General features: G+C 31.6%; 3 protein-coding genes across 3 annotated transcripts; all 3 read right to left on the reverse strand.

Annotated features, from left to right (window-relative positions):
* Positions 1-4,064: 4,064 nt before the first annotated feature.
* On the reverse strand, positions 4,065-5,990 carry LOC120206323 (SHUGOSHIN 2-like). Its single transcript, XM_039206010.1, has 8 exons — positions 5,562-5,990; positions 5,437-5,474; positions 5,243-5,351; positions 5,126-5,149; positions 4,948-5,016; positions 4,629-4,758; positions 4,464-4,527; positions 4,065-4,383 (listed from the first exon to the last, which is right to left on the reverse strand). The coding sequence occupies exons 1-8, from the start codon at positions 5,724-5,726 to the stop codon at positions 4,188-4,190; spliced, it is 795 nt and encodes a 264-aa protein (XP_039061941.1). The 5' UTR covers positions 5,727-5,990; the 3' UTR covers positions 4,065-4,187.
* Positions 5,991-7,831: 1,841 nt separating this feature from the next.
* Positions 7,832-40,893, reverse strand: LOC120206326. The gene is made up of 15 exons (XM_039206012.1): positions 40,882-40,893; positions 40,826-40,839; positions 28,679-28,687; positions 13,030-13,179; positions 12,416-12,590; positions 12,246-12,308; positions 12,047-12,152; positions 11,768-11,872; positions 11,607-11,683; positions 11,378-11,492; positions 10,565-10,637; positions 9,971-10,162; positions 9,695-9,815; positions 8,105-8,329; positions 7,832-8,027 (listed from the first exon to the last, which is right to left on the reverse strand). Exons 4-15 carry the CDS (start codon positions 13,104-13,106, stop codon positions 7,980-7,982), a joined length of 1,377 nt encoding a protein of 458 aa, XP_039061943.1. The 5' UTR covers positions 13,107-13,179; positions 28,679-28,687; positions 40,826-40,839; positions 40,882-40,893; the 3' UTR covers positions 7,832-7,979.
* Positions 14,831-15,993, reverse strand: LOC120206327 (xyloglucan endotransglucosylase/hydrolase protein 31-like). Its single transcript, XM_039206013.1, has 4 exons — positions 15,765-15,993; positions 15,586-15,686; positions 15,278-15,495; positions 14,831-15,197 (listed from the first exon to the last, which is right to left on the reverse strand). The coding sequence occupies exons 1-4, from the start codon at positions 15,991-15,993 to the stop codon at positions 14,837-14,839; spliced, it is 909 nt and encodes a 302-aa protein (XP_039061944.1). The 3' UTR covers positions 14,831-14,836.
* Positions 40,894-57,508: the final 16,615 nt, after the last annotated feature.

The raw sequence follows: 57,508 nt of genomic DNA on the forward strand, positions 1-57,508 counted from the left end.
CTCGATCGAGTTATAAAAAGATTTTTAACAAGACTCCTTTTACTCTAAAAAGAAAAAGAAACATACCTTCACCAAACATTTACCATCCAACTTACTTTTTACTTATATGCTATCAACATACTAGAGTCTGTGTACATGCTCTCACAAATTATAAAGTTTTTATATAGATAATTCAAAAAAAAATTGTCAACTTAATAAAGCATCGTTATTTAAAGAAATTTTATATATTGAATTGAAATGAGTAGTTGGTTTAAAATTAAACACTTTCATTTTTGGACCTAGACAACTGAATTTTGACTTAAATCAATGTTTGAATGTGCATTTTTTTTGTGTGTGGGAGAGAGTACACAAATTGGAACCCTAAAAAGTGGACATTCCTCTTTCATTGTGTGTCCATATCTCTCAATCATGTTCATGTACATATTGGAGTCAATGGTTGATATATTGTGTCGTTATTGGTGTAAAAATTGGAGCTGGTAACCAAACTTTCCCACCTATATTTTCCAAAGAAACCTAATGGACCCAATTTTGCACAGTAAAAAGCCCTCCTTGTAGGAAAGTGGAAAGGCTTCCATTTGACTAATCCAAGACCCTTTGTCATTAAAAACAACCTTAACCAAATACTTAATTTTAACCCCTCTTAATATGGGACAAGTGTAGGTTACACATTGATATATAAATAATCAACCCAAATTAAAACAACCCTTAAAAGTGATTAATTAAAGGGTTATTTAATTGTTGAAACTCATCAAGTTTTCTCATTAGTAAAAGAGAATGTTGTTATCCTGAGAAGATTTGAGTTCAAGCAGCTACTACATCTACATGGTAGCACTAAAAGTATAGTGCTATTATGTTCTACAGTACCTATACTCCTGTTTAGCACTAAAAGTGCTATTGTTACTGGTAGTGGATTTGTATATAGCACACACTCGTTATCTGACTCACATACTATATATTCTCATGAAAATATAGTGGGCGACAATTTGATTGAATAGAAAAATATAAACTTGAAATGGCATAGTATAGTTGACTTATGGTTTTTTTTATAGAATTGTTCTTATTACGAGCATCTATTTTGATAATATTATTTTAATAATGTTTTTATTTTGATAATTTTTATAGACGAGATTTGTTTCTATGTGATGATTGATTATGCAAAAGAAACTCTAAATATATCTTCCAAAGAATCAATTGCTTGCCTAAGGAATTTTTATCATTAGATAACTATAGTTAATCATGCTATTCATAATAATTATAATTTTTATTTTAGTAAACCTAATAATGTAAAAAATATTAATATAGCTAAAACCCTTGATTTATCATTATAGGATTAACTTTACCATCATAATGCCATGCTTTAAGGAATTTGGAGACACCCATTTCCTTGTTTTTTTTTTTGTAAAATGATACAAAGGAACGTTCATTTTTCTTAAAAACAAATTTATCTTACAATTATTTGTTTATAAATAGGGCACAAAAATGTCCTCATGAATGGGCGACTTGAAATCAACTTTTTTTAGTAGACGGATCGGTACATTAATAAAAGATTAAGGGGTGCGTTAACAAATATGAATTTAATAATGGGGTGTATAAGATATGGTGGGAATCATACTTTAAACATTAAATAAAAAAAATCAAATTAAGAGTGTTAGGACCCACACGGTTGTATTATTGTATCAAGTTTTAGCTTAAATGTAAGACAGAAGTTCGCAAAGGGCCATTCTTATTGACTTCACACAAATTTGGTAGCTCCCCATTATTTCGTCTGTTTAATTTTTTTCCCTACGCGAATCAAGTGATCTCAATAGTTCAAAGATGATTGTTAATTGTAGAGGTTTCAGGTTTGAGCACGACGTCTATAAGAGTGTTCTAAAGTTCATTGTCAAATGACCGAGAGTCTTTTGAATAAATACTACCTTATAATCACCTCATACAAATAAAAAATTATATATATATTTTCTTTCTTTTAATATGCTTTTCTTTGGGAAGTCATCTGTCTATTTGAAAGATTTTATGCACAACTCTTAAACACTGTGTTCAAATTCCATATGAAAATTTAAAGTATTTGATAGTTAATTTGATTACATATTGTAACTAAAGATTTCAGGCATAAAACATGATAAAAGCATATGAAGTTAAGAGTTGGAATGAGTTCAAGTGCTTGTATAATATATTTTTTAAAAATAAATATAATTAATTTGGAATTTTATAGTTAAAAGTATAATCTATTAAAGATTTAAAAGATAAAGTTATATAGAATTATTTCATGTAAAAAATAGAAGAAAAAAAAAACTATCTTATAATGATTACATGTTGAATGGTAAAGACGTTATACCTAAAATTTGTATATCCAAGGTTAAAAATTGTTAAGTTAGTCCCTAATTAAATGATTATGCTATGACATGATTGTTAAGAGTTGATTACAAGCACATCGTTCATTATTGAACTAAATATCTTCTAAATAAAATTAAATGATTTTTACTGAATAATTTTATTAATTTTTGATTAATTACATTTAGATCCCTGAATTTTTGAATATTTATATTTTAGTCCCTAAAATTTTGAAAAGTTATAAATTGATATGTAACCAAGGTATCACTATAAAAATTAATTAATTATTGTTAATAATACTGTGTGAGCTATATGATGATTGTATGTCAGTGTATGATTTGTAAATTTCGGTTTTTCTTTTTTGGATAACACTTCCGATCCGACCTTCTTTAGAATGGGTTGAAAGGTGTTACATATGTATTACAATAAATACGGGTTTAATTTTTAATTATTTTATATTTATTATTATAATAATATTAATTATTTTTTAAAAAATATTATTTTAATAATTTATCAACTGATTTAACATCCTATTGATGAGTGATATTAAACCAATCAAACATTTAATAATATTATAAATTATAGAGGAAGATTATATATTTATGGTAATTTTATCTAAATAATACAATTTCCTTCTTCTTCTTTCATTAAAATAACATCCACAAGATTTTATTTCTCAGAATGACACCTCTTTTGACCACGTAGGATACTGGGTACCTTCCAAAACATGCTTTTTGGAAGGCGCTCCCACGTAGGTGTGTCTGTGCCTCGTGACAAGTCATCCAATAGCTTTTTCCATGTTGACATCACTTAGGGACGAAAATGAAAAAATGAAAAAATGAAAAAAATGAAAAAATGAAAAATAATTGATGAAAAACTATATGAATTTGATCCAAAATGAAATGAATGAAAAATAATGGGTGAAACGGACATTGAATTCAAGTTCAAGAGATTAAAAAAGAGTGAATTAAATATTTTGAGGTGCAATGGTTGTTGATGACGACAGTCGATAGGATCGACGGTGACAATGGTGAGTAGTGGTCGACGACAGGAGACTTTGATCGAATTCAATTGTTAAATTGATATTTTATCTAAAGTTTTAGGGTTAAAATGATATTTTATTTTAAATTGGGTCAAAATAGTATTTTATCTAAAGTTAAGGGTTAGATAAAAAATTAACATCTGTTGACTAACATGAATCATCAATAATTCAGTGACTAAAATATAACAATCAATAACATAAACAATTAAAACTTAATAGATTAATAACATAAGTAATCAAAACATAACTTTTTCAAAATTAATAATCAAAGCGAATTTCATTTCAAGTGATTTTTCTTGTACACCATTTTCTAATTGGGCTAATAAGTATAACCCACCAACCACGGATGAGTGGCTCCCTCCCACTCGTACACAAATTTTGCCTGTTTCAAGATTAACCGCAAAATGTTCACTTATGCAATAAAAGTGACTAATTTACTGTTAAACCCTATAATGTAAGGACTTGTCAAGCAATTTAACCAACAACATACTACAAAGCAGAATCAATGACAAATTCTTGGGTTCACCATCATCATCTGATATCTTACATAATGCTAGTGCAAGATTTTCTCTTTTGATTACCATTCAGTAGTTAAATAGGACAAAATCCAGTTGTTGCTGGCAACGTCAGGAATCTAACAATATTTGGTGGGATGAGATCAAATTAGCTTTAATTTAAACACTCCATTTCTTTCTGATTGGATGTTTGGCCAATATTAAAGTTACAACACAATCATTCCAAAACACACTCAAATACAAGCTCCATAAACAACAATAATACAAAGGTTACAGGCTGAGGAATGGGGTGCACTTCATCAATCTGTTCTTCTCATTTTAACATTAAGTGGACATTCTTTGTAGGATTGCACCTTTTCAGCTGCTTTGCGCAATGGTCTTCCAATTGAACATCTTTCAGATGAAACTATTGGCGCAAAGCCAATATCATCAAGCTCAAATAGGATTCCTTGCTCTTGGGATTTTAATCTAGCAGTTTGCCTTCTCAAACATCGCCTGCAAAAATCAAGAGTTGCAGTGCTTTTAGAACCCTAACATGACAAGATTTGTTGATGATATAGCCATGGTTAGCTGACCTTTTGTTTTCAATCTTCTCTTTATCTCCTCCACTTCTTTGGCTTGTAGTTGAAGGGCCCATAGCTGCACAATTTGATCACAAATCCCATATGTCAGTTCAACAGATTTAGAGGAACAAATCATGAATATGAAAGCCAGTCAGTCTAGAACATGTGAAAGTTTACATTGACTTCTTGCATTCCGTCTTCTGTTTCGAGCACGATGCTTGTCGTCGTCATTAGCTGTAGCCATGCATTCTTCAGCTCCTTGCTGTCCCACATGTGAGTTCTTTTGGCAGCTGCTATCCACTTTTCCCTGCTCTCATAATACAACAAAACCAGAAGGTGAACTCTTTACGGTGAAGAAAATGGTTCAGCTGCAAGAACTTACAAACAATGTGAAATGTTCCTAATCTATGGTAGTTCTATTAAACGTGCAAGGTCAAATTAGATTTTTTAGTCCTTGTTCCATGTATAAGGACTAAAATAAGATTATAATGTTAACCTTATTTTCCTGGTTTTTTGCTTTAAGAAAAGCATCCTTGCATACAAGCTCATGCTGCATAGCCTTCACCTGAAATGATTAACCCCAAATTAAAATAGGTTTAATTCTCCAGGAACCAAAGCCAAAACACAAAATTTCCTTTTCCAGAGGTTTCAGATGTTCCAACAAACGAACTTACCCTATCTTTCCCTAAATTAAGCTCCTGAAAAACCATCCGAAGGAAATCAGTACCAATGATAGCAACCAAATACTTCAGTAATTAGAAAGGAACAAAAATCAAAGCCGGGAAACAGACCGCTAACATCTGAGTGTTTGATTGGGCAAGGTTCCAATTTTGTAACTGTAATTTTTGTAAACAGATTCTCAGATTCTGCAACTCAGTCCCACTCAATTCAATAATTTTACTGTTCAATCACAATTAAGGGAAAATAATTTCATCCATTCATTCAATGCCACAAAACTGAAAAGAAAAGAAAAGAAAAAGGATACTTTCTCTCCTCAATAAGTTCCATCAGCGTCATCTTTTCCTGGTTTATATGTGAACAACAATGAATAAAAAAATTACGTATAAATGAAAATCCTTAAAAATAAACAAGACCCGAATTAGAAAATACCGCAAGTAACTGATTAATATAGTCTTCAGCAACAGGAGAAACGTGTTGAGGATTTTCGTGTTGGGTTGGAGGCTTGGGTTGTGATTGTAAATTGGTGATATCAGACAATCTCTTCCTCATCAGGTTTCCTAAAGATGATCTTTTCGCCATTTTGTCACCTCCCATTCTGCGAAAACTGCCTCAGAGCTTCTAAAATTAGACAGGGATGAAGAAGAACTTAATCAAAAATGAGGAGGGGGGGATTTTGATGGAAGTGGGAAAACTATATGTAGAAAAGAAGTGACTTTGTTCTTCACAATAAAGAGTGAAAGAAGCAAATTGATTGTTTTTTTTTGGTCTATGAAAAGAGAGGGATTGGATTCCCAGAGAATAAAGCCGTGGAAGAAATTAAGAGGGAGAATAAAGAGGAAGCAAAAGGCAAACTGAGGGAGCTCTAACGGAAATTAAGAAGCAAAATAAAGGAGGTTCAGTGGCTCCCGAGCCTAAATTTAAATTTCCGAACCTTGTTCCGAATCGTACACGTCTTCCTTTTTTGCTTCCCCCCCCCCCCCGTTTCTTTTACCCTTTTTTAATCAAGAATAATATTTTCTTAATTTTTGTTAACCTCATTAGCTTTTTCTTTTTTAATTGAAGGTTAGAAACATAAACATAATATCTGTCGCATCAGATTTGTTAAACTTACATGTAATAAACTACATGATTAGATCCACCAAACATGAATCATTAGGAATAACCTCATCAAATAGAAATAAATTATTCAAAAAAAAAAAAAAAAACACCATACGAAGTATCCTGATTCTGAATCTTGGTGATTCTATCAACATATACACCCTTGCCTGCAAAAGATCAAATCCATAAAAAAAATTATAATTAAAAAAATAGCACTTATTCATGTATTTATAATGATATTCTCATTTTGATCCAAATAAATTGAAATTTCTAAAAAAATAAAATCATAAACAAAATTAAAAAAATAACTTTAGAAAACCAAAATTTATTAAAAACATCCATTTTTATAATTTTTATATTCTCACAACTTTTTGGGAATTATTTTATATATTTACTGTTTTTAAGTTTTTTTATTGTTTTAAAATAACTTAAGCATAATTACAAATTTTAACTATATATATATATATATATATCCAAAAACATAAATTCTTTTTTTTTATTATTTCTGAATTTATTACATTTTTATAATTCTATTTAAATTATTATCGTTTCTGTGAATTTTTTTAAATATTTATCAAATGTGACAATTTCTGATTGGATCACATGACATTTTCAAAAAGAGAGAATATAGGTATTAAGGTGATGTTTGTTTTTGCAGAGGTAAAAGATCTACAGTCTGCAGACCACATCTTCAGACATCTACAGCAGAAGAGGTGGACCAAAAGTCTACAGTCTACAAGAAGACTATTTGTTTTTTAACGTCTGCAGACTGCTAAAATGAACTCAAATATAAATAAACTGATTTTTTAAACTTAAAAGAATTTTGCAATTCTGAGATTTAAATAATTTTAGTTTTACAATACTTAAATTTAAATAATCCATACAATTACAATAATAAATTATTTAAAATAAATCAATCCATATTTTAAAATAAATCAATCCATACTAATAAATTATTTAAAATAAATCAATCCATACAACTACAATAATAAATCAATCCATATTTTAAAATAAATCAATCTATACTAATAAATTATTTAAAATAAATCAATCCATATTTTAAAATAAATCAATCCATACTAATAAATTATTTAAAATAAATCAATCCATATTTTAAAATAAATCAATACATACTAATAAATTATTTAAAATAAATCAATCTATACAACTATAATAAATCAATTCATACTAATAAATTATTTAAAATAAATTATTTTAAAATAAATCAATCTATATTTTATAATAATTATTTTAAAATAAATTATTTAAAATAAATAACCTTATTAAATTATTTAAAATTATTTTAATAAATAACCATATTTTATAATTGTTCTTGAAGAGGTTTGAAGACTTTTGAAGACATAAAACCATGTCTGTACCAAGAAGAGCTCGCGCAAACGTTAGAAGAGCGTTGTCTGCGCGACGCAGACATAAGAGGTTTGAAGAGGTTGTATAGTGAAAACAAAGTAAACCTAAGTGTCAAAATTTGACCCAAAGTGCCAAAGAGAGATTTTCACCTGTACATGAGAAAAATAGGTATTATGCCAAAAAAAAAATCCATCAAAATGAAGTTCACAAATGGTAGAGGGTGCTCATAGCAGCAAATGCAAATGGATTTGAAGCTCCTTTATTCAACCGTTGATTATATTACAGTGAGGGAGCCAGAGAATATACCTAACTTCTAATACTGGGTTTCTTATCAAACATCTCTACGTTATTTATTGAGGATGGATTAGAATTCTTACTCGATTAACTGCTGCCAATGTCTTGAAGAAGATATGCAGCTTTGTTTCGAACCTGCGAGGTAGAATGGAAATTAATAAACCGAGACATGCTGAGTCAGGTTTCTACAGAAGAAATTTCTGGTTCCATACTTTTGATGCATGAGGCCTCAAATCTGTGCTGCTTATTTGGCAAGAACAGTTCCGGAGAAAAAGACCCCACATTTCACGAATCACTGGCTTCTCGCTAAACCTCTCATCGTATCGAAGCCAATTTTCAGTCAGAATGACATAGATGTACAACTTGAAGAAATCACAGGCCTTTTCTTTCACGTTTATTGAGATAAGCAAAGTCAGGATTCCTTCTTCGTTGGCAACCTGAGAAGAATGACAGTCAATCAGTAAGTGACATAAACCCATTTCAAATATAAGATGCCAAAATTCAAACTCCCAATCATAGTTAAGTTCTAAATGAAAATAATAAAATTCAAACTCTTTGTGATTTTTTTTATCTATTAATTGAATGAAAACATCTTAATGCTGAATGTTAGTATATCTAATTTATCATTGATTTCTTAGTTTTATATCTATTTAAATACCAGTAAAAGCCTAGCTCAAAATTTGAATAATTTAAATTATAGTGAAATTGTAATTTAATATAGATACAAAGTATATAAGTTTAGCTTTAATAAAATGTTTTTCAAATATTCGAAAAGTAAATAATAAAACTAAAATATTATTCAAATATCTATAAAGCAATAGAATAAACAATGAAAAGTATTTTTGCCAGTTGAAAATATTCTCCAAACTCTATTTATGTATAAAATATATATTACAAATTATAGAGATACACTATATTATGATTAATAGGGGTGTTCAAATTAATCCCTTACTGGTAATCATAACCATTAACTGATGTAACGTTACATTTTATTGGTTAATTAACCGAACTGTTAAGGTTTAACGGTTTCTGTTAACCCAATCGCTAAAAATATCAGTTAACGGTTACGGTTAATGAATTTTGATATATGGTTAACCATCAGTTAACTGTTAATAAATTATAATTAATTAATTGTATTTTTTTAGAGAAAAAAATTAGAAATAAAATCAAAATGATTCCTCCTATTTTTCAGTTATCATATTTATCTTATATAGGATAACATTAAATCAAGCACATATGGAAGAAATACATGATTTTAAATTAAAACTTAAAAATATACATGAAAGATTTTTAAACTGTAGAAAAAAGAATATACCTCGTAATATATATATTTCTATAAAATAAAATACATTTACAAATAAATAAGATTTTTACAAATATATATATGTTTCTATCGTCGTAAGTTTTATGAAATTTTAAAAATTTTGTGTTATGTTTGAGAAATATTGTAATAGGTTAACCATAGGTTACCCTATAACCGAACCGTTAAAAACGGTTAACTGTTAGCGGTTAACAGTTTCTTAATGGTTAGGTTATGGTTAACAAAATTTAATAAGCATTGTAATGGTTAACTAACCGTTTAGTCTTGATAATACGGTTAACCGACCATGAACACCCCTAATGATTACTATATTTGGATGCTGCTGGTATTACATCAAATGAAAATTAGCATCAGCAAAAATGAATTAATTCTTGGAAAACAATATCTTATCATGATTAATGATTGTAACCTCAAGTTGAAAGAAATTTGAAAAAAAAACTTTCAAACAGAGACCTATATAAAAGCAAGAACAGAAGCATACCTTTGTATCAAAACAATTAACTAGAATTTCGAAGGCCACAACGCTTTTGAGATGCTTGGTACGAGGATCAACTCCTGAAAGGCATTGCACTGCTCGCAAGCAGTTCAAGTTCATAGGGACTCTGCATTCATGTGAGGCAGGCATAAGAAAGAGAGTAGGAAAAAGGAAGCAGCAAAATGAAAGTTAATGCAACCAATTATGTGAGCTCAAGCATGGAGCGGGCAACATTGGAGTTGGTGGGGTTGGGCTAACAAACAATCACTAAAGAATAATAACCTTGAGGCAATAGATTTTGCTATTCTAGAGTAACTGTTAATCCATTCTTCGTCTGTGAACGAACTTATAACCGACTGGATACAGTCCCTCAAAAGAACAGAGAGACCTTGAAGTTGCCGATCTAAGAAAAGACAGATGATAACTTCTGCTAGCTCTTGACAGTCTGAAGTCAGAAGGACCGACTGCTTACACCTGAAATGAGAAAAAATGCCATACTTATCCTCAAAATCAACAATATTTGAGAACAAAGGGAAAAAAACTTTGTATTGAGAGTACCATGTAATTACAATCACACTGAAAATCTAGCATGGAACATCCAACATGTATGAAATCCAATACACATCTGGTTTCTACAGGTGGTATTTTTCAAACAGCTACAAAACACTAAGGGGCTATCCTTCAAACTGTATATCACAAAATTTTCTTAACCTCAAACAGTCAGGAAATATGTCCATTCACCATTTTTGGATCACATGTTGAGCATTAATTATCACTACTAGTTGCATTCCGCTTACAGATCAACCACAAGTTCCTAAGCAACTTTAAATAAAAAGTACCCACTCTCTTTAATAGTAAATCTCCATTTCCTCGTACCTTAATCGACAATAAACAGCTGTAAATTTGATCCAGGTTATGATATTTTGAGGTGGCCCTTTACAACCAGAACCTAAGAACCAAATTTTATGTTAGAAAGATATGAAAATTAAATATTCCTTAATAACTGGTAAAAGGAAAGAGAAAAACCAATGAGGCATGGACACCAAGCGTGTTAACCAATGATATAAAACATTAAATTTAACAGATTGAATAAAGGAAGACAGAGAATTCACAATGCATAGCGTATGCAAAGTCGGAGGAAAAGAGTTCAAAAATTGAATTATTGAATGTAAAAACAGGATTGGAACAAAAAAAAAAAGTAGAATGTAAAAACAGGAAAGTAAAGGAAAAAGGCAGAAAAATATTTCCAAAAAAAGGAAGGCAAATAAACATATCATAGTAGATGTTAGCAGTAAGGGTGCGTTTTGTTTGGGGAAAATATTATTACCCAGTTAATCTTTCATTCCAGGAATCTTATTCCCAAAATTAATATTTCATTCCGTTAACCAAAAAACATCCCAAAGTGCTACACCATGTATAATCAATTTTTTAAAACCGGATTGTGTCCTTAAGAAACAAATTGAAGAATCAGATATTAGAAAGCAATGTGTACTCCATAGCATTTTCATAACAAATAAACTATAAAAGCAAAGTTTCTGCCAACAACATCAATAAACTTGGCATCTAATTATCATGCATACAAAGTTGACATGTAGAGTGTGTGATCATAGCCTATAGCAGATAAAAGATGAACCAATTAAGTGCTAAACAAAATGGGCTAGAAGCTGGAGAAGAGATGAAAGAACTTACTGTTTTCAGCAGACATGCTGGATGAAGAATTGAAAAGAAACCCATATATTTCAAGAGCACTCTTTAGTTCAGAAAAGTTGGGTAACCAGTCAATTTCAATGGGTCGTGCACCAATCTGGATAAGATTATGGCAGACATACAGCAATTAATTCAAAGATCCAAATAAAAAGGAAATACTAATTTGTAAATCAAGATCTTTTTTCAGTTCTTCAAGTTAAATATAGATCACCTGAATTTTTGATGAAAGAATGGCACACCAAAATTCGCAAGCAGATGGCCTCAACTCTTCTTTTGACGAATATAGCACTGACAAAACCAAGAGATATGTAGATAAACATTCACTGATCATTAAAGGAAGAAGCTGGGTCCAAGTGTAAAGGAGATACTCACTCAAAGAAAAGGTCCACATAGCTATTGTTTTTTCTACACGACCACATTTTAGGATCAATCTTAAGAGCCATCCATTTTTTAATAACCCTTCAAGGAAAGGGCACTCTGAAAGAACACAAGTGAAAGAGGTCAATGATATATACAGGGATATTGCTTTTCATAGAAGACAATGCATAATATGGAAACTATAATTGATGCAGTCAGCAACCCAAACTAAATGGAGAAACATATTTACCAAGAAAAATGGTATGAGAAAGCAAGTACAAGAAAGTGAATGACCTTGCTCAGAAGTAAGCCCCACCAGAGAGTTGAGCCCATTATTCATGAATGACTGCAAAATTGACCAACTTCCAAGCTCAGGAAATGATAGAGGTGGTGTAGCCTTCTGTAATTTAGACAAATAAACCAAAAGTATAAACTTTTCAGCCACCAGAAATATCTGGTCAAGTAGGATAAACTAAATTACTCATGAGAATACCTGCTGTCCAAAGACACATAAGCCCCACTCGAACATCTCTTCCCCGCTGCTAATTGCTTTCACCTATAAAAGAAGAATGCATTTATTTTCAGTCAACTTAAAAACGAACAAAGACGGAATACATTACATTATCAGAGCAAAAGAGAAATAAGAAAATGTTATTTTTATGCCTGTTTTTGGCAATCATCAAGAAGACTTGCGAGAATAGCTTCTTTGCAATTCTTATCCTCATCAGAATCATAGCTTTTCTGAGCTTTTGCCTGTTTCTTGGCTTCATTCTCAATAAGTTTGCTTTGTTCCTTGTAGTGTTCAGTCAAAAGCTCACCCAGACCCATAAGCTTTTTCCTAAATACCAATTTTGCAAAATACATTACTACAAAGAATCAAATGGAACTGCATGGTTACAATAAATTAACAAGGTAACCGATTCAATTAGTTGAAATGCTCTAAGCAATTCTCCAAAAAAAAAAACTAATTTGAAATAAATACGAAAGCAGAAGCATAATCAAGTAAATGGTTCCAAAAATCTGTTTGGATTCATAAACGAAATTTAACAAGACACTATGCTTAAGGAAGTGACCATGTTCGAACTGATAGGTCCAAAGTCAACTTCCTGAGTGTAAATCCAAACTGAAAAATAGAGAAGAAGAAAAGAACAAAATCCTAGCAACCCAAACTATTAAACTGTATGAAAACATATAGCAAAAACATGAGAAAAAGTATGAGAATAAAAGAGAAAGATATCGGAAGAAAAGAAGTTAAAAATTTATAGCAAGATAAAAACCTTTTGTTGGAGACAACAGGGTTAATAAGAAGTGAATCTTCTAATTCGAAATCAAGTGGCTCAACGACGTCCATCATCTCCAATTCTCTGTATCTCCAAAAAAAAAAAGCAAACCCTAAGAAGGTAAATTTCGTTTCTCTTTAAACTTTTCCGATTTGTGTCGATTACCGCCAAAACCAGAACAGAGATGGCTGTTACCAATTTCAAAGAGGTAATGGTTTCATCAAAAGAGTTAACCAGCTAGTGGACCAATGTTTTCGGGATTCATTCGAGTCAAAACAGCAAAGGGTCCATAAAATAGAGCCCATCATCTTCTTTCTTTTTAGGTCCATTCAGAATTATGATTTGAGGGCTTGAAGGTCCTGTTTTCTATAATGTGTTTAGTAGTGAACAAAATTTGAATCGACTCAAAAAATTAATTTTTTATTAATTTTATTTATAAAAATCAATTCAAATTGAATCGAAAAATTTTCAAATTGAAGTCAAGTTATAAAATAGAACTCGAATAACTCAAAAATTTTAGTAATTGGTAGATTATTTTTAAATTTGAGTCGAGTCCCTAAACTCTATGTAATATATATATACACGTATGTATGTATGTATTGTATATGGTTATAAAAAGTAATTTAAATTAGAATCAAATACTATCATAACATCACAAATATTTATAATTAAATTAAAACAAAAACTCGAACAACTCGACTTGATTAGACTAAAAAATTTAATAAAATTTGAGTTATAAAATATGACTTATCAACTCGAATAGCTCAAGATTTATTAAACTAGACTCAATCGGACATTCACCCTTAAATTTAAACTTTTAATTTCAAAAAAAAGTTTCAATTGGGGACGAAGTAGGAATTTTCTTAGGGTATAAATAAATTATAAATTTTTAAATGCTAACTACAAATTTCCGATTGGGGTTAAATAAGATAAATCAATTGTGCATGATAGGTGAGTTTTGTGTTTCGTCAATCTGAATCAATTTGGAATTTTAAATTTTAGATATTTCATTCATTTCATTTTGTTTAAATTATTTTAAATTTAAATCATTTTAGTTTTAGAATATTTGATTTTATTAATAATATCTTCAAGCTAAATCGTCTAGTGTTCCGATCATATTAAGTCTTTTCATTTAAGTTTGAAATTTGAATTTGAGATAATTTTAAATTAATAATTAAATTATTAAAAAAATGATCAAATTGAATTAGATTAAATTAGAATTATTATATGAATCTTTTAATTTGTAATCGATTTAAAATAGAATGTGAATAAAGATAGCATAGATAAAATAAAATGTCAGATTGATGTGACAAGGGATAATATAGCACATTTATAAACATAGTGGTGACCATGCCAACTTGCCTGCCTGCCTGCCTAGGAACCAAAACATTGAAGATAGCTCAAAACATGGTTAAAGTTAAAGGCGTCGCACAATCACTCTGTGGTCCAAAATTCAATCCAAATATCACATGGTTTGCAAGCAGAGGCAAGAGATACAATCGAGGTTTCATTTCAGAAACGAAACCCTTTTTCATTAATAGAATCAAAGTACAAATACATTTAATTCAAGGCCCAATTTCTCTTTCATAAATGTCAAAACATTCCTCTTTCTTTATAAAAGAAATTATTCCACGGAAACAATGCAAACACTCAACAACGAAACAATAACAAACAACATGCAAATCTTGGAGGCTTTGGACGCTAGACCACTCTTGCAGGACCCATCTCAATAAACCCCCCCCCTAGATTTACACTTATTGTATTGTGTAAACTAGTTTTTTTTTAATAAAAAATCCCATTTTAATTAGCACTCGGGGATTTGAGTGTGATCCCTCTTAGGGTCATGGCAATAGTCATATACCAAATAGTTCCTCTGGACCCAAAGCATGGCTGACACTTGTTGTAGACTAAGGCTGCCGAAGCCAGACGGAGAGGCGGAAAGTGGGCGGCAAGAGGCGGGGCCGTTGGCGGGGCAACCGGTTACTCGGAACTTCGTATACCTACCGACGAATGGTTGGAAGTTATAATCAGCCTTGTACCTTCCATTCTCGGTAGCCCATGATGATGCATCCCATATTGATCCGTATACCCACATTGGTCTCGTGGGAAACGTGGCGTCACTCTTCTTTGAGTAGCTCCTGATTGGCACATCATCTACGAAAAATCTGTTGTACGAATCATAAAAGCTAACATAAAAAATATGGAAAAAGAAGAAGAAAAAGAAGAAAAAAAGAAGGATACTTGCATGATTTCACTAGGGTTCCACAATATAGCATAGTTATGGTAATCTTTCGTAGGATCAAACCACATATGAAACTTCATTTCCCTTCCAATTATGTTTCGGTCCCCACTGCCCCTAATGTACACATTAGTTTGCAGAGTATAGGGTTTATCTGGAGTAGTCCCGAGAAACTCGATATCAATTTCGTCATGGTTTCCGGGATGTTCCTCGTTGTTGGAAAGCTGTTAAATTGCACAACATCTAGATTATGTGTTTACGTAGGATACATCAATGGTTTCATATATATATATATCATTTAATATTGTTCGTACATAGAAAGAAGTAATAACGCCTGCAGTATAACCAGGGTGGAGCTTCATTGCAGTACCAAAGTAACCAGACTGGTACGAACGAAGTGACTTGAAACCACTCCCTGTTTTCGCCATGAAAGCACAAATTAAGCACGTAATTGGACCTCAAAACATGAGAATAGAAATAAAATGGGAAGAACCTGAGCTTTTATCGAGCCAGATTGTTAATGAACCCTGGCCTAGTTTCTGGTGCTGAGGACCCCAAAGATTTCGGAACCCTTGATCAAAGGTCACAGTGCTCACCCTGGAGCTAGGGGAGAATCCAGGGGAAGGTGGACCCTGAGCATTGCTTGAGGAAACAATGAGAAACAAACCAAGAAAAAAACAGAAGATTGGGGCCATGGAAGGAAGACAGAAAAGAGAAGGCATAGATAGTAGTGAAACGAAAAGGGACAATGTGGCTTAAATGCAGATTGGGACCAAAAACTGAAGTTTTTGAAACTAGAATTGTGTGTGGAAGAGTGTGGCGATACCATTGGTATAAATAGGGAGATTGAACGCCCCACTATTCTGGTAAGTTGATAAGTTGGTTAATGGGGGAAGTTGCAGCAGTGGCGGATCTAGAAATTAAAAAATGGGGGTTCGAAATTTTAATGCATCATTCTAAAAAAAATTGGGTGTTCAAATTTTATAATTTTTTCTTATTCCCATTAGTAAACTAAACTAAATTTAACATTTTTCTCAAAATAATAAGTGTGCAATGGCTCCCCTATGGAGCCATGTACATCCGCCCCTGAGTTGCAGTGTAATATATATATACACATGAATAGTATAAGGAAGTTATAAATTAATATTTATTCATAAATTTCTTACTCATATAATAATGCATACATTCTACAAATGTACATGTTCGAATATGAGTCTTCTAAAGATTTTAGAATAGATTTTGTGGTCAATTGTTAAAGGTAGATTTTAGGGTTTATTTAAGGGATAGGATTATATTACAATTCTTTGTATAATGTTTGGTAGTATAAATCATGATTATATATTTATATAAATTTAAATTCTAAAATAATATTAATTATAAAATTAATGAATGTAATTATTTATATAATTATATCAATTCTTATCTTTCTCTTATTAAAGAGTGTAATTGAGGACCTCCAATTACTTAAATTCAATGTCGCTCAAAAACTATGATGATTGTCTAAATACATCACACCAATATAATTATACCTCATTACACTCTAATCCAATTCCACAATAATTTTCTATAAGTGACCTTAAAAATCTATATAAGAAGGGCAAAATATACCCATAATAATAATATTATTATTATTGAAAATGATAATATTTTATTTATTTTTTAACTGGATTGAGACATAATTAACCAATGATATTAATTCAATCAATATTTTATAAGTAGAGATATAAGGAGTTTATTCTTCACATCAAACAAATGGATGGAAAATTTATTTTATAATAATATTTTATTCATTTATATACTTCCATATAATATATGACTGAGCATCAACTTAATTAAAAATTAAAAAATATTTATTTTAAATTACGACTAATATTATTATAACAATAATTTTTATACATTTATGTAGTTTTAAATAAATAATTAAAAAACAAATTTTAAATGTTGATTCATGTTTAAGAAAAATTAAGAATAAATTTTCTGTCACTCCACCAATATTATTATTGATAGAATACTTTTATAATAATTTTTTACATAATATTTACTCTTACACTCATATTGTTAGTGCGAAATCTAATATTTACAAGGTGTATAATCAATATAAAATACAGTAGAAAATTATATATTTTTTCAATTTTCTTTTATCTCAAATTATAAATATAGGCCTACCGATTACTATAATTGCACAAATCATAAAGATTACGATACGATTAAAATGGATTCCCTTACCATTCTAATAAATAGATTAAATAATGTATAATTAGGTTGCTTGTACTGTCTTTTATGAACATAAATAAAAAAATTGCAGTTTTTAATCCAAGAAAAGATTGATTAATAAATAAATAATGAGGCAGATAAGGTAGGGCCAGACGGATAAAGCCGAAAGGTTTAATATATAAAAAAAATCTAAAGAGTGATACATAATCAAATAATGGATGGCAAGTAGCTACGCCTACAACTTAATATATTCATGCTGCTATGAACTTTTATGGTCCACTTGAAAGAGCAAATCTCTCGTTTACCTAATACTGGGACTTTGACAGATGCAGCAACCTTTTCCATTTTGGTTTGGATATTAAAGCCAAAAATAAAAGAAAATGATGGAATGCCCCAATAATTTCTTTTACAAACTTATTAAATGAGTTTGTTGATGGGAAAAAAATAGGTTTATAGCAGTTTTTGACGGTTTCTTTCTTTTGATTTAAGTAAGAAGTTATAATCGGTTGTTCAGTAGAAAAGAGAGAGAGAAAAAAACCGAAGAAGATGATAGACAATAGATAGGTTGAGCCCGATGAGAATTAGAAGGAGAAAGAGTCTCTTTCTCCATCCTTACAAGATAATCTATACATATTTTTAATGTTAATGTTAAACCTAGAATTATGATGATTATTTGTAGGTTAACAGATTAAATAAATTTGATTGTCAGATAATAAATTTTAATTGGTAGATCATATTGATAATTATGTAGATAATCTATAATTAAATAGAATATATGAAATTTTGGAGATTTCTAAGAAACTTCAAAAACTGTAATGAAACAAAAATAATGATAACGAAGTGTTACTTGCAAATAAAATACAACAAAGTTAATTAAATTACACTCAGAATTCGTTGATTAGTATCTGTTAACAATTTCTTCCAAACCGAATTATGAGAATCCAAATTTGATGAAAAGGTCAACATTTTTATTGCATGATACAATTCCAATCCGGTAGAGCCATTAGCTAATCTGTTGGCTAATCTCACGAGATAATCATGAAATGAATTTAAGGGTCCATTTGGAGACTTTTGATTCTTTATATATGGATTTGTTAAAGAGGGTGTTGTTCCCTCTAGAGATTATAGATTTTTGAACACTTAGATCTATAGAATACATATATTATTAATGTTTAAGAAATGTTTTAAACAAATATTATTTTATAAATACTCTATACTATTTTAAAAAAATAAAAAATGGCTGAGTGATTAATTGATGGGGGACATATGGGGTTGTTATCAGAATTTCGATGCAAGTTAATGACAAATTCAAACTTGTTGAACTACTTGGCAGTGTTGACTGTTCCAGTAAGTATTATATAATATTCATACTTGCTCTCCTTAGTAGGTGCTGCTAACTGCTTTTACTCCCGCCCAAGGTCAGCAACGAGACTCTAAACGAGTTGAGTCGAGTCGAGTTTGAATATTATTGAATTTGACTCGACTCTACTTAAAAGTTCACAAACTTAAAAATATTAACTTCGACTTGATTAGACTCGACTTAAAAGCTCACAAGCTTGAAATTTTCAAATTCATCTGGAAATAAAAAAATTGAAGCTCGACTCGAGCTCGAAAAGAACTTGAACTCGAAATATTCTCATATTTAATTCGATTGAAGTTCAACCTCGTGCTCGAATCTGAACTTTAATTACATGAAAGTCTTATATTGTATTTTTAAGAAAAGAACAATATATAAATCTTAATATTATTAATAATTTAATTTAAAAAATCTAAAATTTTAAATTATTATTTTTTTGAGTTGCTAGCGAGCTATTCAAATCAGATATCCAGTTGCTTGCTTCGACTCGTTAAAAATTCAAATCGAATTCATTCGATTCAGGAATTGACCAAACTTTGATCGAATCGATCTCAAATGACTTACAATCTGTCTCATCTCATTTGCATCCCTAACAGTTATACCATATTCTAATAATCCCTAGTATGTCTACCATTAATATTTATATTTATACTCGTTATAAAGTGATTGATATTAAAGTTTAGGGTAAAGTACATAAATGGTCTCTCGACTATAGAGTATTGCTATGTTGAGTCACTTGATTATTAAAAGTTACAAAATAGTCTCCTGACTATAAGACATCATTTTGTTGAGTCCCCCAATTATTAAAAGTTACAAAATGGTCACTCTACTATTCATATATTTTAAAATCATCATTTTCTGTTAAAAAATTGATGCACGTATGAGCTGAATATTAACATGTTGACTGAGATATGATAAAATCATATTTTAATGATGTCTATTGACACCATCATTGCTTTCAATCATTGACTCGCCAACATAATGTTTCAATAAAGCTAAAACGACTATGGATCAAATTTTATTATTTCTCAGTCAACAGGTTAACGGCCATCTCAGACGTTCATCAAATTTTTAATAGAATAGGATGAGTTTGGAACATATGAATAATCATGTGCCTATTTTTTAACTTTTAATAGTTGAAGGACTAACAAAGCAATGTCCTATAATCGGGGGACCATTTTGTAACTTTTAATAGTTAGGGAACTTAACAAAGTAACATCTTATGGTAGAAGGACCATTTGTATACTTTACCCTAAAATTTATATAATGTAAGGAGTCATTTTATTTTTGTAGTAAACTCAATTCATTAATTTTGTTCATAATTTTAATTACGTTAATTTTGTTTTCCTACTCATTTAATTTCATCAATTTTTATCATTTGATCGATGTTGATCGTTGCAGTGCGGACATGACAATTTGTAACACCCCCAGCCCGTATCCGACCCGAATACGAATCCGAGGTGTCACACTGACATATCAAATCATTTACTTGTATAAAATAGTGAGTAATTTAAAAACTTTTATAACATATAATTGACCAATTTACATAAAATACATTTTCATTATTGCAAAACCGATCAGAGCGTGCATAATTCACTTATTCATTTACATATAACTTATTCAAAGCGTTTACAAAATTATTCCGAGATTATACAACATATTCTTTTGAATAGATGCCAACATGAACTTATATATATACTAACATACATATTGTTCATTTTTTTTCTGATCTGACATTCAGTAAGGAGAACTGACCTGTCTTGCACCCCTACAATCCATAAGCTTGTAAGAACCTGCGTGTAAAACACTCACACGCTAAGTCTATGACTTAGTGAGGCAATAAACATATATTGTAAACATTATCTAATAATCATACATAAGCAATTACTACTATCATTCCATACAATTCATATACTTTTACATGTAACAAATACATATATACACACATATATATCATTATCATTCATATCTCTTATCACTATCATTGATTCCTTTTATCGTATGATTTATAATTACCCTTGTACAATCATATCAAGTTTTTAATATTATCTCTTTATTAGCCCATGGTATACATGTGAGAACTGTAGATACGTGAGTCTATTGAGGTTGTGCACCACTATGTTGTCACCACAGCTCGTATAAATGTCCCGAAGGACCTATCCAGAGGTAATAAAGATCCTCGGTAACTGTCCATAGGTCCCGAAGAACCTAGGTAAACTGTCCATATGTTCTTAGAACATAGATAAACCCTCGACTCTTGGCATGCCAACTATACCCCTAGCTCTCGTATAACATAACATGGGCATTATTATTTATGTTATCACACTTTCACATATTCACATGTACATGTCACTTTCATATGATTCATATTCATATGTCATTTAACTTGTAACACTTCTCATGTTTATATAACATGAATATCACTAGTATCTCTTGTTATCATATACTTCATATATATCATATATATCACATTCATCTTTCCATTTATTTATATAAGCCACATAACATTTACAAGAACATATCCACCCATATAATCAAACATACATGCATTTTCATGTCATTCATTTCACTCTCTATATCCTTATCACATAGCTTATTTGATCTCTCATGTTCTTATGTAAACACATATATATATCACACAACACATAGAACATGTTAAACATATCACATACAATAACATTTTAAGAGTTACTTCTTACCATAGTAACTCCGTCAGTGGCTCATCGCAAGCCAATGTTCATTCTATAAGTACAATTTAAATTGCACTCACCTTAGCCTTGTTTGTTTTGAATCAATCCTAATCCTTCGATTGTTCCGGAACAATATTACGCTCTAAATCTACATAGCAATACATTGATACATATCAATATACTAATTACATTAGATATATCTTAAACTATCACTTCTTAGGCAAAGAGAAAAGCTAATTTCAACTCTTAATGAAGGTATGCATCGATGCACTATACAGTGTATCGATGCATCCTTAACGGTGCATCGATGCACTTACTTGTGCATCGGTGTACAAAATACATTCGATGTTTTTGTATCAAGGGAGTGCATCGATGCACGACTTATGCATCGATGCACTAATTGCATTCGATGTTTCTTATTTAAAGGGTGTATCGATGCACTTTGAATGTGCATCGATGCACTTTGAATGTGCATCGATACACCTTACCCAGAAATTGTATTTAAAGCCCGAAAATCATCAACTCTTCATTCAATTCTTTTATTTTAAGCCCCTATCATGTCATTAAACTCAACTATCACTTCATAAACCACTTATATCCATATAAACTATCTTTATTTTCCATATCTCTTCATGATTCTTAAAATTAAGAATCATACCCAATTTTTCATGTTATCTAAACTTTGATTTAACACTTATAACTTCTTATTCACACCTATGACAAGTCAAATTCCATCTCAACTTTCATTTATTAACTATTTTTCAGAAATTCACTTTAAAACTCATTTTCTTTAATCTTTTATAACCTCTTCATCTTTTAATTTTAAGATAACTTAAGCTTTCCCTAAGCTTAAGTATCATCTAATGATTAAAACCCCTCTTAAATTTTAGCTAATAATCAACAATTAAGAAATCTTACCTTTGCCATAGAGTTTACGGGGAGAAGAAGGAGAAGAAGAAGAAAAGAAGGAAATAAGCTTCTAGATACTCCCCACCCATATGATTATCTCTTTAATAAGAGATAAATATCTTTTTCATAAAAAGACCATTATATCCCTTCCATAATTCCCTAATTACCATTTAATCCAATACTAAAATATTCATACTTAAATCATTGAACTTTTTAATAAATTATAATTTTGTCATCAAACTTTTAAAATTTATAATTTGGTCACTAACCCATAATTTGGGATGTTACAAATCTCCCCTCTTTTAAGAAAATTCTTCCTCGAATTTTCATTGCACACTTTGACAAGAACATATCTTTTAATATTCTTAAGTTGTTTTCACAACTTTATCCCTTCGCAATTTATAATCAATGATTTGCCTTCCATTTTCCAAAGAATCCAATCGATTACCGTCTTTTCTTTCCTTTAATCTGCCTTTTCCTTTGATATTTCTAAAATTTCATATAATGTCACTTATCACGTAGACAATAATAATCATCTCACCGCTCTATATCATAAATCCATCTATTTCTTCACAACGCTCTAATTACCTTATAACTATACCAAACTTTTATTCCGTCATCATTTGACCAAAACACGATTTTAAATCTTCTTCAATTGTGATTAAACATAACTTTATGAAGTCAAACAATCTTTTCACATCACCTTGCACACTTTTCATATTTCTATATCAAACTTATCATTTACACTTCATATAACCTTTATCACATCTGATCCTTTAAGCTTCATCTTTTCATTTCTTTATTCCATTTTTTTATAACTTTAATAATCAACTTTACTTATACAGAACCTTATTCTTCACCACCTCTTGTACTTGTATTTTCCTTCCTCAAAGCTCTCTTTAAACTTGTAAATACTCTTCTCTTTGCCTTCATCATATTTATATCATCAAATATAAAAACGTATCCAGATCCATTTCATCTTGGATTATCTTATCCTGACAATATCTTAAAATCTTATAACTCCAATACATTTCCATCACATAATTTTGTTAGCCATTGCTAATTCTTTCCATCTATAATGCAAATCTTTTATCATATCCACACTCTTGCTTATACACAATACTATTTACACGTCTAATATTCCTTTTCACATATCACCTCTTCAATAAATATTTCGTGCTATCATAATCTTCACTTCATTACTTTAATTATTTCATTACCCTATTTCTTATGCTTTTACATTTCTTTCTTATCCTTGATACTTTTCCTTCTTTATCATTTTTAACCTTTCTTTCAATCCTTAGCTTCCGTCAAACATACAGATCCTTTACTTTAATACATTCACTATCTCACTACTTTATTATTCGACTTATTCATTTCAATCAAAACATAAACCTTCATTAAACTATTCATATATATATATATATTCTTTACAGTCAAAATAATTCATTCGCTCTTTCCTTCACTTATCAAACCTTCATTCTCTCTCATCTATAATACGATTCCTTTGGTTCGAATTCAACCATTCCATTTACCTTTGTCTTATAATTGATCACTGATATACATATCTTAAACCCTTCCTTGGTCTTTTAATATTCTCTAATTAACATCAATCTCTTCCACTTTATCTTGCCCATGCTGTAAAGAAATTATTCTACTTCAGAACGATAAAGTTCCTTTAATACTATAGTTTCCAATCCATCTGAACAGATTGGCTTTATTCTCTAGCGGAGAATACAACTAATTCATATATGGTTTAAAGTTGAAAACCATATTCTATATCTTTCTTTGATGGTGCTTAACTTTATTAAGCACTAATTTTCTTAATCCTCTAAGATTTATTTTCCCAATCCTCTTATTCTGAGCTCTCTCAAGAACTTTAACGCGATTAACCATTTCTTAAAATGAAAACAAATTTAAAACCAGTAACACTCTTTTAATCTAAGGCACAACAAGCCATATACAACCAATCACATGTATCATTCTTATCTTTCTTAATCAAAATCAACCCAGCAATAAATCTGCTTAACTTATTAAACTTATACTCATACGCATGCATGTGTAATTCTCTTGCTTCAAGTTCATATATTTGAACTTCGTTTATCTTATGAACTGATTATCCTTGTACTTATTCTTGAACTCTTCTACAACAATAACCACATTACTTAATCTTTTAACATTCTTATGGTGACATTTGTCCACCATACTTCTAGACTACCCATGTAGTAACAAAACTACTCAATTTAACTTCTCCACTTTGGAGAAATGAAAACCTTCTAACATTATCTTCATATAATTTAATCAAATCTCTATAACAATAGAACATTTCTCAAATTCACCCTTGAACTCGAGTATTCTCAACTTTCTTCGATACATTCATTCTATGAATTATAGCAGTATAAAATTGAAATCATACTAAAATATCATTCCACATCATATAATATTCTCTAGTCTTATACAGACACTCCTTGAGGTTTTCGCTCTTCTCCCTGCCTAGCTAGGGCAGGTGAATGCTATTACCTTCAGTCTATTGCCTTGTGTTTCTGTTTGGAAACTTTCATATATTAATGTGCTCATATCATTTCTTCTATCACATATCACGTGTACATATGATCAACTAATTCATATCATATAACATGTCATTTGCATATGTTCACATATCATCTATCATATCATATAAACATATATATATAATAAATCATTCTCAGGTATTCACTTATCTTATATAACATAAAAAATTTAACTCTATTAACAAGACATCACACTCCTTACCCTATCATATCAGAAAATTTCCACTTTATGTTGGCATGTATACTTTTTTTAAAACACTTTTGACTTCATTTTTAGTCTAGAATGGCTAAACCGTAGCTCTGATACCATTAAATGTAACACCCAACCCGTACCTGACCCGGATACGAATCCGAGGTGTCACACTGACATAACAAATCATTTACTTACATAAAATAGTGAGTAATTTAAAAACTTTTATAACATATAATTGACCAATTTACATAAAATACATTTTCGTTATTGCAAAACCGATCAGAGCGTGCATAATTTACTTATTCATTTATATATAACTTATTCAAAGCGTTTACAAAATTATTCCGAGATTATACAACATATTCTTTTGAATACATGCCAACATGAACTTATATATATACTAACACACATATTGTTCATTTTTTTTCTGATCTGACCTTCAGTAAGGAGAACTGACCTGTCTTGCACCCCTACTATCCATAAGCTTGTAAGAACCTGCGTGTGAAACACTCACACGCTAAGTCTATGACTTAGTGAGGCAATAAACATATAGTGTAAACATTATCTAATAATCATACATAAGCAATTACTACTATCATTCCATACAATTCATATACTTTTACATGTAACAAATACATATATACACATATATATCATTATCATTCATATCTCTTATCACTATCATTGATTCCTTTTATCGTATGATCTTATAATTACCCTTGAACAATCATATCAAGTTTTTAATATTATCTCTTTATTAGCCCATGGTATACATGTGAGAACTGTAGATACGTGAGTCTATTGAGGTTGTGCACCACTATACAACTCGTATAAATGTCCTGAAGACCTATCCAGAGGTCATAAAGATCCTCGGTAACTATCCAGAGGTCATAAAGATCCTCGGTAACTGTCCATAGGTCCCGAAGAACCTAGGTAAACTGTCCATATGTTCCTTAGAACATAGGTAAACCCTCGACTCTTGGCATGCCAACTATACCCCTAGCTCTCGTATAACATAACATGGGCATTATTATTTATGTTATCACACTTTCACATATTCACATGTACATGTCACTTTCATATGATTCATATTCATATGTCATTTAACTTGTAACACTTCTCATGTTCATATAACATGAATATCACTAGTATCTCTTGTTATCATATGCTTCACATATATCATATATATCACATTCATCTTTCCATTTATTTACATAAGCCACATAACATTTACAAGAACATATCCACACATATAATCAAACATACATGCATTTTCATGTCATTCATTTCACTCTCTATATCCTTATCACATAGCTTATTTGATCTCTCATGTTCTTATGTAACCACATATATATATCACACAACACATAGAACATGTTAAACATATCACATACAATAACATTTTAAGAGTTACTTCTTACCATAGTAACTCGTCAGTGGCTCATCGCAAGCCAATGTTCGTTTTATAAGTACAATTTAAATTGCACTCACCTTAGCCTTGTTTGCTTTGAATCAATCCTAATCATTCGATTGTTCCGGAACAATATTACGCTCTAAATCTACATATCAATACATTGATACATATCAGTATACTAATTACATTAGATATATCTTAAACTATCACTTCTTAGGCTAATAGAAAAGCTAATTTCAACTCTTAATGAAGGTATGCATCGATGCACTTACTTGTGCATCGGTGTACAAAATACATTCGATGTTTTTGTATCAAGGGAGTGCATCGATGCATGCCTTATGCATCAATGCACTAATTGCATTCGATGTTTCTTCTTTAAAGGGTGCATCGATGCACTTTGAATGTGCATCGATACACCTTACCCAGAAATTGTATTTCAAGCCCGAAAATCATCAACTCTTCATTCAATTCTTCTATTTTAAGCCCCTATCATGTCATTAAACTCAACTATCACTTCATAAACCACTTATATCCATATAAACTATCTTTATTTTCTATATCTATTCATGATTCTTAAAATTAAGAATCATACCCAATTTTTCATGTTATCTAAACTTTGATTTAACACTTATAACTTCTTATTCACACCTATGACAAGTCAAATTCCATCTCAACGTTCATTTATTAACTCTTTTTCAGAAATTCACTTTAAAACTCATTTTCTTTAATCTTTTATAACCTCTTCATCTTTTGATTTTAACCCCACTTAAATTTTAGCTAATAATCAACAACTAAGAAATCTTACATTTTCCATGGAGCTTACGGGGAGAAGAAGGAGAAGAAGAAAAAGAAGGAAATAAGCTTCTAGATATTCCCCACCCATATGCTTATCTCTTTAATAAGAGTTAAATATTTTTTTCATAAAAAGACCATTATATCCCTTCCATAATTCCATAATTACCTTTTAATCTAATACTAAAATATTCTTACTTAAATCATTGAACTTTTTAATAAATTATAATTTTGTCACCAGATTTTTGAAAATTTACAATTTGGTCACTAACCCATAATTTGGGATGTTACACAATTAATGGTGTTGATATGATATCTCACTATACTAACATGATAGTTCACGGTAAACCATAAATTCCTAAATTCTCAATACTCAAATCTCTAATTCCAAAGTTTATATTGTCGTTGGCCACCACCAACATCTTCCACCCACCTATCATCGGACCCTCATTGTCAGACATCCTCATTATCATCGCCTCAATCCCATAAATCCTAAACTTAAATCTCTATTTTTTTAAAATTATTAAATTCATGTACCCAAATTCCTAATTCCAAAGTTCATTTCTGCCACCGCGTCGTCAAACACCCTTCACTCGTCGTTGGACCCCAATTACCGGTCATCCTCTTGTCATTGCCCAAATCCCATAAAAGATTTTATGAATTTTAGGATGTTTTATGAAAATAAAAAAATTATGGCCTTTTATTAAGAATTCAAGAATTTTATTTAAAAAAACAGTTAAAGAAAATAAAAAAATTAGAACACATGTCAAATATTGATTGGTTGATCAATTTTTAATAGATTTTTAACAATCTTGTCGGTATTGATCTTAAAATAGTAATTTTAAAAACATTAAACATCTACTTTGATCCAATAAAAATTTTAAACACCTAAAATTTAAATACTTATTTTTCAGTTAAACCTTAATAAATTTATAAACCATCCAATAAAAATATAAACCCTCCTCACGAAAGATCGTTGAATTGCATCTCTCTGTTCTATACCTTAATTATAAAGGTTTAATCATACTCTATAGATATTATCTAGAGGATTATCTTTTATCAAGAAAGAAATTAACCTTATTCATTTACATTTTCTACCTATCACGAATATCTAGTTTATTAATATAACTAATTATCAAATAATTTTTCACCAATAAAATTATATTAAAATACAATTAAATCTTATGGATCGAGATTTCGGTCTATTTCTATCAATATTATAACAAGGGAAAAGGTTTATATATATATATATATTATAGTTTCAATATTTTTTTCTTCTATACAAGTCAAATAAATGAATAATGAATTGTCATATATGTTGAAACCTAGAGTAACAATGCAAGCCCCGTGAATTATACAAGATATTGGATGACGGGCTAAAAGAATCGTTGATGTTCTTAGAGATTACAGATTTTAGCACCAGCGACTACAAAGTTGATTGAACGTTCTTTGATTATGATTGGGATTATTTAAAACATATACTACTTTGTAATCAATTTTAGCTTAATAAAAAAAATAAATCAAAATAAAAAAAGTCACTATATGTTTAAATTTAAAAAAAAATCAATTTAATTAATATTTTTTTAGAATATTTTCCAAAGACATATTTCGGACACGTAAATGCGTGACACTGCCTATTTTCTTTTGACTATAATAACATGAATAAGTTGACAAAACTGTTTACCTATGTGATTCAATTCAATGCATGTTATGTGACCTTTTTTTATCACCGACGAATCAAGAAAAAAAATGAAGCGATCGAAGTCTCCCCCTAAACCATTTAATTTTATGTATATTAAAAATATACAAGTTTTAGGGTTTGAATTGATATCTCTGTTTATATAAATGTTTACCGAATAAATTCAATTAAATAAATATTTTTTAAATTTTAAAATAATAAATATTATTATAATAATTTTATCTTTTCATACCATTATATATTTTTTTAAATAAATTGTTTTGAAAAGTATTAATTAAATTAAAAGTCAAAGAATTAAACACGAAATTGATAAAAAAAAAATAGATATGAATCTTTTAACACTTCATCTATGATCATTTTTATTAAATAATTTTTTATACTTAATATGTTCTTCCTCTTAGATCATGAATATAACATAATCTAATTTATTTTAAATCCTACAAATTCAAAGGTAAGCATAAAATCTCATGTTAAATTAAACATTGTAATCGATTAGCTACAATTGTATATAATTTAACAATGTTTTAATAATAATAATATATATTAATTATGCCGTCAGCTTTTTTTCTTGACGATTTATTCAAACATTTTCTACGTGAAAGGCATGCATTTATGATTAGAGATTGAAGGAGCACGCCGATTACATAAATTTCAAAATTTTGAAGGCTATCGTGTACGAATGTCTAACATTGTGTGTATAATTAAAAAAATAAATAAAACAAAAAGTCTTCAACAAACAGCGAGATAAATGCTTATTATTTTCTATAAATATATTTTTAATAGACAATTTGATAAGCTTTGTCCATTAAGTCTAAAACAAAAATGAAGGGGATCGTGTGCCCAACCTAGGGCTGTAAACGAGCCAAGTCGAGCTCGAGTAGTGTTGAGCTCGACTCGACTCGAAAAGTGTAAAATTGAGCTTGACTCGGCTTGAAAGCTTACGATCTTAAATTTTTTTTTCACTCGAAATCAAAAATTGAAGTTCGACTCAAATTTGAACCCGAACCTTAAATACATGAAAACCTTCTATAATATTTTTTTTAAAAATAACATACAAATGGTAATGTTATTATTAATTTAATTTCAAAAATCCAAAATTTTAATATATTATTTTTTTGATTAGCTCGCGAGATTTTCGAGTTGAGTATCAAGTAACTCACTTGGGCTCGTTAAGAATTCGATTAGAGTATTAATCGAACTTTGAGCGAGTCGATCTCGAGTAGCTTGCGATCTGTCTTGTGTCATTTACAACCCTAGCCCTAGCCACTATGGAATAATTCCCATTATATTTTTATAGATGTACTTTAAAGGAATGATTTAATCAATGATGCCAAAATAGAAGAGGCTTAAAATACAAGATAAGAAAGTTTAGGTACATGATATATATAATTTTTTAATTTCAAAATTGCATTCAAGCCACACAACATGGTCGTCATGAATGAAGTAATTAAGTCGTCAAGGATTGGTTTCCATTAAATCTATATGATCTATAGATATATAAAAGTAGGGTTTGAGTTTTCAATGAATTTGTCGGAGTGCAAATAAGATAACTCACACACTAGCAAGAGTGGTTTTATTACATGCAATCCGTACCACTTTTAACTTGATTCCTTGTTGTATTTGAGAGTTGTTGTATGCTGATATTCCGAGTATTGATGGCAATGAAGGTATAGTGATAGAGTGTAATGGGCTTGTGCGTTAGTTACCCTTCTTTTGCTATCATGTTTTGTTAGGAATTTAGAAGAAAAAAATTTGAGATCAATATGAAATAAGATACACAAAAGAATAATATTTAATGTGAATTGATCTTGGATGAGATAAACAATAATCCACTATATACATAAAGATCACAAAAAAATACAAATACATAATTTTTTTTTTGTGTATGCCAAAATGTGATATATATCCCAAAACTCTCTTCTAACATCTCTAAAAAAATCAACTATGCAATTTGTCCAAGCCGTTTTGTGGTGGTTTTAATGTATTTAGTCTTTGAAGAGCTCGATGTGTGTTTGAAGTCACCAACGTCATTTTTGTTAGGTATGATCAAATACTCATCAATCTTGTTGAAAACATTTTGATGTTTCGATATAACAAATTAAATACTATTAAATTTTAAGATTTTATTCAATTTTAAATCGTATATTCGATTAAATTATTCAAATATAAAAAATATTACTCCAAGTTTTCAAATGTCAATTTTAATCCTTGCTTAAGTGTAAAATTGTGTTTTAGTCTTAAATTATTTTTGAAACAATTTTTACAAAGTATTTCGAACCTTAATCGGGCCAAAAATAGTTTTTACAAGGGATGTACCGATACACTCTTGTATGTACCGATACACCCCCTACATTGAATGTATTTTGTGTACCGATACACAGCTAATGCATCGATACACTCCTGGCTCCGAGAAACATCGAATGTAATTAGTGTATCGATACACATGGGATGTACCGATACACTAGGTCAACCAACGGTCGAAATATTTGAATTTTGCACTGAGTGTACCGATACACCTAGAGAGTGTACTGATACACCTATGCTCCTAACAAATTTTTTATATGATAATTACACTATAACGACTCTATTGACTTCACCAATGATCCCCAACGTTCAGAAGTGATCCAAGGTGTATTTAAACAAGCTCAAGAGCCATTGATCAAAAACAAGAAACAAGAATCAAGAGAGAATCAAAGAGAAAGCACCAAACCTTATTGTTTGAGCATTTCAAGCCAATTTTCCTTCAATATTCATTTTGCTTTCAAGAACACCATTTTGTGCTCAATTGTATTCATTCTTGAGTGTTATTTCTTTGTTCTAGAATTGTGCAAACATCTTGCCTTGTGAGGTTTTCTGTAAGTTTGCAAAATTTGTATTTTTCTCTTTGGGAGAGAGTGTTCTCAAGAATTTGGGGTATAATTCTTGAGCGAGTTGTAAGGTTACTCTTTGTCTTCGAAAGAAAGACAGATTAGTGAATTTGTGGAAAATCCTTAGTGTGGATAGATAAGGTAGTTGACGTAGACTTGGTTGAGAAGTCGAACCACTCTAAATCGTTGTGCAATCTTTTTCAATTTCCTGCAAAAGCTTCCACCAAAATTTTATTGCCAATTCACCCCATCTTGACTATTACATCGATCGATTAACTCAACAAATCTATTCTATGTCTACACTGAGATCATGATCGGATTCGAGAAACAGTTACATATGAAAAAATTAAAACTGCGTCCAAAAGTTAGTACCTGAAAGGAGGTATGCTGTCTATAAAAGGAGGCTACAAAGACATGGTTAATAGCAATTCTAATTATGATGAATAATGATACAAGAAATAATGTGAAATAATAAACATGCATAAGAGCTTAGTTGCGAATGATATAATTCATATGACTAGGAACTTGTTAAGGAGCCAAATTAGGGTCAAATTGAAGTCAATTTGGAGAGTGGCAGTTGATGATGGGAAACTTTGGTCAAATTTATGAGTTAAATTGATATTTTATCTAAAATTTAAGGTTAAAATAATATTTATCTAAAGTTTAGGAGTTAAATTAAAAATTTACTCTTTTTATTGATGATGATGAGATTGAAGAAGAAGATCAACCTATACGAATAAATACTGTTTGAAATAGACAATCACTTCTCTATAGAACACATTCATGAAGAAGACATCATTAGTTTATATAATTTTATCTTTTTTATTTTCATATTAATTTAGGAGGTTTAAAGTTATATTTAAATTTTTTTTTTTATATTTAATATTATGATCTAATTGAATGTTATATTTTTTATATTTAGTTTTTAATGTTATATTTTGTAAATTATTTTATGTTTTTTAATGTTATCTTTTGTAAATAATTTATTCTTTTTTAAATATAAAAAGCAGAATGTGTCTTACAGGTGGACTGTCGGATTAGCATAAGACGCTTCCTACAGAATACGTCTTTGATGAGTCGGATGTCATGTGTGTAAAGCACGTTCTATAGAACACGTCTTATTACCATGTTACACTAAAGAATGACATTTTGATCAATATTGGCGAATAAGTTACAGTTCAATAATTAATCAATTTTAGGGTATTTTTAGGTAAAATCGCCCTACTATGCTACATGCCAACTCAATATTTCTTCTTTAACTAAATTATATTCAAGTGGTAAGCAACTTGATATCGCTTAAACAATGTCTTGAGTTTGAGTTCTTGTGTATGCAGAAAATTCCTATTGGGAGACCCACCAAAGTCAGATGTGCGACGCATGTCGGTCTGGATTAGTCAAAGTGAAACCTTAGAATCGGGAGAGCAACAGAAAAAATATGTTCTCTATCTTTAATTAAATGAAGTATGAAATATAAACGTTATATTTAAAAAGTTAAAATTTATACCATCTTATTTTTTTTAATTTTAAATTGTATTTTAATAATTTACGTAATTAATATTTTGGGTAAACTACTTTTTGGTCAACCATCTATTTCTATATTTTTATTTTGACCATTCAATTATTTTTCTCAAAATTTGTTAAAAACACATTAACATTTTTGTACGAGAAAAGATGGCACACTAAAAACTTGAAGAACATTGAAAACATGTCAAAACCAGAACAGAAATTGGAAGAGCTTTGCAAGCAGATTCATGAGTAGAAGGGTCATTCTGAGTTTCGTCTTCTCCAGAAAAAAAAAGAGCTCTTTGTTGATTAGTAAAGTGACTGACAACCGCAGAAGGCAGTAGAAGGATGATTTCAATAGATTTTTCGGATGTCCAGGTGGTTTTTAATGAAGTATGTATGTCTTTTCTACTCTCAATTAGATGAATATTTATAATGTTTTGGATAAATGTAAGTCAGGAGTTATCTTATTATTGGTATTGATTACAATTCTTAGGGAATGAGAGCTTAGACTAAGAGACCACATGTGTTAATACGTTGTCGTTACACTACAGTAAAATAGGTTTTTTGCGGCATTTTTTTTACTTTTAGCGGCGTTTATAAGCGCCACTAAAAACACATGCGGCGTTAAGACAAATGCCGCAAAAACCGCTTTTAAAAATACCGCCGCTAAAGTTTGCGGCGTTTTTAAACAAAAAACGCCGCAATAGGTGTTGATATTTAGCAGCGTTTTTATGACAAACGCCGCAATAGGTGTTGATATTTAGAGGCATTTTTAGATAAAAGCCGCAATATGTTATGATGTTTAGCGACGTTTTTCTCTAAAACGCCGCAGTAGGTTTTGATGTTTTGCGGCGTTTTTGCTAAAAACGTCAGTAAAGGTCTGTATATAGCGGCATTTCTAGGATACAAACGCCGCTAAATGTATGGTATATTGCGGTGTTTTTTGTTACAAACGCCGCTAAATAACACAGAATTAACATTCCTAAAAATTATGCTTGATTACCCCAAAACTGTTTTTTCAACCTATTCCATTATCCAACAAACAAAACAATAATAACATCAAAACTCTATATCCATAACAAACAACATCAAATCCAATATAATAAATAAAAGTTTTCATTAACGTAATATAAGTTCAGTTAAACAAGGTTCATTATAATGCTCATAACATAAATGAGACTATAATGGTGGATTCTGAGGTTGCGTTTTTTGAATCATCAACATCATATCATTGAGTCGTTTTTCAAATTCTTCACATCTCTGCTGATATGCTGCTTCTCTCTGTGCTGCCGCTGCTTCTTTCTATACTTCCGTTGCTGCTCTAGCTGCTTCTGCTGCTGCTCTCTCTGTTTCCCTTGCTTCATTTTCCGCTTTCAAGTTAGCCATTTGTTGATCCATCTCAGCCAACTTTTCTTTTAAACGATAAACTTCTTGGTGGGAAGATCGAGGCTGTGATGACATGTACTGTGATGAACTGGATCCAAAATATTTGGTGGGAGTAACGAATGATCCTTGACAGCTCACCCGACCATATCTTTCAGGACCCAAAACGTCATTAATAGCTTGGTTTTCAATGTCATCATCATTAACAATACCTTGACTCAAAGTAGTAACATGATACTCCGCCTTTTTCTCCCTCAATTTTTCCTAATAAAGTGAATAATTAATTAAAATAAAAAATGTACTTCCAGTTAAAACCATATTCTAATTCTGAAAAGGTTTAAACCAGCTTTTGCAGCAATGAAGCTAATGACATGCGCAATGCAGAGCTCATAAGCACAAAAGCACTTAAAAGCATTAGAGAAATACAGATTTATTTGATCAGAACCCTATTTAATGCTAGCATAACCAGGCAGAAGTGACAAACTTACTTCGTCAAACATTTATCGAACACATTTTTTGATATTTCGTTAAATTACTTAAAGCTTGAACTTGGATTTGATTTCCTAATTCATATTCAATAACTGTCTAAAACATCATTCCCTTAATTATGAAACAACATTCCCTTAATTACGAAACAATATTCGTGTTCAGTAAAAAACAATTCGTGTTCACTAAAAAACTAATTGCTCGTTAAATTTGTTGAAATAACTCCACTCGAGCATGAGGAAACAAATCTAACAAGGAAAAGAAACTAGAACCCTATGAAGCTTCCAATAGACTAAGAGAACAAAAATTGAACAGAGTTTAGTAACCTTTGAACAGAACTAAGATCTGAAGGCCTGGCAAAAATTAAGTCAACAATGAGCTTTGCCAAATCTGTTTTCCCTCGTTGAAAACTTTCGTTGGAGGTTTAATGCTAAGATCCCTATCTGAAATTTTAGGAGGAATGAACTGCAATGGTTGGTCTTCTCCAACCGCAAACAAATGCCTCTAACTCATGTTGCCCTGACCTAGCACCGACTTCCAAAGAATGAGAATCAAAATGGGAAAAGGAAATCTAGAAAGAAAAATAAACAAGTGATAGATCAACTAACCGTTTGTCCACAAAATTATAAATCCGTAATGAACATATATGGAGAATCAAAATGAAGAGAAGTTGTTGTATATACTAAATGTTTGTTCTCAAGTATGCATTGCTAATTCGAGGAAGAAGATTTGGGGATAAAACAAATAAGGGGTTCGGGCTGCACAATTAGGGATATCTGATTAATTAAAGGACAATTGTGGCGTAAACGCCGAAAAGGAACTACTCCATTATTGCATTTTTTACGAAAACGCCACTAAGGAACTATTCTATTGCATTATTTTTTAATAAACGCCACAAAATTAAGAGTATTTTATGGTTTTTTTAAAAAATGCCACTAAAATATTATTCTTTAGCGGCGTTTTTGGATACAAACGCCGCAAAAGTAAATCTATAACGACGTTTTTTATACAAACGCCACTAATAACCTTTAATTTACATAATATTAGTTCATTTTACAACTAATCATTTCTGCTCTACATCTACTAAATTCACTGATATATGTAGCTTTATATAAGTAACAACAACTATACATTTGAATTAAGACATTAGGTATGCTTAAAAATGCTTAACAACATAATACATTACAATTTAGAAACATTAGAGTTATGCATAAACAGTCTTCACCATATTGTTCAGTTGAATTTAGTTTTGGTCATTCGTGGGGAAAGGATGTAGGAAAGTTGTTTTCCTTGTTTGACGACACATCGTTAAGTTTTTCATCCTTGTAAACTCTATATGGATAAACTCTTCATCTATTTCACTAAATAAATCTCCTACCTCCGGTTCACCAAGAAGGGTCCTTGCGCGCTTCATTGCTTTACTTGAAACAGATAACGACCTTCCACCTATAGTATGAAACTTGATGTAGGTGGCTTGCGAACTGAATAAAAATTAAAATAAATTTAAATAGATGATATAAATGTTTACTTGGAGTAACAGTAGAGGCAACTTCATCTTCATTGAGGATAGATACTACTTTTGCAATTAAAGATTCTTTCAACGCCACATAGTTACCAAATTCAGTTCTAAACATCGGGTATTTATGCACTCCTCTATCATTGTTCTCAATAAGCTTCAAAGATCCTATATGCGTACGATCTATGAAATTTGACCGAGCGTAGAAAAACAAATTATAGCGGCTGAAAGATTCATAAATTATTACCTTCAAGAAGGAGATCGACCATGGAAGGGTATGGAGCAATAGGAGTTCTTTTCGGGTCATCATCGAGTTTCGACGGCGAGACCGGACCGATATCCTCCCAACGATAATTTGATCCATCATCAGAGCAAATACGCCACGTAGACATTCCGACGATAATTTCTCTTAGTCAAGGCAACACTTGCTATTTTTTTCTCAAATACGTTAGCTTTTTGGGTTTTTCCCATTTTCAGAAGACCAAAAAAATAAAAAGATCATTAATGATAAGAGGGATTAAACCGTGCAACTGTGTTATAGTTCGTCGGTGAGAGGCCCGATTTGGTCGTCGGGACATACAAACGACGACGTCGCTTGGAATCGTTTGAGAGCTGTTGTTATACCAGAGAAGAAGCTTCGAGGGAATAAGAGTTTAAATGATTTTAGGGTTTGGGTAGTTGAAAAGGAGGACTATATATTTAACATTTTGCGGCGTTTATACAAAAAAATGTCACTATTGATTACACTATTGTGGCGTTTGTTAAAAAACACCACTATTGATTAACACTATTGCGACGTTTCTCTAAAAATGCCACCATTGATTAACATTATTGCGGCGTTTGTCTAAAAACGGCACCATTGATTAACGCTATTGCGGCGTTTAAGGAATAGACGCCACTATATGTGTAATCTATTACGGCGTTTGTGGTATAAACACCGCTAATTTACCACTCTATTGCGGCATTTTGGCTAAAACGTCGCAAAATTTATACTCTATTGTAGCGTTTGTGGTATAAATGTCGCTAATTTACCACTCTATTACGGCGCTTTTTTGTAAAAACGCCGTTATATGTCAACTCTATTGCATTATTTTTACAACAAACGCCGCTAAAGTATCAATTTGTGGCGCTACGATTGTAAACGCTGCTATATGTTTAACTTTTGTGACGTTTTCTCTCCAAACGTCGCTAAAAATGCCGCTACATATCAATTTTTCTGTAGTGTACGAGAGTATATTTGTAAAGATAGTAGGTGATTGACATAATATTACCTGTAAAGAGTGCTCCACGAATCTGAAAGTTTACATAGATCCTACATTCACGTCCTCAAAGATTCGCACGAATAATATAATCGTTTATATTCATTTATACGAAAGTTCAAGGAGCTGAAAGTTCACAGATAGTAACACTTTTTAAAGCAAAACCATAATCCCTATCCTAGTTTTTGTCATTAATTATAGAAATCAAAACGAACCCTCAACTGAATGACACGAGTTCTGAAGAGAATCAAAGAACCAGTTTTCCCCCGTCGAAGCTGAAGTTTTGCGCCAACTGTTGTGGGTTTTCAACACATCAACGAATATAACCCTCTACTCCAAGTGCTACCACAACCTCCGTGTTGGGGAGGAGCAAGCGTCGAAGGCAAAAGCCGCTATGGAGAAATCCCTTGGTGTCCAAGCGAAAGATGAGATCGTCGTTGAAGAGAAGCTGCCTCACAAGAACAGGTTGTGGTCCTTTCCAGCGACAAAATCCCCAGAGCCGAAGTTGTCGAACAAGTGCTTCATCTGAAGAAAGAAGGTGGGGTTAACTCACTTGACTGGGTTCAAGTGTCGCTACGAGACTACATTCTGTGGTGAGCATCGTTACTTTTAAGCCATATATTTTGAATACTCAAATGATGGATTTAAATTAAATTAATTATTTTATATATTTTTTTAAATTTATTCAATTTATAAAAAAATAATTGATTTTTTTTAAATTGAAATAGAATCAAATTGATAGAATTTTTAAATATTAGAGATTTATTGGGTTATTTCAAGTTATAACCAATTTAATAGGATGTGCAAGTTTTGTGAACTAAATTTGTAACACCTCCAACCCGTACCCGACCCGAATACGTGTCCGAGATGTCACATTGACTTTTTAAAATAATATTCTTACCAAATAACCAAATATTTGAACTTATATTAAGAAAATACGATGATATATTATTGAATTATGTCCGTTATAAAATTTTAAGACAAATATATATTTATGAACAGTACTATACAGTATGAACATTACCGTGAACAGTCATGAACAGTACAATGAATAGTGCTATAGTGCATCGATGCATTGCTACAATCAAAATACATACTTTATCAATTACTTCTGATATGATCTTTTAGCAGAGTTGTTGTTCTTGCCACTCCTATTTATGCTATTCTTGGTTCTTGGTACCTACGTGTAAATCACTTACACGCTAAGTCATAGACTTAGTGAGGCATAATTAAATATATAACAATGAATTCATGAAACATGCACTCTTACCGTTCAATCGTAACATTATAAGCTGCATGTATCCATTACACTACAACATATATGATCATGTCATGCATATATGAAATTTATCATCTTATGCAAGTTTCACTTCACTTTATCTTTGTATTGCCCATGTACATTATTGAGAACATGAGGTAAATGAGTACACTGAGGTTGTGCACGAATGTTATTACACTTATGTCCCGAAGGACCACTATATATGTCCCGAAGGACCACTATGTCCCGAAGGACCACTGTATACCCTCGACTCTTGGCATGCCAATTATACATACAACTCTCATATTAAATAACACGGGCTTAAATATAAATACATTTCTCATTTTCATATATTTTTCATCACTTTTCATATAAACACATATTTCACTTCACATGTACACATATGATCATTTCCATTATTTCACATTCCTGTATTGATTCTCTGACAATTGTATTCTTTCATATAATATCATATTAAAGCATAAACAAATTATGCAAGAAATCATTGTATTCAATATATATATATATATGGATGCATGTACATGAATATGAAATCATGAATTCAACTATAAGAGATAGACTTATCGCAAGTCTTATCTCCATGCAATTCTATCTAGTATGTGTACTCACCTTAGCCTTGCTTACTTTGACTCGATTCTAATCCTTCGATTGTTCTGGAACATGATTACGTTCTATATCTACATAACAATACATTGATACAAATCAGTATACTAATAACATATCCTAAACTTTCATTTCTTAAACTAAAGGAAAGGTAATTTCATTGCTTATTTAAAGTAGATATCGGTACTTGTTGAATGGGTACCGATACCCCTGGCCCAGAGCTCACATTTTCAGCACATTAATTACTTCATTTCAGCTCAATACTTCATATTTCCTCCCCTTTAATAGTCCTAACTTACATACACATGCTTAGCCTCACTAATATTCATTTATCCTATCTTTACCTCAATATCCTCTCCTCTTTATAAAATTCAAGAATCATACTCAAATTTCAACATGTTCTAAATTCAATTCTAGCACTTCTTATGTCTTAACTAGATTGATGACAAGTCAAATCCAACTTCCAAATTCATTTAAACCCTCTTATTCAAAATTTCACTTTGAAACCCATTCTTTTTAATCTTCTATAACTTAAAACTCTTTGAGTTTCTAAGTCCCTTTTTCCTTCTATCATGTTTTCTAAAGCTTCATGAATCAAAACCATACTTGAATTTGAAGGATTAACCAAAAGAAATCAAACTTACCTTGAGCTTGGGTACTTCACGTTTGGGAGAAGAATAAGATGAAGAAAGAAGGAAGAAGGAATGAGAGAAATCTGGAAACATTTATTTCCTACATATGCCCCACGTGGGTTTATAAAATAACCCAATTAATATTTTATTCATCCACTTGTTCAATGACCCTTTTACCCTTTTACTCTTTCTTCATTTGCTAATTAATCCTACACCAACATCTTTCAATTAATTCCTTCACTTTTCAATTTATTTAATTTGGTCATTGAATTTAAAAATCTTACACCTAAATCACTAACCCGGTATTGAGGATATTACAAATCTCCCCCTTAAGAAAATTCGTCCCCGGATTTTCATTACACGAATAAATGGGGGTACTAATGCCACATATCCTCTTCACGTTCCCACGTTGATTTCTTTATCTTGTGATTTCTCCATAGAACTTTGACCAAAGGAATAGTCTTATTCCTTAGTTGTTTCACTTCGTGAGCTAATATTTGAACAAGTTCTTCCTCATACGTCAACTCCGGTTGAACTTCAATCTCTTTTGATGACACAATATGGGAGGGATCAGATCGATACTTCCAAAGCATTGAAACGTGGAAAACATCATGAATCTTTTCCATTTCAGGTGGTAAAGCTAATTGGTATGCCACTGGTCCCACTTTCTTAACAATCTCATAAGGTCCGATGAATCGAGGGCTTAACTTTCCTTTACGGCCAAACCTCAAAACTTTCTTCCATGGAGACACTTTTAAAAATACTTTGTCTCTAACTTGATATTCTATCTCATTCCTTTTTAAATCCGCATATGATTTCTGTCTATAAGCTGCTGCATTGAGGTTATTTTAAATTACTTGAACCTTTTCTTCTACCTCCTGAATCAACTCAGGACCAAGGATTTCTCTATCTTTAAGCTCAAACCAATTCAAGGGTGTACGACATCTCCTCCCGTAAAGAGCTTCATAGTGAGCCATTTTAATACTCGACTGATAGCTATTGTTGTAGGCAAATTCGGTAAGTGGCAAATATCTTTCCCACGATCCCTTAAATTCAATTACACAAGCTCTCAACATATTTTCTAGGATTTGGATCGTTAACTCAGATTATCCATCATTATGAGGATGGAATGATGTGCTGAAGTTCAGTCGTGTGCCTAATGCTCCGTGCAAGGTTTTCCAAAATCTTGAGGTAAAGCGAGGGTCTCGATCATAAACTATAGAAACATGTACTACATGCAATCGTATAATCTCCCTGATATATAACTCAACATATTTATTCATAGGGAAATAAGCTTCTATCGAAATAAAATAGGCTGACTTAGTCAATCTATCTACGATCACCCAGATTGAATCTCTTTTATTTGGAGTTAAAGGTAACCCCGTTACAAAATCCATTGTTACGTTCTCCCATTTCCACTGAGGAATCAACATTGGTTGTAATAGTCCCGACGGAACCTGATGCTCAACCTTGACTTGCTGGCAAGTCAAACACTTAGATACAAATTCTGTAATGTCTTTCTTCATTCCCAACCACCAATATCGACTCTTGAGGTCCATATACATTTTGTTTCTTCCTGGGTGCATTGTTAATGAACTACAATGGGCTTCCGTTAATATATCATTCTTTAACTCATCATCATCTGGAATCACTAGCCTCCCTTGATAATATAGGTTCCCATCAGCTTTCATCTCATAATCTGTACACTCTCCATTCCTTATTTGATGTAGCTTCTTTGAACACTTTTCATCACTTGCTTGCAATTCTTTAATTCGATCTAGCCATGATGGCTTGAGAGTCAATTCAACACAGATAGCACCATCTTCACTTAATGATAGTCTAGCATCCGTAGCTCGTAAGGCTGCAAACGTTTTTCGGCCTAAGGCATCCGCTACCACATTTGCTTTTCCCGGATGAAAATAAATTACAACATCATAATCCTTGAGAAATTCCACCCATTTTCTCTGTCTTAAATTCAACTCTTTCTGAGTCATCAAGTACTTTAAACTCTTGTGATCTGTATATAAATAACATCTTTCACCATACAAGTAGTGATGCCAAATCTTAAGAGCGAACACTACTGTAGCCATCTCCAGACCGTGCGTTGGATAATTCTTTTCGTGCAATTTTAATTGCCTTGATGCATACGCTACCACCTTGTCCTCTTGCATCAATACGTATCCCAAACCATTATGGGGCATGTCGCTATAAACCACAAAATTCTTGCCAGACTCAGGTTGGAGTAATACTGGAGCTTCTGTCAAAATATTCTTTAAGATTTCAAAACTCTCTTGACATTCCTAAGTCCAAACAAATTTTACTTCTTTTCTCAGCAACTTAGTTAGGGGTAATGCTATTATCGAAAATTTTTTAACGAACCTTCGGTAATAACTAGCTAACCCCAAAAATCTCTGAACTTCCGATACATTCTTTGGAACTTCCCACTCTAAAATTGCTTTAATCTTTTGAGGATCCACTTGAATTCATTCTATAGAAATCACATGCCCTAAAAATGTTACCTCATTTAACCAAAACTCACATTTCGATAATTTGGTATACAACTTCTTGTCTCGAAGAGTTTCCAAGACTGTTCTCAAATGTGCACTATGCTCTTCATTCATTTTTGAATACACCAAAATATCATCGATAAACACCACTACAAATTGATCCAAATAAGGTTGAAATATTTGGTACATCAAATCCATGAAAGTAGCCGGTGCATTTGTAACTCCAAACGGTACCACGATAAACTCATAGTGGTCATACCTCGTTCTAAATGCCTTCTTTGAAATGTATTTCTCTTAAATCTTTAATTGATGATAACCCGAACGTAAATCAATCTTCAAGAACATTGAAGCTCCCTTTAATTGATCAAATAAATCGTCAATTCGGGAAAGTGAATACTTGTTCATAATGGTCACCTTATTAAGATATCTATAATCAATGCAAAGACGCATTGATCCATCATTCTTTTTGACAAACAACACAGGAGCTTCCCATGGTGAGACACTTGGTCTTATAAATCCTTTATCTAACAACTCCTGTAATTGTATCTTTAACTCTTGTAACTCTGTTGAACTATGTTTTGATATAACAATTTAAGGCAAAATGGTTTTTGGACTTGAATTGAATTTACAAAATGTTTTTGGACTTAATTGAATTTATTCAAAGTTTTAAAAGGTTTCAAAAATAATTCAAAGTCCATTAAATTCGGATTTGAGCCAAAATGCTAAAGGGTGTCAAAGTGCATCCATGCACCCCTGCAGTGCATCCATGTATCCCTGTAGTGCATCCATGCACCTGCACTAGTGCATCGATGCACCATACAGTGCATCCATGCACTCAAACACCGAATGCAATTTGTGCATCGATGCATCCTTCTGTGCATCGATGCATCCTTCTGTGCATCGATGCATCCTGCTGTGTATCCATGCACGAAGGCTGCACTAGTAACTGCTAGTTTATTTGAATTTAATGAAGGGGTATCGATGCACCATGATAGTGCACCGATGCACCATGTTATGGGTAACCTTTTTGAGCAGAAAAATCATCCCCAAACGACTCCAAAACATCCCCAATGGCTATATACAATATCAAACACATTCCAAGCTATAAATACAAGCTAAAGACACTTGAAGAATAATGAGAACAACTATCCAAGCAATCAAACACAAGAGAAGAGTTGTTCATTCTTATTTCATCTTTCTATTGTAAATATTTTGTTCTTGTGAGCTCAATCTTGTAAACACCTACTTTTGAGAGGTTTATTTGTTTACTTCTTTTATCCTTTTGTAAAGGGGAAAGGTTCTAGCTAATCCCGTGTAAAAGCTAGGGAAATGTTCTAGTTTAGCCCGAAAAAACTAGGGAGTTTGTAAGGTTACTCTTTGTCCTCAAAAGAAAGAACAAATTATTGAATTTGTTGGAAAATCCTTGGTGAGGAGCTAAGGTAGTGGATGTAGACTTGGTTGAGAAGTCGAACCACTCTAAATTGCTGTACAATTCTTTATCTTTTAATCTCCTTACTCCCTAAACATAAAAAATGATCCCGACCCTCTTTGTAAGCAATTCCAGTTATCGATTCGAGATTCTGAAAATCCTAATAATTGGCATCAGAGCCTAACTCATTAAGAAGGTTTAACCACCTTGATATGATCCTCGAAGAAGCTCTACCAATTTCTGACGCAACCAACAAAGAAATGTCTTTTTCCTCCGATGCTTATTATCTTGAAGAATATCCTATTATGGATTCACAACCGGTCAACAAGCCACCTTTATTCAATAGAGCAAATTATACTCATTGGAAGAATAAGATGATGTAATTTATTTAATCTTACAATCTAGGAGCTTGGAACTCAATCATGGATAGTTACTCCTCTCCATTCGGTAAGTACAACGATTGGTGTAGAGAAGAGCAGAAAAATTTTCAGCTTAACTCTAAGGCTATACATATTCTATTATGTGCTTTAGGCCCAAATGAATATGGAAGAATCTCATCTTTTTCCAGTGCCAAAGAGATTTGGGATAAGCTCCAAGTCACTCATGAAGGAACCGACGAAGTGAGGGAATCAAAGAAAAGTCTTCTCAACCATAGCTACGAGAACTTCAAGATGAAACCCGATGAAGACATCAAAGCTATGAGGGATAGATTTTCTGTGATTGTCAACGGTCTCAAGGGATATGAAGAAGTAATCCCTAATGAGAAGCTTGTGAGGAAGATGATCTGTTTTCTTCCAAAGGAGTGGCAATCGAAGAAGACGGCCATTATCGAAGCAAGAAACTTAAAGTCTCTCACTCTCGATGAGCTAATTAGTTCCCTTCTCACTCATGAGATGATGGTGAATGAAGATGAAGAAAGGAAAAAGAAGAAAAACAAGAAGAAGAAGGAGGTAGGCATTACCTTCAAATCCACCAATGAAAGCTATCAAGATTCAAGTGATGAGGTGGATGAAGACGATGATGAACAAGAAGAAGAGATGGTCAAGCTCTTGAAGGAACTCAAGAGATTCATGATTTCCAAGGAAGTGAAACATGAATCAACCAAGAAGAAGAGTCCCCCGATATGCTTTAATTGTCAAAGAAAGGGGCATGTCAAGTATGAATGTCATCTTCTAAAGAAAAAGGGGAAGAAGACATTTGTTGCATCATGGAGCGATGAAGATAATTCCAATGATGAAGATGAAGTAGTCAACCTATGCCTCATGGTCACTCAAGAAGAATTCGAGGTATCTTCTAACTCAAATGAATTTAATTCATTTACTTTTGATGAGTTACAAGATGCTTATAATAGGTTGTATTTGGGATTTGAGACCATGAATTCCAAATATACAAAATTAATTTAAAAACTCAAAATTAAAAATAAATCAATTTTGAAAATCAAAATGAAATTTTGAAAAATGATTTAGAGCTTTCAAAAATCAAAATAAATGATTTAGAAAAGACAAATTTTGAGTTAGGAGTTAAGCTTAAAAGCTTAACAAAAGAAAAAGAATTAATTTCTAAAAAGAACCTATTATGTTTTGAAATGAAAAAAATGCTCGCATTGTCATTTTCATGGTCATAAGGAACATACTTGTCCTTTGAATAAAGGAAAACGTTTTAAAATTAGGCAAGTATGGGTTCCGAAAGGAACAAGAGGCATTGAAACTAACGTTGAAGGATCCAAAGCAATTTGGATACCAAAATCAAAATAAATGTCTCTTGTAGGTGTGTGAGAGCAATGGTGATGAAAGTGATGATATTCAAGATTCTCTAGCCACACATGAAAAAGGAATGGGTAACCTCTAAGCTTAATGATTTAATTTTGGTTATTTGGTTGCTCATTTGATTTTAAGCATGCTTGAGTTGTGATATTAAATGATTATGTTTTAATCTCATGTATGTTGAAAACAATTAGTATGATGAATAATTTTAAAGTTTTAATACTTTTTCAAAATTTTTAGTTCATCATAATAAAATTTTGGTCAAAATTGGTTTTAATGCAAATGATATCTCTCTAATAATTGATATCATTTTTTTTAAAACTTTGATTTTACAAATTTTAAATTTTTGACCTAAATTTGAATGTTTATGCATGTGGTTTAAATGAAAAAGATATCTCTCTAACAATTGATATCAAATTTTTCAAAATGCATAACATTTTTGGAAAACTTTATGCATATGCACTTAATTTTAACAAATGGTATTGATATCAAATTTCAACAATTGGTATTGCATAAAGTATTTTAGTCTTGGATATATTGAATTTCATGTGCTACTAACATATTTGTAATTCTTTGTAGAAATTCAATTTCTTTTTTAAGTGTCATGTTCTTAAAGCTAAATTTTGATTGGAATGCATTTATTGAGGGGAAGCTTTGATTTTTCAAATGATTTTTAAATGTCAAATTTACCACTTACTCTCCAAAGTTATTTTGAACTTCAAAGATCGAATTATTTTTTATATAACAAAAAGGGGGAGAAGTTTGGTTTGAAAAATTCAATTTCTAAATGAAAAAGGGGAGCTTAACATTTTCATATATTTTTCAACAATTGTTAACAATTGATATCTTTTTCATAAACAATTTATTAAGGGGGAGTTTTGCCAAAAACAATTTTTCAAATGTTTTGTTATATCAAAAAGGGGGAGATTGTTGAACTATGTTTTGATATAACAATTTAAGGCAAAATGGTTTTTGGACTTGAATTGAATTTACAAAATGTTTTTGGACTTAATTGAATTTATTCAAAGTTTTAAAAGGTTTCAAAAATAATTCAAAGTCCATTAAATTCGGATTTGAGCCAAAATGCTAAAGGGTGTCAAAGTGCATCCATGCACCCCTGCAGTGCATCCATGCATCCTTGCAGTGCATCCATGCACCTGCACTAGTGCATCGATGCACCATGCAGTGCATCCATGCACTCAAACACCGAATGTAATTAGTGCATCCATGCACTCAAACAACGAATGCAATTAGTGCATCGATGCATCCTTCAGTGCATCGATGCATCAAGGTTGTGCATCGATGCATCCTGTTGTGCATCCATGCACGAAGGCTGCAACGGCTAGTAACGGCTAGTTTATTAGAATTTAATGAAGGGGTATCGATATACCATGATAGTGCACTAATGCACCATGTTATGGGCGGCCTTTTTGAGTAGAACAATATCCCCAAATGGCTCCAAAACATCCCCAACGGCTATATTCAACATCAAACACATTCCAAGCTATAAATACAAGCTAAGGACACTTGAAGAATAATGAGAACAACTATCCAAGCAATCAAACACAAGAGAAGAGTTGTTCATTCTTATTTCATATTTCTCTTGTAAATATTTTATTCTTGTGATCTCAATCTTGTAAACACCTACCTTTGAGAGGTTTATTTGTTTACTTTTTTTATCCTTTTGTAAAGGGGAAAGGTTCTAGCTAATCCCGTGTAAAAGCTAGGGAAATGTTCTAGTTTAGCCCGGAAAAACTAGGGAGTTTGTAAGGTTACTCTTTGTCCTCAAAAGAAAGAACAAATTAGTGAATTTGTTGGAAAATCCTTGGTGAGGAGCTAAGGTAATAGATGTAGACTTGGTTGAGAAGTCGAACCATTCTAAATCGCTGTGCAATTCTCTATCTTTTAATCTTCTTACTCCCTAAACACAAAACGATCCCGACCCTCTTTACAAGCAATTCTGGTTATCGATTCGAGCTTCCAAAAATCCCAACAAACTCTTTTGGAGCCATTATGTATGGAGCCATGGTAATAGGCGCAGTTCCAGGTATTATTTCAATATGGAATTCTACCTCTCTTTCTAGAGGTAACCCTGGCAACTCTGTAGGAAATACATCGAGAAACTCTCTGACTATGGGAGTTTTTTCAATTCTTTTCTCCTTGATTCTAACATCCAGCACATAGCAATGAACCCTTGACATCCTTGTAGCAGTAACTTCTTTGTTGTCATCACTGAGATTACATTTGTCAATGGATTCCACCATTCACTAAATACCACGACTTCTACCCCTTCCGGACTTCTCAACATTACTCTTTTAGTCTACAATCGACATTAGCATAATAATGATATAACCAATCCATTCCCAATATCACTTTGAATTCTTCGAAGGGTAATTCCATCAAATTAGCAGGGAATTCAATTTCCTGAATCCGTATGGGACATACTCGACACACCATATTGATTCAAGCACTGTACCCTAACAGATTAGTCACTATCACCTCATTACTAGTAGCTTCTAACTGAATATTCAATTCTCTCACCAACTTATTACTAATATATGAGTATGTAGAACCCGGATCAATCAACACAAACACACTCTTTCCATATAATTGAAAAATACCTGTTATTATTTCTGAGTCATCTCGATCCTCATTGGTCTTAAGATTGTACACTCAAGCAGTGGAGCGTATCTCCTATTGAGCAGATGACTCTGGCTGACTTCTTTCTCGTCCTCTACCTCTTCCCATCTGAATTGGCGAAATAGACCTCTATGGCTGTGCAGATTCAGTGGCTATTATAGGACAATCTCGAACAAAATGCCCGGTGTCCCCACACTTAAAGCAGGATCCCAAAATCATTTTGCATATTCCTGAGTGATTCCTTCCACAATGTGGACATTGTCTGACTTGACTCGGATTAGATCTCCTAGCTCCATATCCTGCTGACTGGGTTTGTCTGACCCTCATCGGATTTAATCATCTAGCAGAGGATGCCACTGATTATGATCTCGCTTGGGGTCGAGAACCAACATCTCTGCCCTTTTTTGATGGTGAAGCACTCAATGATGCACCCGATCTTTTCGATGTTTGAGCTTGAGAATCTTTAAACCTTTCATTCTGAGCTCTTTCTAGAGCTTTAGCACGATTCACCACTTCTTGAAATGAATATAAGCTCAACACAATCAACATTTCTTTTAACCTTGGACACATGCCTTCTATGAACCACTCACAAGCATCGTTCTCCGTGGAAATTAACTCATCAGCGAAGTGACATAACTTGTTGAATTCACATTCATATACAGTGCGATTCCATTGCTTCAGATTCATGAACTCTTGCTTTATCTGTCGGATAAACTGGTCTCCTATGTATTTATGCTTGAATTCCTCTAAGAACAAAGACCAAGTTACTTGATCACCATACATTCTCAATGTAACGTTGGTCCACCAAATTCTCGCTTGCCCTTGAAGCAAGGAGACTACTCCATCCAGCTTGTCAGCATCGGAACAATGAAGTCCCTCAAGCATAATTTTCACGTCATTAAGCCAAAGGTCCGCAGTAACAGGACCTTCTTCGGCTTCACCTCTAAACTCTGGTGCTCCTAAGCCCTTCAACTCTTTTGCAACATTCATTTTTGGAGCTGAAGTAGCAGAAGGTTATAAACGTGTCAATACCGCATCCAATGTCCTAAAGAACACATCTTGATCAGCTACAGACACTCCCGAGGGTGCCTGTTCTTCACTCTGCCTGGCCAGGGCAGGTGAATTACAGCTTTCAGCGGGCCTATCATCTCCCGCTTCACTTATAGAGCTATCATGTCCGAACATCTAATAAAATACAACCATATAGTTCTATTAGCAAAACAACATACTTACTATTCTATCAGATCAGAAGTTTTCACTATTTTGTTGACATGTATACATTATATGACACTCTAGACTCCGGTTTATGCCCAGAATCAACTAAACCTTAGATCTGATGCCATTAAATGTAATACCCCCAACCCGTACCCGACCCGAATATGAGTCCGAGATGACACATTGACATTTTAAAATAATATTCTTACCAAATAACCAAATATTTGAACTTATATTAAGAAAATACGATGATATAATATTGAATTATGTCCGTTATAAATTTTTGAGATAAAAACATATTTATGAACAGTATTATATGGTATGAACAGTACCGTGAACAGTAATGAATAGTATAATGAACAGTGCTACAGTGCATCGATGCATTGCTACAGTGCGTCGATGCACAAAAATATCGAAGCAAAATTGTGTATCGATGCACTGCTATATGACTGCTACAGTAACTTTCGTAAAAACGTACATAAAACTCGTAAAAATTTAATCGTTCATTACTATACGTTTACATTTACATAAATATGTTTAAAACATTAGAAAAGTCGATCAGAGCGTTCATACTAAAACATTTCTTACATGCCAACATACTATACACAATCAAAATACATAATTTATCAATTACTTCTGATCTGATCTTCTAGCAGTGTTGATGTTCTTGCCACTCCTATTTTTGCTATTCTTGGTTCTTGGTACCTACGTGTAAATCACTTACACTCTAAGTCATAGACTTAGTGAGGCATAATTAAATATATAACAATGAATTCATGAAACATGCACTCTTACCGTTCAACCGTAACATTATAACCTGCATGTATCCATTACACTACAACATATATGATCATGTCATGGATATATGAAATTTATATTCTTATGCAAGTTTCACTTCACTTTATCTTTGTATTACCCATGTACATTATTGAGAACATGAGGTAAATGAGTATATTGAGGTTGTGCACAAATAGTGTCACCACATCTCGAATAAATTCCCTCTAGGGGCACTGAATATTTGTCCCGAATGACCACTATGTCCCGAAGGACTACTGTATATGTCCCAAAGGACCACTGTATATCCCTCGACTCTTGGCATGCCAATTATACCTACAGCTCTCATATTAAATAACATTGGCTTAAATATAAATACATTTATCATTTTCATATATTTTTTATCACTTTTCATATAAACACGTATTTCACTTCACATGTACACATATGATCATTTCCATTATTTCACATATCTAAATTGATTCTCTGACAATTGCATTCTTTCATATAATATAATATTAAAACATAAACAAATTATGCAAGAAATCATTGTATTCAATATATATATATATATGGATGCATGTACATGAATTTGAAATCATGAATTCAAATATAAGAGATAGACTTATTGCAAGTCTTATCTCCATGCAATTCTATCTAGTATGTGCGCTCACATTAGCCTTGCTTACTTTGACTATATTCTAATCCTTTGATTGTTCTGGAACAGGATTACGTTCTATATCTACATAATAATACATTGATACAAATCAGTATACTAATAATATATCCTAAACTTTCATTTCTTAAACTAAAGGAAAGTAATTTCATTGCTTATTTAAAGTAGATATCGGTACTTGTTGAATGGGTACCGATGCCCCTGACCCAGAGTTCACATTTTCAGCACGTGAATTACTTCATTTCAGCTCAATACTTCATATTTCCTCCCCTTTAATAATCCTAACTTACATACACATGCTTAGCCTCACTAATATTCATTTATCCCATCTTTAACCTCAATATCCTCTCCTCTTTATAAAATTTAAGAATCATACTCAAATTTCAACATGTTTTAAATTCAATTCTAGCCCTTCTTATGTCTTAACTAGATTGATGACAAGTCAAATCCATCTTCCAAATTCATTTAAACCCTCTTATTCAAAATTTTACTTTGAAACCCATTCTCTTTAATCTTCTATAACTCAAAACTCTTTGAGTTTCTAAGTCCCTTTTTCCTTCCATCATGTTTCCTAAAGCTTCATGAATCAAAACCATGCTTGAATTTGAAGGATTAACCAAAAGAAATCAAACTTACCTTGAGCTTGGGTGCTTCACGTTTGAGAGAAGAAGAAGATGAAGAAAGAAGAAAGAATGAGTGCGAGAAATCTGGAAACATTTGTTTCCTATATATGCTCCATGTGGGTTTATAAAATAACCCAATTAATATTTTATTCATCCACTTGTTCAATGACCCTTTCACCCTTTTACTCTTCCTTCATTTGCTAATTAATCCTACACCAACATCTTTCAATTAATTTCTTCACTTTTCAATTTATTTAATTTGGCCATTGAATTTAAAAATCTTACACTTAAATCACTAACCCGATATTGAGGATGTTACAAAATTATTAGGGTAAAGTACACAAATAGACCACCGATTATAGGGCGCTTGATGAGTGTTTAATATTGTATATATTTATTGTTATTTACTTTTTATTTTTCGATTGGAAATTATTGATTTATCTTTATTTTAGGTTTATTTTGGACATGAGCTTTATTTGATTAATTAGCCCAAAAAGTAGCAGATTCTGATGGTCCAGTCAGCATCTTCTGGAAGATGAACGGAATTATCTTGAATATTTATTTGGAATTTACCTGAAACAAGGTTATCCATAAGATGAAGCAGAATTAACCCCAAGTACAAGACTTAAATTTTTTTTTATCTTTTGTGATAAACCTTTTAGATTTAGGATTTTTAGTTTGATTATTTTATTATTATTTTATTTAGGAATTAGTTATTTTATTAGAACTATGGGTAGAATTTTTAGTTTGATTGGGAATTAGGCATTTTATTTACTTAGAACTTTTAGGTTATAAATACCCCTTAGATTCAACCTTTGAACTCATATTGTAATTTATATTTCCTTGTCTATTTATTGAAGTTCTATTTTTCTTTCATCTTTTTCTTTTCACAATGCTAAGCTTGATCCAATTCAAACTTGGCTAAACTCCAATTAGCCGAAAGCTGAGCAACAACTCAATCCGTTTCGTGATAATTGAAAAGTGCTTCATACCTTCATGTATCTTTCTTGATTTTCTACAAACTAGGGTTGACAATCGATCTTTCTTTTAAATATCTCAACACTTTCAATTCAAAGAGTGCACATTGGCTTGAATGTTGTTTTGATTTACCGTTGGAGAGAATAATCAGCTTGTAGTAAATTCAACTTCCTAAGAACAAACTTAGCGGCGGTCCGCTAAGGTAAATCAAGATCAGGTTCGATTCTCATTGAGACACCATAATCTGAGCATATACTTTTCTAGCACTTAAATTGGTGTTAACATCGATAGTTGTTTTTAACCCAAACAAGGATTAAATTCTAAGGATTGATGTAATACCCCAAAAATTTAAATAATGAACAAAATGCAAATTTTGAAAGTTTGATGGTCAAAGTAGAAAATTGGGAAAAAGTTTGATGGTTAAATTTCCTAAAAAGGATTCTATTCCATAAATACATAGTTTATTATTGAGAGTGGGGTTTTATAGAAATCATATTTTTGGATTTGGAATTTTAGTAAAGAATAATTAGAAAGGGTTAAAGCCGATAAGGAATTGGAAATTCAGATCGAATTGGAATTTTACAAAAATTTGAAGGATATTATAAAATGGTTGGAAATATTATTTTAATATTTTAGATCAGAGAAATTTGGTTTGGAAATGTGCAATTTTTCATATTTAATCGAAATAGTGGAATTTAGTGACTAAAATGCAAGTTTTGAAAATTTATGGGGAATTTCAGAAATCAAAGTAAAATTAATTCATCTTTGACTTTGGAATATAATAAGGATGAGTTGTCATGGTTTTATGGTGAATAAGAATATTCATTAAGGGTGATTTGGTATTATCCCAATTAAATGAATATTATATTCATTTATAGTGGAATATAGTTTAAACAAAGATGAAATACACCTAACATTTCATCCAAATTTGCTCTCTTCTTCTTCAAAGCTGCGTGGGTTTTCTTCAAAGGTGAGAGAAAGCTTCAACTCAATTTTCAAGTAATTTCCTTAGGATTTTGAGTATGATGTAAATAGAAAATTGTTGTATGCGAAAAACACTATCATTTGGTACCAATATTGCTTGATAATCTTGCTAGTGTTCAAAGACCCCAAATTATATAATTTGTGTTCATATAAGGTATCATGGAATTGATGATGCATCTTGACGTTTGTGAGGTAGTATATGCATATTCAAGCATGTATGATGATTAAAATATGTTAAAATTTGATTATGAATATTGAGTTCTATGTAGAGAAGTGGAATTTGAAGTTAAAGATGGGATAAATGAGTATTAATAAGTTTAAGCATGTGTATGTGACTTAAGAACATGAAAGGGGAAGAAACATGGAGTATTGAAGTTGAAATGAGTGAAATTTCGTGCTTAAAATGAGATTTCTGGGCAAAGTGCATCGATACACAGGTGGTGCATCGATACACCCTTTAATTGAAAAACATTGAATGCAATAAGTACATTGATTCATAGGCAGTGCATCGATACACTATTGAGTGCATCGATGTATAGGGGCCAGAATTGTTAATTTGGGACGGAAATGTTGTAGAAAGATTAATAATAAATATTTTTATTAATGTTTAAGTGATAACGGTTAGTAAATACAATAATAATTGGTAATATATATGTACTCAATGAATGGGAGATAGATCGAAATCAAGCTCCCGAGTCGAGTAAGGCGAAAGGCAAGGGCCAAGTCTCAGAGTAATCATTTTGCTAGTCAGGATATATAAGCAAGGAAAACCAGGTGAGTGCATCTAATTATGCACGTACATGTGGTAATAGTTAAAATAACATGATTTATTAATGTATGTATAGTGATTACCAAATGGCACTATATGTGATAAAATGATAAGGAAATCATATTGAATGTATGAATTTCCATATGGAGCACTATATGTGCTAAAATGATAAGGAAATCATACTGAGTGTATGAATTTCCATATGGAGCACTGAGTGTGCTAAAATGATAAGGAAATCATATTGAATATATGGATTTCCATATAGGGCATTATATGTGCTAAAATGGTAAGGGAATCATACAGAGTGTATGGATTTCTAGAAAAAGCACTAAGGGTGCTACAAGGATAAGGAAATCATACTAACAATATGAATTTTCATATATGGCACTTCATGTGCTAAAAATGGTAAAGGGATCATACTAATGGTATGGGTTCTTGAATAGGGCACTTCATGTGCTAAAAATGGTAAAAGAATCATACTAATGGTATGGATTCTCGAATAGGGCACTTCGTGTGGAAATCATATTAAGTATATGATATTCCAGATAGAGCACTGAGAGTGCTAATATTATAAGGAAATTATACGATTTGTATAAATTTCCCATGGAATGTATGGATTCCAATAACGATTAATAAATGAGGTTAATGACATCAGTGATGCAAACTATAGTAAGTATATTGGTAAAATAAGCTTACGAGCTTATGAAATTATAGTAAGTATATTGGTAAAACAAGCTTACGAGCTTGTAAAATTATAGTAAGTATAATGGTAAAATAAGCTTACGAGCTTATGAAATTATAGTAAGTATATTGGTAAAATAAACTTACGAGCTTAGGGATTTAATGGTAAGTATATTGGTAAAATAAGCTTACGAGCTTATGGATTAAATGGTATGTATATTGATAAGAAATTTTATAGTATTTTGATTTTGACATTGAAATACGTGAATTGTATTGCATTGTTTACTGTTTTAATTGCCTCACTAAGTATATACTTAGCGTGTGATGATTTCCACGCGTAGGTAAAAAGCCAGTAGTGGAATAAAGAGTTCAAGGTGACATCAAACATCGAGAAGTATATTTCAATATCAGTAAGATATCCTATGATGAAATTTTGACTTAGATAGTGGCATGTAATTAATAATGTTCAATTTATTTTATTGAACTAATTTGGAAACAAAATGGTAAATTTATAGTGATGAAAGATTAAGTTTTTATGAGTTTAAGTATTTTTCAGAAAGTATTGTAGCAGTGCACCGATACACATTTTAAGTTCGAAATTTTGGTGCATCAGTACACTGTTCACGGTACTGTAGCAGCGCATCGGTACAATGTTCACGGTACTGTTCATACATATAATACTGTTCATGAAAAAGTATTTTTTTAAAAAAAATTTGTTACAACAAACATAATTCATCAATATATACTCGTATTTTATTAATATAAGTTCAAATGTGTTGTGATTTTGTAAGAACGTTGTTTTAAAAAGTCAATGTGATATCTTGGACTCATATCCGGGTCGGGTACGAGTTGGGGTGTTACAATTGACTTTGGAAATTACTTCACAGGAGAAAAGAACATGTTACAAGGGTTGGGCCTTGTAGAATATAATCGGTAAGAATCCCGAAGTAAAATCTATTTCAGTGATCAAAATAAATTGAGGCTAAGCAAAGCTAGAGGCTACCTCTCATCATAATTATTTTCAATCATTTATTTTTCTTATTTTCTTATTTTTATTTGTTTCAATTTATTTTTCTAAACCCCTTTATTTTCCTTTTACAGTTTTCTTGGATCAAGATCATTTCAAACCGACATTGGAAATTTCTCAGTCTCTGTGTATCAACCCTGTCTTCTCTATACTACATTCTTAACTTATTTTATTGAGAAAAAGGGTTTATTTATTTGACAATTATGGCGCTTGTTAGCGCTACTTTCTACTTTGACGAGTCCTCTAACTATTAAAAGTTACAAAATTATTCCCCGACTTTAAGGCATTGTTTTGTTGAGTCATCCAACTATTATAAGTTTGATCATTTGACTCTTAATATGTTCTAAATTTGTTTTTTTTCTGTTAAAAATATTAACGGTAATTTGAAGTGAACGTTAATCTACTGATAGAAATATGATAAAATCATATTTTAATTATGTCTACTGCACCGTCGTTGCTTTCAAGCACTAACTAGACATCATAATGTTTCAAGCACTGGTTTGATGACATAATATAAAAAAAGACCCGATCTATAAAATATAACTCAAATGATTTAGGGATTAGATTTTATCATATCCCAGTGAGCATGTTAACATCCAACATAGACTATCTCCAATTTATTTAACGAAAAATGACGATTTTGAAACATATAAATAATCTAATGACTATTTTGTAACTTTTAATAGTCGGAGGACTAAAAAAATAGTGCCTTATAGTCGGAGGTCGAGGTTCATTTTATAACTTTCAATAGTTAGAGGACTCAACAAAGTGACATCCAATAGTCGGAGATCATTTGTATATT

Source organism: Hibiscus syriacus, unplaced genomic scaffold, assembly GCF_006381635.1.
Source record: "Hibiscus syriacus cultivar Baekdansim isolate YM2019G1 unplaced genomic scaffold, ASM638163v2 tig00013680_pilon, whole genome shotgun sequence".
NCBI classification, from domain to species: domain Eukaryota; kingdom Viridiplantae; phylum Streptophyta; class Magnoliopsida; order Malvales; family Malvaceae; genus Hibiscus; species Hibiscus syriacus.

Bases quoted from the DNA above. Each gene is read 5' to 3' on its own strand.
- LOC120206327 (XM_039206013.1), bottom strand. From the start codon at position 15,993: ATGCCTTCTCTTTTCTGTCTTCCTTCCATGGCCCCAATCTTCTGTTTT. The intron at 15,687-15,764 runs GTTCTTCCCATT...TGGCGAAAACAG, and splicing joins CTGGCTCGATAAAAGCTCAG to GGAGTGGTTTCAAGTCACTT. The intron at 15,198-15,277 runs GCAAGTATCCTT...TTCGTACAACAG, and splicing joins TGGAACCCTAGTGAAATCAT to ATTTTTCGTAGATGATGTGC.
- LOC120206326 (XM_039206012.1), bottom strand. From the start codon at position 13,106: ATGATGGACGTCGTTGAGCCACTTGATTTCGAATTAGAAGATTCACTT. The intron at 10,163-10,564 runs GTACGAGGAAAT...TTCTCATTTCAG, and splicing joins GCTGTTTATTGTCGATTAAG to GTGTAAGCAGTCGGTCCTTC. The intron at 8,028-8,104 runs GTATGGAACCAG...TCTACCTCGCAG, and splicing joins TGAGGCCTCATGCATCAAAA to GTTCGAAACAAAGCTGCATA.
- LOC120206323 (XM_039206010.1), bottom strand. From the start codon at position 5,726: ATGGGAGGTGACAAAATGGCGAAAAGATCATCTTTAGGAAACCTGATG. The intron at 5,475-5,561 runs GTATTTTCTAAT...CATATAAACCAG, and splicing joins ATATTAATCAGTTACTTGCG to GAAAAGATGACGCTGATGGA. The intron at 5,150-5,242 runs GTCTGTTTCCCG...ATGGTTTTTCAG, and splicing joins CAAACACTCAGATGTTAGCG to GAGCTTAATTTAGGGAAAGA.